General features: G+C 39.7%; 2 protein-coding genes across 3 annotated transcripts; both read right to left on the reverse strand.

The window, feature by feature from the left end:
* Positions 1–1,148: 1,148 nt before the first annotated feature.
* Positions 1,149–47,351, reverse strand: GYS2 (glycogen synthase 2 (liver)). 2 transcript variants are annotated; one of them, XM_010575426.1, is made up of 16 exons: positions 47,231–47,351; positions 37,881–38,062; positions 34,887–35,078; positions 33,880–34,065; positions 23,112–23,256; positions 18,364–18,481; positions 17,841–17,961; positions 14,641–14,747; positions 11,320–11,379; positions 10,593–10,671; positions 9,829–9,942; positions 7,560–7,686; positions 5,622–5,717; positions 3,932–4,095; positions 2,653–2,733; positions 1,149–1,563 (listed from the first exon to the last, which is right to left on the reverse strand). In XM_010575426.1, exons 1-16 carry the CDS (start codon positions 47,349–47,351, stop codon positions 1,342–1,344), a joined length of 2,115 nt encoding a protein of 704 aa, XP_010573728.1. In that variant the 3' UTR covers positions 1,149–1,341. The 2 variants fall into 2 exon arrangements, with proteins under 2 accessions (XP_010573728.1, XP_010573729.1); XM_010575427.1 differs by lacking the exon at positions 34,887–35,078.
* Positions 47,352–60,555: 13,204 nt separating this feature from the next.
* On the reverse strand, positions 60,556–71,427 carry LDHB (lactate dehydrogenase B). The gene is made up of 7 exons (XM_010575428.1): positions 71,283–71,427; positions 67,140–67,257; positions 66,441–66,614; positions 64,092–64,265; positions 62,689–62,806; positions 61,678–61,801; positions 60,556–60,906 (listed from the first exon to the last, which is right to left on the reverse strand). The coding sequence occupies exons 1-7, from the start codon at positions 71,406–71,408 to the stop codon at positions 60,739–60,741; spliced, it is 1,002 nt and encodes a 333-aa protein (XP_010573730.1). The 5' UTR covers positions 71,409–71,427; the 3' UTR covers positions 60,556–60,738.
* Between the last annotated feature and the right edge of the window lie 662 nt (positions 71,428–72,089).

Consider the following 72,089-nt stretch of genomic DNA (forward strand, 5'->3'; position numbering starts at 1 on the left):
TAGGCTCCCCCTGGGATTGACAGTGAGGGTGAATACCTCCAAAGGTTACATCATCCTACCTGCTGAAGAACAGGCTGAATCAATTCCTGGAAATGTCTTTTCTTGAACAGCATGAGAAATTTTTGATGCAAAAACTTCTAAAATAAAAGATGAATCTCCTTCCTAATGTCTTCATGTCAAGATCTACTTCTGAAGAGCATGTTCAGGCATTCTCTGCATCTCTAGGAATGGAAATACTTTTTGAAAGCTTTCTGTAAGGCAAATGAAATGTCTAGTTCTCATTGTGAGGTTCAATTATTCCCCAAGCACTTCAAAGTTTCAGATGCTTTTTGAAATTAGTCTGTGGGGCAGATGTGTTCTTGGAATTCTTTTAGCATTATTTGTTATGATTAGGTCTCTTCTAGAAGAAGTGAATTAGACCATGGACTCACGGGGCAACTGGAAGAACTAGAGTTACTCATCTTTAGATGTTGTCACATTGCTTTATGGCATGTGGGTTTGTCTGCAGGGAAAGGTGTTACTTAAGGAAATTTTGTCATTGTCTTTAGCCAAGTCACATTAATTTCCTCCCAAACTAGTTTGTTAACAAACTTAGAATCTAAGACAAGGTGAAAACAACAAAAGACACATACCAGAAGAATCAGAAAATAAATGGTCTGCTGTTTATTGTGGGTCTAAATACCTTCAGAAAGATGACTTCATTTGTCTCTAAAATTCAAATGCCCACTGCATAAGACTTTATATGGTTCCACAGGAAGTATATTTTACCACTGGATCAAGACACTTCTTTGTGTTGTAAAAAAAATGTTTTAAATGATATAAGCTTACAATAAACAGCATAAGGAAAAAGAATGACCATTTTCTTTTCGGTGTATCTTTTTTAACCCTGCCAAGGTTTCCCCAGCGTAACACTTTTTTCTCTAAATTTTTTGAGCTCTGGCTTAAAGTTCATGTTAGTTTAGGAGGGGAAAAGGGGAAACATAAATGAAGCAGGAATTCATTTGGGGACCCATAATGGAGCTATCAGCATAGACTATGATTAATATAGATGATTATGTAGACAAAGGTATGGTCTGCAGTTTGTATAAGCCCCTGAGGGGATTGTTGCATTCTCTAGGTTTATTAAGCTTGAGAAATCTCTTCTACCTCAAAAGGGCACAGAAGAATTGTCATTTAAACTACTTTCAAGGTGAAGTAATATTAGGCTTTCCAACAGTGTAGCTCAAGTAACATTTAAGATTCCCCTAATTATATCAGCTGTCCTTAACACAAAGCTTGCCAAGCCTACAGGAGAAACTGCTGAATGGATGGAGAGACCTTGTCATGGTGAGAGCAACGAATTCAGTTCCTGTATTCTCCATGCTGCTTCTTTTTTCCTTGCGGCAATACTCCAAGGGAAAAGGGAGACTTGATGTTTTGCCTATCCCTTTTGGCTTCCTCATCCTCATCATATCTTTCATCCTCATCTTCATCTTCGCCTTCACTATGGTGAGGGCTGGAATGCTGAGAGACAGAAGGTGATGGTGGCACTGATGAAGGCCTGGGATACCTGAAACCTTCCGTCTGGCAGAGAGAGAAGCAAGTTGTATATATTATCACAGTGCTCCTCAATTGGTTGTATACAGCAATTTGAGGCTATCAATACTTCAAAGGAAACCAATGGTGGGATGTAAGCTAGACCTGCTCTGCACTCTAAAATTAAAATCCCTTGAACCCAGATCCCCTCAGTCCTTCTCTGCCCGTAAGTACGCGCTTGTATGGCAGTGATCTTTACCTGTGCCATAAACAATATGCTGCCCTTCCAGCACTGCTTTTTGCAGAATATGACTATCTTTATTGAGCCTTAAAACCATCAACACAACATGAAATCCTTCTGTACTCTGTAGTCAGAGTATGCTTACTGAAATTCAGAATTCAGTCTGAAGTTTTAAAACAGTTTTCTAGTTATAATGTCAATATCTACAAAACCAGAACCAAGCAAGTGGTTTTGGTCTGAACCTCCTTTCTCCTTCTTATTTCAAAAAATTGAGTTGCTCTCTGGAGGTGTCTGGAGGTTTGGTTTCAAATAACATTGTTCTTATATTGGATCTGAGCAGCCTCCCTCCTCAAACTGGTGCTAATATGCCCTACACAAGAACTGTTTGAAGGTGTGCCTTTAAACTGACCCCTTGCAGTTCCAGCCACAGACTCTTCCTCACATACCATGTTTAGATGAAGGCAATACTTTGTCTTGCTTTCCCTAGATCATCTTTTCTCAGCTCCCCTTCTATTTGGTTTGTGCAGAACATCTCCATAGCATTTATCAGAAGCAAAATTAGAACCTGCCACTCTTCTAATAGGAATTTCAAGGGTCAATTCCTCAGCTGGTCTAAAATGGCACAGTCCCATCCATGTCACTTTAAATGACTTGAAGAACTTTTCCTGTATTGCACGTGGTACCCCTCGTGTTTGCATCTGATACCGTTACAACTCCTGGCCGGAGCTTGGGTCTATAACTTGTTGAGCTTTTAACTGTAAGTTCCCACTTCCTTTCAGTTAAAACAAAACTTGCTAATTCTCTTCTCTCTCTGCTCCCCCCTCCTCCTCCCGTTCCCCCCTGTCCCCTGTAAAGTAGCTAAAATGCCAATGAACTCATCTCCAAAAGCACTTTACCTTTAGTGGAGCACTTGGTTCCATCTCAAATTTATCTGGGAATGTTCTGCTGAGGGCCAAGTGTCTGGCATGCATGTAATACTGCAACATAAAAGAGAAGCCTTTACAAGTCAAGGAAGTCTTGGGTAGATTTAAGCAGGAAAAAAAGGAACATAAAATGAGTATCTTCTAAAAGATGATGCTGAACAAAAGCTAAACATGTTTTCAGCTAAGCAGAATCCAACTGATATCGCTGCTTGTAATGAACACGCTGCTGTGAAGTAGTGAGCCATTCATGTTAGATACACACTGAAGTAGAGTCTGGAACAGAAGTTGAATAAGGTTTCTGTAAGACTAAGATGTATTGAGATGGAAACCAGTACTTGTCTCAGTCACTGTAGTTCTTACTGAGTGATAGGTATTCTTTATCCCTCAGGATAGAACTGGCTCTTTTTTAACCAGGAAAATTTACATCTTTAAATATGCATGTTTATACACATAAACTTTGTACTTATCCTTGCATAGGAAGCATGTATAACAGTTACAGAGAAGTAACATTTATGAATTTATGGAGGCCTGGTATTTAAGAATTCAGCAAAAATATTCATGGATCCACTATATTCACAAGTCTGCATCACACACATGGGAAAAAATAGCTTGTTATGTCAGGGTATTATGTTGTGTTGGGAACCATATAAACAGAAAGGTTCTCACACAGATATCAGAGCAGGACAAGGTCCAAAATAGTTACAAAACTGATATATGTGCATCCATTTCTTTGCTCCTGTGGACTTGAGAATACTGCTTTCCTACTGTCTTCTTAGTAGGTGGTACTGCAGTGTTTTCTATGTCAAATTAAAACCACGATTTTTCCTTTAAGGCGCAGAGGTATTTTAGGAGTGTTGAGGAGGCCCAACAAGGCCCAGCAGCATTTTAGGAAGAATAGGTAGGATTTTGGAAAGAGGCCAGATGACTTTGGGGCACAAATCCTACTCTAGTGTAGGGCTGCCAGTGTTGTCAGAGACACAAGTTTTTTACATTGTCTTTAGCACCAGGAGTACCAAGACCTCAGTGTAACTGGCTTCTGTTCTAACCTATTAAGTTAAGTCATGTCTCTCCTTACCACTGGAGAATGGGAGCATTACACTGAAATGTAAAGGCAGGCTTTGCCTTTAGCACCTTTGAAAGGTGCTTTTTCAGAACAGGGATGTGTCCTTGCATTGTAGCATGATGCTGAAGACTGCTAGTTAGATGTATGTGTCTGGAATTTTTAATACTTCTGCTACACAGTTTCACACACCCTGCCTAGGTATCTCCAGTCCAACAGATCTGACAGCCTCTCAGTTCGGTTTCTTTGGATGATCCTCTGGCGACGGGACTGCTGACAAAATCCATACAGGAACTGAGTCAGCTGGTTGCATGATTCATCAGGTGAGCGGAACCTCCTGTCAACTATATAGATGCCTGAAGGACACAAAAAAGGTGAAGATGAGTGGAGCTGAAAATGGGATCTCACGTCTTACATTTCCATTCCACCTTCTGTCACACTGTCTTACAAACATTACATGTATTATATGTTTTTTTCGATGTTACAAGGCAGCTGTAAGTGGAACATTTGTTACTATTCTAATGGAATGGAAAGCTACAGAGAAATATGTATTTTTTATTTTAATTTTCTTTACCTTTCAGGCTGAAATTCAGCAAATTATTCAAAACTCAGAGGCTTTGTTGTTGTTGTGTAAGTATGTCCAAAAGGATTCAAGAGTTTCTGGGTAAAGACATATCATTTTTATCTCCCATAATATTTAAAATACTGACTGCTTTAAAAAAATAATCTAGTGCTTTCCTAGTTTGCAGTAGAATTTATAGGTGTGGATGGTCAGAATCAGCCTGTAGGAGAGAGGTTGTGTTTTCTGTAGAAATACAAGTGTTTCCATAGAGATAGCTAACTCACATACATTAATCAATATACAATTCTGGCAGAGAGAGGGCCAAGGTAAACTTTGCCTCTATGTAGTTTGTAGACATCAATACTTTATTCTTGCACCTTCCTTTCACCAGGATGTTGGGAAGAAGAGGGTACTAAACATCAGCTATCTTAAGGGACAAGACAAGATGCACAACTACCTTAACTGAAGTGCCCAGTGTCCCCTAGGAATGTACAGTGTTATGTCAACGTTCACAGCTATGTTTTGGCAGAGAAGAGCAAGTGAACTGTGCTCTCAGTCTGTACCTTTCTGAAGGCTCTCAAAGACATGTCTATCCAGGCAGGCATAGCTATATTTTGCAAGTGACTCTACCCCTGCCCCTAGGTCAGGGCATAGTTGGTACTAGTGTGGATCTGTCATTGCCTGATTGTGCAGACAAGCCAAGGTACTTAGAAAGAGGCCCTAGTTTGGGCACATTTTCAATATTGTCTTGACACACCAGGAGCTGGCTAGCCTCCTCCTCACCACACTCCAATCACAGACCATTTCTAAACCTTTTTGAGCAGATTCTTATTTGTAAGTAGGTTCCTTTTATTTTCACAGGTTTATTTTTTTAGAGTACACGATAATTTACTCTTTGTTTGGTGGGGGCGAGTTTCACCAGCCTCAAAGTCCCAGTGCATCCTTCTTGGACCATTCAAAGAGAAGCAGATTTTCACTGCTTCTTTTGAAGGGCTCAGAGTGTTACAGTGTAACCAGAGGCATTAAAGGGAAGCCTTGGGAGACTCTAGAGTGGTACAAGGAGTGGTGAGTTTGGAAAGGTAAAGCAGACAAAAGATTAAAGGGAGACAAATGGGAGAGAACCTGGAAAGGGTTTGGATAAACATAAAAGCTTGAATGGCTTGTTCAACATAACGAGATATTCAGAGCTCTGAATATATTCCCCCGATGAACTCCATTGCACTAGTGAAAGCAGGAAATTGAGGAGTAACAGCATCGTTGCTGTGTTTTTTGCTTTCCTAACTCAGAGGTGGTATTTTTATATGGTGTTAAAAATTTTACCATAAGCTGCTGGGTCAGCAACATGTTCCTGCATGAAACAGCCAAATCCAGAAAGGTTTGTGGTTACACTGGGAATACCCATCACAGTACATTCAGCTGCCGAAAGAAACAGACAAAAATAATTTCAGGGAAACATGCTTTGAATGGTTTCACCTTCAGAGAAAAAAAAAAAAGACACAGGCAGACAGAAGGTCCCAAAACACTAGAGCTGCTCTGAAAATGTCAAGTGAAAACTATTATGCTTTGTTGTGGATTTGGAGAAGAAGAAAAAAGAAAGAAAGAAAAAGAAATTTTAAAGAGAAAATTTCACCCTGTTTTTGCAAACATATCTTTGTGTTTCCCAGCAGATAAACTAAAAACTTTCTGGGAGTTCAGTGTTGAAACAGGGAACCCCAATATAGGGTCTGGACTGTTTGTTTGGATTTTAAATGGAAGCCTGATGTACACATATGTTCGTTAGTTGTTCATAACTATTTACAAAACTGAATATCTTAAGTGCAAGAGCATGTTAAACTTTGTACTTTGATATTCATTGTTTGTAAACTGGTCCCTATAGCAAGAAAAAACCCCAACAAACACCATCATTAAGTCAGGACTGCATTCAAAGTAGATGTGGAGCTAGTTTTATAAAATTTGAAAATGTATGCATCTTTTGTAGTTATTTCTATCATCGCTGTGAGTAAGGATAACTGCTTACTCAGGCTTAAACAGTTTTTGTTGATGAACATAAGCCTAACCTAAGACAGCATGCAGATGAAGTAAATACTCTAGTTTTTGAAATGCTGAAAGCCATCTACATGGCCTTCATTCATATGACAATAAAACCGGTGTCTATAAAATAGAGCTATAAATCTACCTTAAAAAAATCACTTTTTGTTTCTGGGAGAGTTAAATGGGTATCAACAAAGAGAATTGCTTTTGCATTAGTAAAGGAAAGAGAAACTACCTTTTTAACTAGTGCAAATCACAGCTTTCCTCAGAACTTCTAAGTACCAGTCTAACATTTCTGTCCAGGTTTACTTTAATGTTCACTTCAAAATCATCCATGGCTGCCACACTTTCTTTATACCTTAGCTGAGATTAGAACAGGAAGAGAAATGGCTGGAATGCAAGACAGTTGTCTTACTTGGAATTGAATAGCTCTCTTGGAGAGAAATAGCTCTGGAGAATGACTAAACTTGCAAAATACCTGTTCTGATTAATTGGCTTACAACAAGTGCTCCTCAGAGGGTCATCCCAACTTTCAGATGTGTATCAACACTACAGAAGGTATTTTGGAGGACATAAAAACCCCAGGCACCTAGGCTTTGATCTTCATAGATATTCAAGTTTATAGTTCGCACCGATTTCATCAGGTGTTAAGTGCCTTTTGTAAATCTGGGCCAAATTTTTTAAGTCAGAAACTATATGCTCTCTGTATCTTTAGAAATTTCCATTTAATTCTGTGAGATTCTCTACCACTGCATGTATTTGTGGTAAATATCTTAGATATGGTGTTACATAATTTTATCACACTTAATTGTTATCTCGAATTAAATCCACTGAACTATGTCAGCTGGTAGCATCAAGATTTCTTGCCCTACTTTTTTCAATATGTACATTCCTCTAAATCTTCTTTTAAAATCATTGAATCAAGTTAATTTGAATTAATTTTAAAAAATGAGGTTTTGTTCTAAAGCCACAGAAAATCAAAAGATTACATGTTAGTATGGGAAAGGGTCCAGCGCAGGGACAAATGTGAGTAGTTGTCAGTCAGTAGATGCCATTTTATACCACCTGGCCCCCAAATTTTGCCAGCAGTAAGACCTTTGCACTGCAGAGGAAACAGAGCCAAAAGAGTTTTTTCAGCACTCCAGAAGGAACTGGCTGCAAAGCTATTCTGCATCAACAGAATGGGTATTCATCTTTTGATACTAGTTAAGTGTACAGATTGCCTACCTGGAGTGTAACCCCAGGGTTCATAGTATGATGGAAATACACCAAGGTGGCAGCCTCTAACAAACTCCTCATAGTCCAAGGGCAGCAATGGGCTTGTTGAAGAAAGAAACTCTGGATGTAGGATCACCTGGATATTCAAAACTTAGATTAGAGGTGAAAGAAAACCTTCATCAATACATTTTAATGATCAATAAGCTTAAGAAATTTCTTCACTCTGGTCTTTTTCCTAATTATCTGGACAACATCTCCTCTACCCATCTGTTACCTAATTCACTTCCCACACTAAAATGTATCCTGCCTGGGTACCATCTTGTCCTGGAAATAGTACTGATAAAGAACCCTTTTTCTGGACAGGTCTTCAGCTTTATCCTTGCTGATCAAAGAAGACCATGTGCATTGGGAATTACGCCTAAGGCTGTGGCATTTAGCAATACTAAATTGGTTCTCTTGGTCTGCTATAGCAAGCTACAGAATATTGGGACGTCTTGTTCCAGAGGAGGTGTCAGGAGGATACAGCACTTCTGAGTTTCACAGCATCCAACTGAAATATAGGAGTGGTTATGGTACTCAGTGGATCTCTCAAGAACTGAGAATTTTGAAACCAGACCTATTACAGCCCCATCATCACAGTCCTGTGCCTAGACTAACTGATCTTGCTGAAGGACAAAGTTTATTAACTAGGGCTAATGTCCCACTTTCAGGACCCAAGCTAATTTATCTGCATGACTCTGCAGGGCTTGGGGTTACTGCCCCATATTCCACTGCTAAGTAGAGAAGTGCCTTGTATATGCTGTCCAGCTTTGGGAGGAAGAAGTGTGAGGGAGGGGTTTAATCTTCTCTGGGCTTTTTTGCCAGCATAAACATACTGCAGCCATTATTCCACATCAAGCATATGCTTTTATCCTTTCTTAATAATATAGTCATGCTACTTACTTGAGTAAATAAACGCATGAATGTATTCAACCAGTAAATGGGCTGTAAACTCATTATGCAAGCTTATTTGATCCTAGTGACTCAAATATTTTCCATTGGAATTGCTGAGGCTATTTTTCACATGCCAGCTGTGTCTGCATGGATATGTCATACATCTCTCAAAATGACTTTCCATTTGAAGTTTACAGAATATTTGTCCATGACATTCAGCTCATTAAGTATTAAGCCTGTTCATGCAGCAGGTAATTTTCCAGTGGTAATGACAGTTTTGTACAAACTTGACATATACTTAGCCAATCAAGCCTGCCGAGAAGCAGGAAGAGGTGTCTGCAGCGTTATATGCTATCTGCTTTCTAAGGACTTCAAGCAGTTAGTTCTGAGGAATTTTTTATTACATTTATATACAGTGCATCCTTCCACCCTACTTTTGTTACATCTAATATATTATTACCGTATTATGCTCTCAGAGTTCATTGGAGACACACACTTAGCAGAGAATATGTTAAGCCAGGAAAAAGCATCTAGTAAGTTGAGAAAAATGTTTACTCATTTATTGTCATGTATTTAAAAGCCAAAACACTGAGAACAAGTGATATGTCATTGTCAGAGATACTATGGATCTGACTTTAAAAAGGTTTGGGCAAGGAAGAATTTGCAGTTTTAGGTTCTACTTTGAATAGATAGACGATGAGATAGTCATAGTTAACAGAGGGAATGCCAGAGATTGCCAGACCAAAAAAAGCTTTGGCAGACTAGTGAAAGCGGGAGCTGATAATTTCTGTAGTCTGGCAAGATAGACATGGAAGTAAGGAAAGATTTATTTACATACATTTAGCTTCAACAGTTAAGGTAAACATAAGCACAGCATGAACAGGAAGTATTTCTGCTCAGGATCAAAGCCCTGATTACCTTCTACAGCAAATGCTGAGTGTCAGGGTGCAGTTCTTAAGAGATGAACCAATACTCCAGAAATGTCTGTGCTCAAACACTGGACCTCCAGTTTTAAGCAAATGAATCTGTTACAGAGTTTTACATCTGGGTGCAAATGACCTGTGGCACTTTCTGGATTTCAGGAGTAGCAGCTCCTCATTGAGTACAGCAGGCAGCAATGCAAACAACTCCCTAACATGAGATTTCTAACTTGAAATGAACTTGGTTAAACAGCAACTGGGGATATCTGTGAAGTGACTAGTTGTCATTCCTGGAAAGGGAGGAAGACAGAAGTAGTCTATTCTGCCTCTCAAGAATTCGACTGCACTCCGCATGCTAACAATCCAGACTGAGACTGTTTAAAGAAATTCCATTTTATATCTAAAATGAAAGTGACAGAATGTACCTTTACTCTGTCTGTCCGATTATTGAAAAGGCCAATGCGTCGGATGGTATTGAGGATTGGATCATTGCCATCGTCAATCATGTTGTGGGTGGTCACTGGAGGCAGACAGTGTCGCTGATGAGAGAAAAGGCAATCCATAAGCCAGACAAAACTGTTGGCAAAGAGTCCTGTTACCATTTTCTAAGGTTAGTGGAAGACAGTGGGAGACTTTGTCATCAATGTGAATAGGTTTTTACCCTTTCATTTTAAAGTAAGAAAGGAAAGTTATGATCATATAATGTTGTCTTCTATATAACTAAGGACACAAATGAGACTATAAAATCTGTCACAGGACTTGTTTCATTTACCTCAAAATAAATATATTTGTACTAACTTCTAGGAAGGCCTACCATTTAATTTTAAACATTTTTAGTCAATGTTATGTCTCCTTAAGAGATTGGTTTTACATATTTAATAAAAATGGATGAATCCAGGGTCCAGGAACAATGCAAGGTTCACATTTAGTGCAGAAGAAAAGAATTAGGAATTTTGGTGTCCTGCATGTGACTGGAGGAATATCCATGAATTTCCCAAAAGAATTAGTTTAGGTCATACTCTCATTAAAAACATTCACAGCTGATGTTTAAATGTTACTGATAAGAAGTATATTTGCTGAAAACTTCTTTTTCAATGCATGCATATCACTATAGGTCATACACAATCCTTGTACAGAGTCATATTTATAATTTATACTAGATGTTTGTGTAAATAATACATTTTCTGACCTGAGTTGAAAAGATGGCTCTTTTCATAATGGTTATATCATCTCGGTCAAGAATCTTGTTCAAGTCTGGAATTTCTCCTCTGCAGAGGCAACACAGAGCCTATTTTACCAAACGACTTATTATCAGTTGTATAAAGAAAATGAAGAAACGGCGAACAAGGTCTGATCTGAAGTCTGCTGATGTCAACATGAATCTTTCCTTTCTTTTCATGGCCCTTCTATATTCCCAACATTTTATTCTCCTATACACTTGCTGACCTTTCAATTAGCTTTCAACAAAGCTAAAGAATTTTTTTTCTGTTTCTCAGACACACCCTGTTTTTGCTGAAGTTCCAGTCATCTCATCTGTTCTTTGGGTCATTCACTTCCAACTGTCTTTTGAAAGGACATGACTAAGCCACTAATACATACTACTTTGTCACTGGTGCTTTTTTAAGCTGAAGTAGCTCATTTTTGACAGTGAGTAAGCCTTTGTGTTACTTAGACATCCCCCATGTCTCTTAAGATTCTTTCCACAATGGGATGCTAGTACCTTTAAATTTTTTCTCTGTGATTTGCCTATTGACAAGTAACATGTATATGGAACAGAGTGTCCCATACGCTTCTCCTGTGCCCTTCCTATGGATGTCAAAATTTCTTACACAAAGAGTAGAAGCACAGAAACACCTCAGGTAAGCGAGCTGAATATGTGGTTCTGCAAGGCAGAGCAAAGTAACCTATACACTCACTTTAGCAGGGCATTGTAGAGTTTCTTTCCAAACTTTTCCTTCACAGATTGTGCAGTGTCCCTAGAAAAATAAATAAATACATGTATAAAACAGAAGAATCCAGGACAAAGAATAAGAGATTCCTGCTGTTGGAAATTAAATTGTGCTTTCATATATACTGATGGAACCAAGAAGGTAGAAGCAGATAAAGGTCTGGTTCTCAAAATTCTTTTATCCAGCCAGCAGCCGTACTGATGGATTTCAGCACAACTGAGGATTTGATCTGCATCCAAAGATGAAAGCACTGTGAAAGCCAGGAACAGACCTCACTAGTGATTACTTCTAATATTTTGCTCTCATCAGTAGACCACACTTTCATCTCAGCTATGAAAAAGAGAGCATATATATGACTCTACGTAGAGAAACATGATCATTAACATTGGGCACTAATCAAGACTGAGAGGTCTCCAATTTCTCTTGACCTAGTAGAAAGACATAAGATATAAGAGTTAAACAAATGGGGATTTTAAAGTAAGCATCTCCCTTCACTTTCTGCCCTATTTCCTGACTCAAAGACTTTTGAAAACAAGCAGTAGACTAAAAGGTAGTTTGTCATAAATTAGTTTGCAAACCAAAAACATCCTGGAAAGCTCAGGCCATGTTTTAAGCTAATTAAATAAAGCCCATGCCAGACAAATGTTATATTTTAGCTAAGAAAGAACTCCAGTGAACAACTGTTCTAAATGCAGAGTCATTTATATTATCCTGCCCCTAGTTGAAGTAACTTGAAAGTACAGCTGGAAGTGCTGTTGTTAAAATAGCAAATGCACTCTCCATTTGAGTGAAACGCCCACTTCATGGAACTCTTCCTGCCTTTCTGATTTCTAAGAATTATACTTTGGGCTACAACAAAACTTGTTAAGTGAAATCCTAAACTTTACCAAGCTGAGAATCCACATACCTGTATTTAGTTGCTTTCTCCCAACTCACATAGACACAATAGTGGATGAGTTAATTTTGGATGAGTTGTAAAGCAGCTAAATGTCAAATGAAATTGATCCAAATCCCAGCAAGCCTGTCCCCTCATGACTGTATTTTCATAGACTCATGCCATGCAAAATATCCAAAACTTAACCCAGATAGGATAGACTGCTTTTTCAGAAGCAGAGGAAACAAGGGATTTTTATATCCCAGATCAGCCATCGTCTATTCCTTTATAAGTGCCCACCTCTTCTTGTATTTAATTTCTGTGGCATCCTTGAAATCATCTAAAACTATTTTGTAATACTGATATCAGGTGGTTTTATCCAGGAGCTCCAGATTATCACCATGATAATGCCGCATATGATGATGCAGAGGGTCTTTTGCTTTTCACAGAGCACAGTGGGAAGAATAGCTGGAAGCAGCATTTTTTGCATGATTTCACATCCTTAGGTTTACCTTTACTGTTACTATTGTGGCTGCATTACTGGGTACCAGAGAAATAACCATGTAGTAGAGATACAACATGGAAAAACCTTTGCATATTTAATTTAATTTAAACTTTCCTAATATCCATATATTATTTATTTAACATGTACCTGTTGTATTATATTCAAACATTACATACTTTATATCAAAGACAAAGCAGAGGCCAAAAGCACTTGTTGCAGTTATGGCTGCTCCTCACTGCACTCACATTATTTTCCTACAGTTCTTGCGTACAGAGTTCTCATTAAAAACTCTGGCTACATTACTCCACTTTAGCCATCTACGGTTTAAGCTAGTTGTACAGATTCTCCACACATCTGCAGAGGGTGACAGTCCGTTTCAGAGGATGATTCCCTTCATTCATCTTAGACACTTCCTGAAGTGGTATAGGATGAAACATTATTTGGAGTGAACCATCACTCTCCACTGGCAGTGAAGGCAGCTCAGATGCATTACTTTTAAGAAGCCAGAGTTGGACAATTAATTCCAACCTCTACATTTGTGGTACCTGTTTCCAGCATGGTAAGCAGGTAGAATGTTTCCTGTAAGTCCCAAGAAAATGTTGTGTAATGACTCCAGAGATAATCTAGAGAGTAGATAGATTTCTCATACCTGTCTTCTTTTCCAGATATGGCGAAAGCTAAATGATTTCAATGATCCTTGTTAAACTATTTCTGTCACTGTTTTTGTGCAAGTTTAGTATCCATTAATCAAAGACTTCAACTTGATTACTGCTATCCAGAAACTGAGCCAGAGATCATCTGCTGGAGGCAGTTAATGGGATAACAAGAAAAATAGCATCCTTCTCTTACAAAGTGCCTTTCGTCTACAGATCTCTAAGTTCTATAGATTTCTGTCATCTTTTAAATATAGAACTGGCATCAGACAGAGGTTAAACACAGGGAGACACAGGCATAAAAGCAGAAGCTAGGTCTTGTGGGTTTTAGTCCCTTAGCTTTAAGACCAGCTTCCTTACTTCTGCAGCAGAGTTTAACTGCTCTAGCCACCTGATAAGGTGCACATTTCCATTTCCCTGCTTAGATAATGAATCTGTAAATATGTTGAGTGAAATGGCATTTTTCACTTTTTTAAACAAAATTCATCCTTGATAACCCACTACTGATTTTCTTTATGAATTTGAACCTTCAGTTTTGCCATGTCTCTCTGCTCAGAAGTACCTCACAACATGTATCTTTTCCTATGTAGAATCACATAGCAGTTAAAGTGAGGTGAAGGTTAAGTCTGTCTGTGCTTTGCTTTTTTGTTTGGGAAGTTGTAAAATGAAAACTGTTAAACTGAGAAGGGCTGTGACAATTTTCCCTTTATAGGTGTAAGTTTCACTGCTTGGGTATGGCCATTGCTTATTGTAGGCTATATAGAAAATTATATACAATTGTTATCAACCGTTATTCTGCTGGATTAGACAGTACAATTTCCATATCTCTAAATAAAAGAGGATGTGCAATTAATTTCTTTTTTCCACTGGCAGAGAAGCTCACTCTGATAAATTAGCAGGCAGTCCTTATTTTGTAGGAGCTAAATGGCATGTCCAAAGGGAGTACCAGAAACAGTCAGAAGACATCCAGAACACTGGATTTTCTAGAACCTTTGACTTTGCCACTGCAAAACAAGTACTATTTGCTAACTTGTTACAAAGAATGGCAAGGCAAGTTTACAAAAAATAACCTAGGACAAAAAAAGAGAAATATTTGCCCTTATTTTTCATTCCTATCTCTTTCATTCCCACAACTACATTCTAGTTACCAACAATCCTCAATTTTAGCAAAGCAAAAAGAGCATTATTCTTCATCAGAAACTTTTGCATGTCTCCTCAATTCACTGTACAAAGACCTCAGTGAGAATGGCAATTACCAGAGCTGCTTCCGGACTGCTTGTCCTTTCAAGGTTTCCACATTGAAATTGTTTGTCTTTGCTGGCATGATGAAGAACACAACAACTGTAACATCAGTCTTATGAACCTACATGGACACAAGATGGAGAGGAAAAAAAAATCTCACTACAAGGTATCACAACCAACTTTAACACTAAGAATTAGTCATAGGAAAAGCCAGTGCACTTTCTTTGTTTGTCCAGGAAGGCTCTGATCTTATACCTCTCCCTTTAGCTATGAAGTTTTTGTCAAGTCAGAGCTATACCTGAGGATAGATACAGGTAAACAGATGTCACCCAGTTCCAATTTGGGCAATAGAAATCTTCCTGACTTCTCATGGTTTAGAGGCCATGGCTTAGAATGTGAACATAAACTACAAAAAATAAAAATCCTACACATATTTTCTCACCTAACACAAACTATGTTGGCTCAAAGGAGTCAGCAATTAGTTTACTAGCTAAGGTATGCCCAGGTATGGGGTGAGGGATTCCCTAGAGCAGGAAGCAGAACTACTTTCTATAGCAATAGTGCCCCAGCTGTATGGGCAGAAAGAGGCATGGTAGCAACCACTATCTACTTGAACCCCTGGCAAAGAACCTGCCAGACACACAAAAAACTGCAAGTGACTTCTCGCTCATGTCTCACATCCAGATACTGTAAAGGCAAAAATAATTTTCTGTAAAATCTGACCCTTCACTTGTAGATGGTTTCACTTGCTGGTTTCTCCTGTGCACTAAGAAGGTCAGAATACCAGGTCCCTGAGGGATTCCTTGCATGGAGCAGAATGAGGTTGTACTCCTGTCAGCAACTATTTAAAGAAAAGCTAAGGGTGAACTCTGTTCAGAGCTATAAAAATTAAATTATTTTGAATTGCCTCCATTCTAAACTTTAGACACACATGCATGCTACTAGCATGTGTTCTCTCAGATTGAGGTACAGGGAAATGTCTAGTATAAAATAACCTATGGGAGTCATCTATCATTTTAAGGTTCTTCCCTTCCCTCTCTTCAAGGCAGGTTCGAGTCCATCATGCTATGATCTCTGTGTGTATTAATAATCTGTCCCAACATTCATATTACATTTCCAAAATGTTAGTAGGGTTTTCAAGTAGCAAAGGAAAAGGACTCTATAAAATAAAACAATTCCATCCAATGATATGTATTTTTTAGGTTAAGGCTGGGACTTGTTTAAGAAGAAGCATCATTCCCAGATTCAAAAGTAGTACATGTATTCTGCTGTTCCCAATGGAATTACCTCTTGAAATAATTACAGAGCAAGTATTCTTTGAACAGCTAATCAGGTGCTGGCATGCATATTGGAACAGTAATGCAACAAAGTCAGGCTCAGCTTATGGGAGAAGCAAGTCCCAATATACTGTTCTAGAGTTTTGGAAAACTAGCCTCAGTTTCCTTTGACCTTCCATTGGCCATTGATGTCATATAAATCATTAGATACCATAAGAGATTGCTGCAATCAATGCTTAAGCAATTCTTTCCCTCTTACCGCATAAGACCTTTCACATTATCAGCAGTCATAGTTAATAGCTATGTAAATGCCATTAACGGGTAGCTGATGTTGCACGGCATTGCCAAACAGCAAAAGTCAGTTGTTTGGCAAAGTTGTGGAAGAAACACTTAAGTTATGCGAGGTGATCTGTTGTGTGAGTGAATGGATTAAGTATTTCCAGAAAGTCCACAGGCTCTAATGGTGTATTTATTAAAGGTGTGTTGTGGTTTACCCCCAGCCGATAGCTAAGCACCACGCAGCTGCTCGCTCACTCCCCCTCACCCAGTGGGATGGGGGAGAGAATTGGAGAAAAAAAAAAAGAAGTAAAACTTGTGGGTTGAGATAAGAACAGTTTAGTAGAACAGAAAGGAAGAAACTAATAATGATAATAATAACAATAGTAAAATGACAATAATAATAATAGGATTGGAATATACAAAACAAGTGATGCACAATGCAATTGCTCACCACTTGCTGACCAATGCCCAGTTAGTTCCTGAGCAGCGATGCCCCCAGGCCAACTCCCCCCAGTTTATATACTGGGCATGATGTCCCATGGTATGGAATACCCCGTTGGCCAGTTTGGCTCAGCTGCCCTGGCTGTGTCCCCTCCCAACTTCTTGTGCCCCTCCAGCCTTCTTGCTGGCTGGGCATGAGAAGCTGAAAAATCCTTGACTTAGTTGAAACACTACTTAGCAACAACTGAAAACATCTGTGAGTTATCAACATTCTTCTCATGCTGAACCCAAAACATAACCCTATACCAGCTACTAGAAAGAAAATTAACTCTATCCCAGCTGAAACCAGGACAAGGTGGTGGTAGAACAAGTATACTTAGGGCTTTGAAAATTAATATTTTTTTCAGCCCTGCTGACAATATAGTATCAAGATTTTTATCCAGATTTTCTGTATCATTTAAATGACAGAGTACAAAAGAGAGAGTCTGGGACAACAGCCAGTTGATCCTTGCTAGATGACTAAAAACTGATTAGCATTTTTTTTTATTTTTCACTCTAATGTATCAGTCTTTGGGACACATCTAGAGACATTTTCAGTGATCTCATTTGTAGGTGGTACGTTCTCTGCTCTTTGATCATGACAAGGCCTAGGCCTTATCTTCATTAAAGTATTCCATAAAGGCATTTAGAAACATTGCAATTATTTTGTACCTGAGGAAACTGAAGCATGGAGGAGTGAGAAGCTTCCCCATGCTTATTCATCAGGCCACTGCCACACTGTGAATTTTAATGCAAGATTCCCATCCAATGTGATAATAGTACTCAAAGATTTAAAAGAATATTGTCAGGTCCTAATGAATTAAGCAATTTGCTTAAAAATATTTTTTTAAATTGCATCATTAAAGGATTTTTTTTTTCCTTCTAATATGTAAACCATCAGGGTAAATTCTTGAATCATATTTTCAGTATTTTTCTCTGAAAACAAGGGAGGTAACCATGGATTAACTTCTTGAACTATGTAATCAATTATTTTTAAGCAGTCCGAGATTGTTATATACTCTGATGACTCAGGGAGAGAGCTTTATGAAAACTGAGTATCCCATAACTATTTTCCTATAAACCAAAGTATGGCATGGAAATTGTTGCAGGTGACTTCCATAGTATGGTAAGTTTGAGCATAGGCTCTATGTTATCTGGATTTGCAGAAGATTTCTTACCCTAAGCAAAAAGTTTAATCTTGATAAGGCTTCTAGAAACATATCAGCTCCTTTGTTGGAAAACTCATATCTCCCAGCAATGAAGAAAAATAAGGTCTTCTCAAGACTGAAGTCAAGATGGCTGAAACCAAGCAAACAGACAAGCACAAACTATTTCTCAAGATATACTCAAACAAAACACACAACAGCTTTCTATTCTGGAGCAATTTATTATCCCAGGAAAATAATGAAAGTGAGGCTTTTCTGCTGTTCTTCAAATTGACTATCTTAATCGGATAAACTGCATCTTGGGTAAATGATGAAAAAATCAATACCTTCTGCCTGATCCCACAATCTATTAAGCAGAGTTAGAACCAGTGTCTAAAATTCATTTATCTTCTGACTGAGAAATCCCAGACAGATATTTGTATAAGTTGATAACATTTCGACTTCTCTATGAAGTACGTGTTAGTCTTCCTGTTTTGGTTCTTGCTTTAAATAGTGTTGGACAACCATTGCTAATTTTTGAAAAGTAAAAGCATACCCATAGAAATGACCTCGAATGAACTCTTGGATCCTAGCCTTGTACATGGAATGCAAATTCTGAAACTCATGCATTGCTGAAAATTTCTTAATGTTCAAGCCATTTGGGGTGACAACATCTGGAAAAGCAGAGAAAAGGCAGAGGTAGACATCTTCAGAGTCAGAGAAATCTTTAAGGAAAGAACCAATGTGTCTTTCAGTTGTCAGTATGTGAACAGGTTAGGTACTCTTATTACTCATGCATAGAGAACAGCACTGTCTAACACAATTGTCTCCACAAGCTTACTCCACAAAGCTATTGCATGTGGCACTCCACTGTCTATAGCATTGAAGTGGCTTTGTACCATTTTGACCTGTACTCAACATTAGCATAGACCCTGCTGAACACTGAGGTCTCCCCATGCCCTTTTGTACTGTCAAGACTTAAATAATGTCTCCATTTAGCCATATGTTTTTTGTGCAATATGCTCTTTATTCTTGTATCACTGTTGCCTGCTTTATTACTATAGATTGAAAGCTCATGAAAGCAGAAACTATGCTGTATTATGCACTTGTTTCCTGCATGGCACAGAGGAGGTCTGTTCTGTCAAGACTTCTGAAGATTTACCAGAAAAGGGAGAATATAAAAAAACCTTTTTTAAAAAGACCACCTATCAGTAATCTGTTGGATTTCTCCTAAAAATAGCCACAGAATAGCTTTACACTTTTATGGCTGCTCTCCTCAAGGATTCCAAAGCATCTTACAATTAATTTTTTTTTCACTTCCAGTATCTTCTAAGGTAGAGTTATAGAATATACACAGAGGATAGACATAGCTTGTTCCAACCAACACTGAAATTCAGTCACTCTTCACCTTTCTGGTAGAGCACAGCAGCTGTTTAAAGGCTTGCCCTAAATCTAGTTGAAGTAAATGGAAAGAATGCCATTTTCTTTTCTTTGAGTTGGCTTAGGAAATCCATGTATAGAAATGAAAGGGAAGGCCAGTTCCTCAGCAGATGTATTTCATAGTAACACAACTGACTTAAATAGACCTATACTAATTTATGATACCAGAGATTCTTCAAATACAAAGAATCTTCAAAGAAGCAAGAAATGCTAATTATTAGAGGATGCACTGGTGCCAATTTAATGCTTGTTCTCCTGGCAAGTGTCATCAGGTGTCTAGTAACCACAACCATTAACTGTAGCAATTTTAAAAGTTCTATGCATCATCCAAAGGACCTTCAGTAAGATATCATTCCCTCCACACATGGTTCATATAAACAAAATAGCATCTCCTTTGTTCTCAGTGCACATGGTTAACTCCCCCCATACATCAGGTTTACTGATGGGGGTACAGTCTCTTGCTTGCTAGTGATACAGGACTTGAATGTTACTTCTATTGTGGTCTTTCAGTCAAGGATGCCTGACATTCAGGGTTCCCCATCCCTTCCCCCAAAAGCAGTCTAGCATTAAGCATCTGACCTAATACAAAACTGTCTGTTATTTCTGGAGAGGCTTATGGAGATGTCTTTAAAACATCTATGGTTCCTTTGGTTGATTACATATCAAGATGACTTTAAAATAAGTACAATCAGTTCTCCATATGCTGTCCAATATACTTGCCTGACATTTTCCATGCAAATGCCATGGCCATTTTTAATGACTTCCTTGAAATTTACAGTGTATGGATTTCCCTGCCAGGTAAGCGATCTCTGATTAATCTTTATCTTGTAAAGTGCTTTGAGACTCTCCAGGTTAAACAGCAGTAGATAAAAATATAACCTTTACTGGTAACCATGAAATACCAAAAATTTTGATGGTTCTGTGATGAAATACCACATTTAAAACTAAAGACCAGCCTTTACTAGGAAATCTTTACTTGTTAGTTCCTTAGGATTTGGTTCTCATTGTCAAGAAAGGAGAGTCTTGGTGGGCCTGACAAGAAAACTTGAGTTCTTATCTTCTGCTGCCCAGCACTAGGAGCTGCTCTGAACAAAGACCTGTGTGGCTGCATATGAGTGGAGGACCCAACAGAGCAGAAACACCCTCCATTTCTCTTTGTCTTCACCAACAATGTATCTTCTCCTTCCTCTGACCTGCTTCTTGTTCAGCATGGAAGAACTGGCTCATGCAGGACATAGCTTTGAGACTGTAACCATTTCAAGCTCTTCCCAATAAAGTAAGAATCCTTGACTGGGTATTTCTGACCAGTTTCCATCCGCTCTTTTGCATTTATTTATCAGGGACTTTTGGACACTCACCCATCATCATCAGCCTGTATATAACCTACTCCCATGTTCTTTGATTCAGCTCCAGCTTCATTTACCTTTTCATCAGGATTAGGGCTCAATCCATCTCTTATTGAAGCCTTTGAGATACAGAACAGACATGGTAGCCCAAAGCACTCAGTTCACTATTTGTGCTCAACATACAATAATATTTTGAATATGTGTGAGGCAATGTGCCCTTGCCCTAGGGAAGAAGTGATGAAAGAGAACTTGGTTCCTATTTTAAGTGGTTTGGGGTTTTTGATATTTAATGAATTAATGACATTTTTGTTTTAAAATTGTCCCAAGTAGGTCAAATTAGAATTATTTGACTTCTGTATTTATAGGATATAAACTGGCATTGATTTAAGTAATAATAGCACAGTGTGCTGTTTTCTGTTGGTAAGTCACTAAGAATCATAAAATCGTTTAGGTTGGAAAAGACCTTTAAGATCATCAAGTCCAACTGTCAGCCCAACACCACCATGCCCACTAAGATTCAGGGTTGACTCATACTTCTTCAGAGTTTGCTTCTATGATTTTGATCAAATATATACAGATAGGAAGTCTAGATCTAGATCTTAACTGATATGTAAGTCTCTTGGAATTTTGATTCAAAGTCTTCTCTACTGCTAGTGAGAAACAGGTTTTACATACCTTAATGAAAATATTAGAAATCCCATAATATCAGTTTCCAAATCACAGGAATATAACATGATCACTGACAGAATCTTGCATGATACGACAAAGCAAACAGGTTCAACATCAGATACTCAAGCTTTTAACAAATATAGTTTGATAAATTATTGATCAAATAACAACAGCAGCAAGTGAAATCAGTGTAATGCAAGCAGTCATTCTGCCAGGTTTAGACTTTGGGTTCTAAAAACCAAAGAACTTAAGAGATTTACTTGGTTTCTTCAAAGCTGCAAGAATAACAAAAAAAAGCCCAGGCCTATGAATCTCTGTGCATAGAATTCTCTTCAGCTTCAACTGACATTCTATCTGTGAGCAGTCTGCAGATTTTCTCTCCCACTCAGACTCATTTCAGTCTCCTAAAATCTTAAAACATAAACTATGATTTTCAAGAGTGCAGAGAAGCCTCATGCCAATATAAAGCAGCTTCAAAAGTCTGATTCTCAGAGGTCAAGTGCTCTGCACTTGGTAAAAAACAAGACCTTTCAGAGATATCCCAGATTAGATGACGGAACACTTAAATTACTTTTAAGACGTGGCTTTCATGTTTTAAATAAAAAGGAAGAAGACTTCTAAGTTCATCATCCTATTGACAGTTAGTCAGGAATGAGGCAAAGGATCCAATGGACAACTCTTTTATCCTGATGCATGAACCACAATGTGGCTTGAAGCATTGAAGTTAAGAGGAATAACAGTCCCAAACTATAATTAGCACTGGGATTCACCTTAAAAAAAAAAATCTACAAAGAATAAGCAAACCAAAAAAACTCAAAGTCATTTGAGCATTGCTATACTTAAAACAACCAACCAAACTGTGAACACACCTAAATAGTCTCAAAATTGTTGTGCAGTTTTTCCCCCATGACGCTTACCTGCAGATGGAGTACTGTGGCTTGTCCTTACAAAGCACTGTGCTGATTTAAAGAGAACTTTAATGACACATCAAACTGGGTTCATGACCTTATTCAAACTCCATGCATGGAACACAAGGTTTGTTGGTAAGTTCCATATTTTATGAGATGAATACAAAGGGGAAAATCAGACAAACTCTTGGGCACATATCTTGACTACTTTTTCAAACTGTACTGGTTGGTCTAATAGAAAATATCATATCTATCTATGAAACTTATCATGGTTAGGTCCTAAGATCTTGATGACCACAACCACACTGCTACTCCTAGTTGTGAGAGATACAGGGAAACAAACTATTGATTTACAGTTTGTTTTTTGCCTTCTCACCTCTTTCAATATTAAGTAAAGAAAACCAGCATTAGCACTGGAAAGCAAAACTCATCCAACATTCTGTTTTGCGTATGAAACTTTTTGCTACATTTCTAAAAGAATATATCACTCACCTCTAGAAAAGCAACAAATCTCACATTGTAAAAGCTGGTGAAATGTATTACAAAGGTTCCAGCTTCTGCTTTTGTCAGTTGACCTGAATACATTACCATCACTGGAAACCCTGCTATAGACAAAACTCCTGAAGCTGAGATGTCCTTGCAAAGAAAGCCTAACATCCATAGAGTTAAACTAATGCTCTCCTGAAATGGTACTGAAAGCATTTATTAAAAGGTGCTGAACTTGATTTCTTCTGGATTACATATGCTACTAGAATGTTTTTCAAGTGATATTATTTGCACTCTTCTTTTGAAAATTGGTTATTCTTTGTAGTGTAGCCAGACATATCTATGCATGTGTCCTTGCTCTTCATGTTTGTATACCTGTCTCTATTATTTTCATTCAGTCTGAGGAAATGTAGGTACTTGGAAGAAATATAATAAGAAAACAATTCAGGTCTTACCAGGATTTCTTTTAAGCATATGTTCTGCTTCTATAGCTGTTATCTGTGAGACTGTGGTAAACACATGGGCACAATGTACAGATGCCCGTTCCATACAGTACCGATGGTAAATCTGTCTCTCTCCCGCTTCCTTGTCAATGTCAAACTGTTAAATAATAAAAGAAACAAAAAAGACACCTGTGTGATATGCTCATCAGACTTATTACCACAAAGGTCTCTCTTAAGCTTGATTTCCCCATGGAATAAGAATCATGCGATTGGCTTGTCTTTCTGGTTTTTGAACCATTTTATCAACTTCAAAGAGTTTGAAGGAGCAAGAGAGGTCTCAGTTCCTGCATATTTGTGAAAAAATGGCAGCTCTCCATTGGAAGGAGACCTAGATTAATAATCCCATTGAAGGTAAGGATCTGTGCTATTTGGCCTGCTGGCTGGCAATATGCCATGCTGCATCTTGCCTGGGCTTGTTGCAAAACTTGGGAGAGCAGGGAAGTTGCTGGTCACTGAAGGTATAGGGGAGAGAAGAAAAAAGGAATGGGGATGAGGAGAGAACGTGGGGACTACGTAGAATGGTGGGAATCATGAGTAGGCAAGAGAGAAATGGAGTTGTGGTGGAGAGATTGGATGTAAGGACTCGGTCACAAATCCCAAGGGAACAAAGAAAATAGTAAATGAGATATTTTCTCATACTCAGAGATGTTCTTTCTCCAACTCCACCACTGTTATTTGCTGCTCCCTTTACTTCATTTGAACTCCACTAATTTCTAGAGGCAGATGTAAGTTAAACTGCCAGATAAGACAATCCCAAAACCCAAAGTATTTCTAAATCACCTTTAAACCTTGCAGCTACCCCTTTTTTTACTGAGCTTATGTTATCCTCATGGGAAGAAAATGCACAATACCTATTGAGCCCATGCTTAAGGGTTCGAATGTTCGCTAATGATGTCTACTGCAAAATTGCTACAATGTAATCTAAAAAAGAATAATGCTAATGGTGTGCCAATGATTACAATTAAATTACAATCCTCTTAGTCTTACATGATGTTTCACTTCTGGGAACAGAAGCGTTGACCTCCTAAGGTCAACAGCATGGGCACCAAATACACTGTGTGAGTTACATGGAGAGTGACAATGACTCTCAATGAGCTCTGTCATTATCAATGCCTAATGCTAGGTGCACAGTCTGATTTTGATTGCATTTGACTCTGTAACTTCATTGACCATAATAGATTTAACCATTATTATAGGCTGGGCAGACAGCACTTTCTATAGTTAGGACACTCTGACCTTTGCCACGGCTAGTTGCTTCTAGTACTTTAGAACTTAGCCAGAAGTAAAGCTATTTAGACCACAACTTCTCATGCTGAGTACATGCTTAAGGTTGGTATAGAACATATTTTAAGAAATTTCAGCAAATGTGAACCATTTCGGGGAACAAGATTTAAGCAAATAATTTTTCATTTTTACTCAGGTATATATATATATATGTAGATATAGATATCTTACAACTGTTTTGCTAAGAAACTTAAGTGCTTTTATCCACTGAGCAGTCTAATTTTGCAGTGGTGCTATGCTGCTGGTGGGAAAGTGGCTTCCACGATATTAGTTGAAAATGCCACCCTAATGTGATCAAAAAAGGAGTCTTGAAAAATCTTGGCTAAAAAGTCCTAGAGAAACTAGATGCTTTCTTTTAGTATTGATGATTCTGTATGTCAAGAGTTTCTAAGCTTGCCAAAGATATTTTTAGGAAAGCTAGGAAATATGCTTTATCACATAATATGCTATACATTATGATACCATTTTTCAGTGGTATCATCATATATTGTATTTACCGCATTCGCCATGAGAATTTTGGTGCATGAAATACAACTGTGTCACAAAAGAAGATCTTTTCTCTAGAACATACATCTCATTTGTCACAGAGGTTGAATGGTAGAAAAAGCACAGAGCAGGAGGGTAGAGGAAGAGAAAAATAAAAGTGAATTAATTTGACTCCTTTGAGTGCCACAGATCTCTAACACGATGCTTCGCTTACCCTAAACCAACTCACATGCAGTTTTTAACTGTGTATTCCTCCTTTTCTGGGAGACTACCTTGATATCTTTGAGTCTGATCTGTTGAAGTGTTGAGCATTCACATCTACATCTGAAATCCACTGGACCTATGCTCTGAGGTTATAAAGTACTTGGTACTGCTAACTCCAGTAAAAGCTTCCCTAAAAAAATGTGCATGATGTAGCTACCTCCCCTCATATGAGTGTGGTAAACTAATTAATTCATGTTTCTGGAGCATACACATACCACTGATAAATGCTGCAAAACAGCTCTTAAGAAAATCACAGATATGTTCTTCAGAGCAGAAATCTTAATTACATGTTATAAACAAGGTAGGAAGCTGCATATTGAACAGTAACAAAGCCAAAAATCATTATGATTGCTCAACAATTCTGTGTACCAAAGATACAAAATGGGACAGTTCTTTAGCATGCTGGGCAAATACACAAATGGGATGGGGTACCACTGCACAGTCAAAACTATAGAAGTTTTTTCAAATACATCTGACTTTGTATTAAAAATAATTTAAAAATCGCTAGCAAACAAATAGCTGGCCAAACTTTAAAAGGTTTTTGTTCTCTTTTTCCTTTCTCACCAAGAATGGGTTCTTTACAAAATGTAATTAAAAAATTAATCTGGGACATGTTCACTAACTGTAGATAAACACTCCCTCCAACACTACTGGGAAAAAGGTTCACAAAAGGATTGTTCAAAGCACTATGGCTTATTTCTTGCCAGCTTTTTTCTTTGATTGCACAAAAGCATTTTACACATTTAACACATACACATACTGATGTTTATTTCTTTATTGCTATTCATTTTTTCATCTTCTGGAAATGGGAAATATTTTATTTTGCACATGCTTGCATGACTTTTGGCATGCTTTTTCAAAGGTACACAATTCCATGTCTATTAGCAAGTATAAACCAAGGTCACAGAGTTCTCACATTTCATTTGCTCTCGCTCTCCAGCAGTTTCCTCTACCAACTGGTAAAGCAAGATCTTGACCTTTGACCTCATTAATAGTGTGGAGTAGGAAACCTCATTGCGCACTTCTGAGCAGGCTAGATAAGTGACTTCAGAAAATAAGCCTTAGACAAGTTGAAGGGCAGGTTAAATGGAACTTAATTGATGAGACAGTGCAGGAGACAAATTTAGTCCACACAGTACTGTGCAAAGACAAGCTGAGCTTGCTGTGACAGTATTAGCTCCAGAACTAGAGGCATCATGGGGCATGGCACTGTGCTGAGCCAATATGCCAAAAAGAAGCAGAACACCAGTGCAGCTAGTTTGCTCTTCACCCCCAAACCAATGTTTCTGCTCAGCAATTGGCTCTGCTGTCTGAACACTTGTCCATCCTAGCTCAGGCGCCTCTGGACTATGTTCCATAGTGTTCACGTTCAGCAAGAGCAGAGCAAAATACCTGTAAAGTGCGTCATGCTTACTTTTGTTTGTTTGCCGTTATCAGCAAATGGGAACACTAGCAAAGCCACAAATGAAAGCTGCATCAAGAGAAAAACAGATCTAAGTCGGATTAACTGTTTATAGAATCATTTAGACCCTTAAGATCATTGAGTCCAACTGCTTCTTCCCTCAGTGACTTTTAAAGACTAACAACTTCAGTAGTCACTTCCCTGTAAATATTCCACTGCTACTCCCAGTGAGGAACCCCTCTGACTCTGACTGTTAGAAACCAAGCAGATTATTAGAATTTACATGATGGCAAGAATTAGAGGAGAAAATGCCTCCCTTATAAGGCTACTCTAATTTCAAAGCAAAACGGGAAGGTGTTCCGCAGGCATAATGCTTTGGAGTAAAACTTGCATTTGCTGCAATGCAATTCTGAGGAAAAATTTCAGCTCATTTCTGTCCTTTCTATGGATCCATGTGATGAGCATAACATTTCATTCATGTCTTAAAATTTAGCATGTTAGGGGGCACAGTAGGTAATTACTGAACCTCCCAGTTTGACATTCTGTTGAAGAAGCTAAGACGATCTTTGAATGCATAAAGAAGAGAATATCAAGCAGTTATGGGATACTAGTATTATGTTTCTCTTGGAAACAGTGAACAGTCACTGAAGTAATAAATCCAAATCAGACATTCCTACTTCAAAATGAAAAATACAAATTGCAAAGGATTTACAAAAGCACAAGAAGAATATTTGAGAGTGGAAAAGGAGGAAAGACTATGCTACCTATGTAAATACTTTCCTGAAAAACAGATAAATTATTTGTCACAGTCTGCATACAATGTCTAGATACTGATACTAGACTATGCTTTCATAAAGAAGAAAAAAAAAAGTATGATAAAAGCCAACAGAAGTTAAACCAAGACAAATTCAAACTGGAATTAAAATACGTAGTTTTGATAATGAGTAACTTTGTGTCACCTTTGCATAAATGATATAGATTCCCCTCACCACTTGAACCTTACCTCAAGAATGGGTAATGTTTTTGTAAGCAGTTTGTATCTCAAATAAAAGATATAGTTTTGATGCATGAATTTTTAGCTGAGGATTTTAGGCAGAGAATGAAATTATCTCTTCTGGTCTTTAAAGTCAGTGGTGCATTCAAGTTCACAAGGTGATTCTGCAGTGGAATCAGGAGCAGAGATAGGCCTGAAATGCAAATTCCTGATCTACCTAAAGGTAGAATGGAACGATCCTCACTTCTAGCATAATCTCACTGCTCCCATTGTCTGAATTATGTAAGAATTACTCTTTTTCAAATCCAGTTTACGTCAAATTTAACATTCATTGATTGTTACCTTGTGCAGATAAAACTTTCATTCTGGTATAGCTCTGCCATGCCAAAAAAGAATGAAATTTACACTTCCTGGCTTATGTCAGATTTCCATTAGCTGCTCTGCTAACAAAGAGGATCAGCTTTGCGTAACAGTGAGCTCAGTGGCAGCCGTTCACAGTAGTGTACTAAATGAAATGAGAGCTTGTGATCCTATATTGTCAGCATAAAAGTTCTTGATTATTCATTTTCATTGGGATTTTTAGTACTTTTCCTTTTAGACTTCTTGGGATAAAATTCTCCACCACTTTGCAAACTAGATTCAGCTGCACTTGTATGAGCCAAATGTAGAATGTTGCTTGGTCTAAATAAAAGTGTTACACATTGGCAGGGCAACATTCTATAAGGAAAAAGGCAATGAAGAATGAGGCTAATCTTTTTTCTTCTCCTTAGAGCACTTTTTCTATTATAACTCAAGGTGATTTTTTAGAAAGAAGCATCAGAGGCTGAACCTTACAAACTTCTCCATTATGCTGGGCCAGTGGTCCACAAAACCATTTCAGATAGTCACCTCTCAGATTAAATTCCAGGTTAGATCATTTGCCAAAAAGACTATTCCCAATACAACTGGCTATTCACCTATGAACTAGCCTGGATCATCAGTGTCTCTCAGTCAATTTATGAAAGGTGTTGGTCTATTTCAAACCCTAGAGGGGTGAAATGAGACCAAAAAACCCCCAACCAAACAAACAAACCCCCCCTAAACAAGCCAGTCCCCTTAAACAATGGGGAAAGCAATAAAAGATTAACATTCTTGATCTTCAGCTGAGAAGTCAGTTCCTCCTGAAGAGAAAAAAGCTCCACAGGCTCAGAACTTTTTTCACAAAACTTCCTACCTTCTGGATTAGCTATTTTGGTTCAGTTTATCTTAGCAACAAACATAACCTTACTCTCACTGGTGTAAAAGCTACACTGGACATGGGGACAATGTGAAAAAAACGCATTGCTGGTTAGACTACTTAGATCTACAAAATTTCTTAAGCATAGTTAAATCTATGATAATATTTCTGTTGGGAATTAAGCTCATAGCATACCCTGCTTGTTACTGAAATTAGAAAGGGTTGACTTTGGAAGGGTTCAAGTAAGTAACCTGTAGGTAGGGTTAGCAGTCCCTGGCCCAGCCATTTACCCAGGGTTCTTCAGATGCTTAAAAGTAAATAAAAAAATCACACACTACCAGTTACTGTGCAAGTGACCTTCTGTTTTGTTCTTTTTGTTTTCTTTCCTTTCCTTTCTCCAGTATCAGAGTGATTTAAATGTAAATCTAGAAAATAAACCATACACTGAATAGCTGTTATATGGTTAGTGCCTCCGGGTTCCTTAGCTCAAACACAGCCCATCTGTTTGTTACATGCTGCTGAAGACACAACAGTTAGTTCTGATGTTTGCTATGCTCCTGTGCAAACTGTTAAGAGTTTAACACCCAGGTTTCCACTGGAGCAGAGGCAGCTAAATTTCTCCCAGTCCAGATGAACTGAGTTAAGACTGTAAGAATATAAGAATTGTATAATCTCATATAGTAATGTTGTATAAGAACCAGTATGCTGTCTGACTGAGGCAAAGAGCAGATGGCTCAGGAAGAGGTCAGGAGTCAGACAACATCACAGTCTTACATCCGTAGTGCACCCTCCCTTCTTCCAGCAATCTACACCTCTGATCTACTACATTGACTAGGTTTGCAGTCCCCCAGAAAATATCCTCTTACAGCTTACAGGCTGACATGTGCCCTCAGCTCACAAAACAAAGAGTTTTGTTAGCCTACAGTTGAGGCCTCTACATGATTTATGGAGTCCATAAAGAATCATGCATCACAGTGTGGCAGTCCTTCATGAAATCATTCTTCCCTTTCCCCAAAAGACTAGTAAGGCTGAAGGTCAAATTTTCGCAGGTTCAGTGTTCATGAGGGCTATCAGAAGACCACATGGAACCTTCCCTTCCAGTTTTATCACCTGACAGGGGCTGATCACTTGGGTTTTTTGTTCATAGAAGTGCTAGAGAAAATGTCAGCCACCCTGCACTGTACAGACCTTTGCCTGATCATTGGTATTGATGTTCACTCCAAATAGGTTGGGACTCTGGCCAAAGTATTCTCTGGTCTAAAACTACTGACCTCACTGGCTTACTTCAGAGAATACATTTGTACCTTCTATACTTATGCCAAGTGGCACCTATTGAACTTTGCTAGGAAGGTGAATTAAAGTGGCATTTTCTCACTGTGGAATACAGAGAAATAAAGAAAATCTCAGTAATCCTTTACATTTTTAAAAGAGATCTTTCAACTCATCTGTGTCTTCTGGTCCTGCTTATCTACAGGAGTGGTTTAACACTGAATGGAAGAGTGCCGCATTGTGTGGCCATGTGCGCATGCATGCATGTGTGTGTGCAGAGCATGCAGGGCTGATGGACAGTGGAGAACAAGCTGAGAGTGTGTTACAGTGTCAGGGCTAACAGGAAATATTATGGTGAGGAACAGCACAGTGGTCCCACACACCCAGCGCACTGTGAAAGGAGAGAGAGGACTGTGAAGATGCCAGGTAAATATCTTTTATCATCAAGCAATCATGTTGTGGTTTTGCCTGTGGATCCCATTGTTAAATCCTTCAACACTGCAGAAAAGTGCTTGGCCTCAGAGGGCTGAGTAGAGCCCTCTAGCATGGGTTCTAAGCCAGCTTTTTGTGGACTGTGCTGGGGACTAGAAAAGGGAACATGAGGTTTCCTCTTTTCTCTGTAGGTTCTGTACACGCCTGATTGTGTCTAGGCACAATTAGGCCATACCCTTTCCTTTTGCGCTGCAACCATTTTTCTGTGATATCTGGCACAGCACATACTACAGTTGCACCTTTCCCACCTATCTCAGTTGCTGTGCTTAAAGCTGGTGGAAATTGTGTTCTAACCATGAAATGCTGATCAAAAGTGAGAACTTAAAGTCAATTATTATTATGCTTTAAAGGAATAAAATTATGCAATAGCACTGAAACAGGAAAACCAGCTATTATACTTTGGGTAGGAGGGGATGACACACCCTAAAAATATATTGTCTCATCCAAAGATTAACCATTAGGAAGCCCTGGAGAATCTTATTCACTGGACAAATTGCTTGTTTGACTTTAATAGTTTACTACTAGAAGACAGCAACAAGAATAGCTTCTGAATACCTCGCTATCTGTATCATTTAATTACTGTATTCTAGATCAACCTCTCATGTTTCTCAACTGACTTTTGTGCCACGTTGACCCTTTTACAGCCAAAGGAGCCCTCATTAAGATATCTGATCTCTTACTAAAAGTTAACTTTGTCAGGATGAGCTTTAGCACCCTATAGGCATGTCAAACAGTAGTATAACAGCTTGGCATCATTTCCTCTATTAGTACCTTTAAATGTCAATCTCTCCACAGAGGGCATAAAGCATTATGGTCTAGAAATCCACAAGTTTCCTCCCTTAAATATTATTTACAGCAGTTTATAATAATACTTTAAACTGATACATATGTTTCATTCCATATATTCTTGGAATAAAATCTGAATAGAAATTTCTGTATTTGTGATGTAGCTGATAGTTTCCAATGGGATTTGTGAAGCTTTGCAGAAGGATGGACAGTACCTTATCACATGAAGTTGGCCATGTCATGTGTGAACAGTAAAAATGATATTAATACTGTGACTAGAATATAAATATATTAAAATCTGTAAGTCTGCTCAGATGTAAGATCATTACTTCTTCTTTTGAGTACACAAACAAGGGTGAGGCCCCCAAAGTTATCAAGAAGGGAAAAAAAAGTTGCTTTTGAGAAAAGCAAACTATTTTGCCAGACCACTTGTAGCTCACCAAATTACCCAGAATACAAAACAAACCAAATTTCTTTTAGAATTTCCTTTACAAAAGGAAGGAAAGGCTCTGACATAGTATTTTTAGCACCAGTTTGTAAAACATTCGGCATTCTCTTTTTTTTTTTTTAAACTCTAATTTCTCATTTTAAATGCCCCCCCCTTTTTTTTTACTATAGGTTCTTTACTAACAAATCATCTGTAAGAATGAAAGGGTGAATGAATAAAGTTACTGCTGAAAAGTCCCCACTTTCTCAAGTGTTAAACCTGAAACTGCATGGTTTTAGTTCTTTCAATCTAGCTCTATCCAGAGAAAAATAATTTAATGTGACTTTAAAGCTAGATTTTTCATATATACACATAAGGAGAATATGAGGGAGTAGGAATGTCTAGACTCCTGAAACTTGGGTCTGACAGCTTGACTGGGTTATTCATGCTGCCTCATTAATGCACCTAACAAATGTAGCTAATTTAGGAGACTAGTTTTCCTAGGTGATGGAGGCAGATCTTTCAGATGGTAATCTGAGGATGTTTGCCTTACACTGATTGTGAGGAGGCCAGTGTAACTCCACTGATGATATAGGGAGCCTAGAAGGAGTAACCACCTATGTTAGTTACCTCATACTGGGCAGAGAGAATTCCCCCTACACACTACCATGCTGTAACCTTTATGCATAGGAGTAAATGAGCGGAGACAGTCTTTTACTCTTAATGTGTTCAGGAGATTCAGTAGCTGCCTTTGGTGAGAAAGAAAACAAAAAAAAAAGGAGGAGTAAGAGGAGAAAGGTGAATGACTGTTTCCTTGAAGTACAAGAGAATGGCAGTCTATTCTGTGCTTCTGAAAAAGGCCAGTAGCACGCTGCTGCTTGGGCCTTGTCTTTGGAAGACATTGTTCCACAGTGTGTCAAGTTTCAAACATCCAGTTGAAAACTGCCAGCTAAGTACTTTTCTTCAATGATTTTAGCCAAGGAAATGCATGGACAGTAAGGCAGTTGTTTCAGCCTTTTAACTACCCCTACCCTCAATAAGTGCTAGAATGCAAAAATCTCTTGAACTCAGTTTGTCTGTAACCTTATTAGAAATCCCAGATCATATAAGATATTTCTGGTGAAGGCAGTGCTAAAGACATCTGGGTCCTTGAAATATTGGTTTGTGTTAATGCTTTGAGTGGAAAGAGAACAGTGAAAACCAAAACCACTAGACAGTTTATAAAAATTCCAAGAAACAGATGTGGTCTTTTGAACTCAGAAAATACTTCCTATATTTGCCACTTACAAATTAAGCCTAACCTGAAAACTTGGAAAGCAGAAGGACTTATTATGACTTGCAAGAATTAAGAAGTAGGCTGGGGAAAGAAGAAGAGAAAAAAAATTAATGGAATTCCAGGGTAATTTCAGCAAGAGGAGGGCTACCAGCTGTTATTTATACTGCCTTTCATTAAGAAAGAGTGCTGTGGGGCTGCACCTGAAGAGTCAGATGATGACTACAGCTGAATAGGTTTTACATTCACTGGTTACTGATGCTGCTAACAGTAATTCCCAAACCATAGCAATCAACTCCAGCAATGGATGGCTTTCATGAACACAAAGGGGAAGATTCTCAAGGACACTTGACTTGCAGTGATGTCTGAGCCAGTAACTCCCCTTGCTTTTGAACAATGTCCCAAACCATTGAAAAGAAGGTTAAGAATCTCTGTTGGCAATCCCATACTGCTACAGTAACACTCTGTATATCAGTGGATTGGACTAAGGCACTGACTCGACTGGAGGCTGAATGAGTTTCAGTGCTCTGCAGTGCAAATCTGGTAAATCAAAGTTCACTGAAGGTAGTGCAAGTATTCTAGACTCCACTGAGCTTTAAGACCTGTCAGATGACACAGAGACAAAGGCACTCATGCCTAGACACCTCATGGTCTTACAAATAGTATATCTTGTGCTCTGGAACTGACAACCTATCACTCAGCTGTGGGTCAATAATAAGTGATCACACAAGACAGAAACTACAATATATGGTGTAGCACAGTAAACAGAAAAGAGGCCAGGAGCTGTTTAGCTGAAAAAAAGAAGGAATGAGAAAAATGTCTCTTACCTGCTCAAGATTGTTGTAAAAATCTATACTGGCTGCACACAGGTATCTCCCAAGCAGAGTCGCATGGGTAGTAAAAATTGTGGCAACAGGAAGTTTCTGAGATCGAGACAGTATTAAGCCCACTCCTGCCTGCCACTCATGGAAGTGGGCAATTATGTTGGGCTTGTCATCAAACTGACAGGAAAGCTGAAAATAATTAGAAAGAACATACATGAAACACACATTATCCTGCGCATCATCCAGCCCCAGAACCTTCTTTTTTTCATGCTGCCTTCTGTGTGCTTGCTTTCTTTCATATGACAAGGCAGTACAGTGTTTTAAGTGGTCACATGTCTTGATTCCCATCAACACTAATTCTTAGCCCAAGAAGCACACGTGCCTCAGTAGTGCCTCAGAACAGTATCCTCCTAGAGTGTTGGGGAGCTCTGGCAAGCACAGTTACTCTTCTTTAACTTGCTCTTCTGCTGTTGAAACTCTTGTTTGCATAAGAAAATCATGAGCACCTATGACAGACAGATGATTCTGCAGATTAACAAAGTTTCGTCTTTTCAGGTAGGCTGTGGTAGACTGACATGTGAAGTTACAGTGCTACCATTAATTCTTTCTGTCTATATTCCCTGTGCAAGGTAGTACGTAACTGATGAGATATGGATGGCTTCAAGGACAGTTAGTGAGTGTGACAACTTGACTACTATCGAAGAGAAAAAGGGAGTTTGAGATCCTACTTGTAAGAGCATCCGGTGACAAATAAGGGAGTTGAGAACAGAGGGGGAAGTGACAGTAAAGACACAGCAGATTTCACATAGGGCAGTCCCCCCCATTCTCCCAGAAAAATATAGTTAATTGACCAGTTAAGATTTAAGTTTTAAATACAAATTTGATTTACATCAGGTGTCAACTTCCTTAAAATTACTTTTCAAACTGGAAGATAGGAACCACATCCCAAAGCTTTTTTTGCCCTGCTGACAAGGCTGAGGTTTGAAAATCTCTAGATTTAAAAACTGTACCTCTTTTAAAAACCAGGCTGTTAATGATCCAAAAATCACAGCATCGTTGGCTTCTCGGTCATGAAAAGGGATCCCTATGTTGCTGACATCCCAAAATTCACCTTTCCACCTGTCCAGATTGCAAGCTGCTGATCCTATATCGAACAATAAGACATATGGGCTGCCCTCTATCAACCATCTTCCAAAAAAGACCTATGGGAAAGAGGCGAGGACATAAGAAGAAAATGTTAAAGTGAATGTAAAGGCCAATTAGCATAACTATTTTCATCCATCAAAGCTTACGTATTTTAAATAAAGAATATGTGATCATAGTCCTACATAACCAGGATTTGTGGGTTTCCTTGCAAAATACAGTGGACTAAAGGCAGGGGTAAAAGGAAACTACAGTCTTTGGAACATTTTATTTTTAAGACTTTCATTTCAGATTTTCATTGCAATGTTAACTTTTTTTCATGAAAAGAAGCTTAGGAAGACTATACTTAGTTGAATAATGAGGTCTTATGTTCTTATTGAAGTATTTATGCCATTTTTTCTCTTATTTCAAAATTATTATTTTGTTTCAGTCAGATTTGTCACCAATCTTTTGCCATTTATGCTAGATTACTGGTGAAAGATTTTGTAGGACAGGTGCTTGGGACCAGTGCCTGCTATAACGTTTCCTCATTCTGCCCAAGCAGCGCAGTTGATGCCCTTCAGCAGAGTGGAAGGATCAGTCAGAAGGTGTAATAATACCTAAACCCACATCAGCCTAAAAATACAGCCTCTCTGCTTTATCTGCATCGGTATAGTTAAACATCTCCAAGACTATTTAGAACTTCACTGATATAACCTACCTGCCCAACCAGGAGAGCAGGCTGAACTGTCATAAGGCAACACAATGCAGCTGGGTCCACACTACAGATTGTACCAGTCTGTGCAGTCAAATTATTTCACATTAATTCTACCATCAAAATGGCTATAGCAGCAGAAACAGATTAACTGGGAAGAACAAGGTACTATAGGGAGGCTAGTGCAGTTTATATCCCATGCAGAGGAATCTCTTATGCCACTGTTCAATCTCTTTTCATTCACTAACCCCTGGGACCTCAAGGGTTGAACCCAGCCCTGATGCTGGAATGGGCTGAATAGAGGTCAGGTCTTGCAAACAGTGAGATGAAAGCTCTTAGACCTGTTTGCACAAAAAAACACAGGTTGTAATAAAAACACGTGTGTGAAGGAGGGTCAGCTCCTTATGTACTTATTTCAGGCTATCCAGGTTTCTTTTTCAGCAAAATGAGAATAAAAAGCAGGGAGTTTGTGTAAACCTAGACTTCATCTAAATATGGAGTCAGGTTGTGGCAAGGAACACACCTGACCCAAGAAGTTTGGAAGCATTCCTATGTCCCCTCGTTTAAAGGGATCCATTGTGATGCATAAGCAAAATCCAGACATAAATGTTAATAGGATAAGCACAGCTCCTGGAAACTAGAGCGTCATTATTAGAGATCAAAGCTATACTTGACGTACCTGGGACAGATTTGCTGCTATATAGGAATACTCCAGCAGCACAATGCACATGTTAGGGTGGCAGAGTTAGCTGTTTAAATTGAATATATTGCTGGGACAGCATGAAGTGTATATATAACATTGCAATTAATCTGCCCCACAAGTCTTTAGCTGTTTTCCAAACAAAGGAGTGTTACACAGCTTGCAGAGACATCTCTGTAAGCAACCAAGGCAACATGGAAAACTTGATCAATCACTTACAAAAATCTGATTAGAAATAAGAAATGGCAGTTAGATTAGACCTCTCAGTTTGAACCTCAGCCTGAACAATGCAAGCATCACATGTTAGTGTCCCCAACAGACACTTTCCCAAGCTGTGGCACATACACATCCAAAAGTACACTTCTACATAATATGCAATAGGGCATTAGATCCTAAGAACAGCAGAACTGCTGTTACAACAGGAGATAACATTGCCAGTTCCACAGCTGGTGGCAGTCCAAGAACTTCATGAATTTCTACATTAAAGTGTGTCATGCCCCTCAGCCACAGAACCTTGTAAGAATGCTTCCTTGCTGCTGCATCTCAATGCTTTTTGCATCTGTTTGGCACACATTATAAGCAAACAATTTTTCCTCCTGCAAACTACTATGTCTGAGGGACTCAATGCTGAATCAGAGTGAAGGTGAGTTCTAGATCTCTGATGAAGACTTTCAAGAAAGAAGGTCAGATTTAGCATGTGTTATCTTCCACCCATTTTCAGGTAATCAATTGTCCTCAAGGCTGCAGCTGTTTGCAGCATAGTAGCTTGCCCATCAACACAGCAGATTCTATTCCTTTCAGCAGATCACCTTTGTAGGAAGAAGTTTATTCCTAGTTTATTGTTGGAGAAACAGAGTGACAGAAAGGCTATGAGGTTTGACTGAGATCACACAGAAAACACTGGTTAAAAATTGTGTAGGAAACAGATGAATTCACTCCTTGGGCTGTGGTTTGACCTCTCTTCCTAGGGAACAGACAGCTAGTTGCATTGATCTGAGGAAGCAGATTCTTTGTCAGTTGGGTGCTTTTCTTAAGTCTACCTGTTGTTTGTCCCTTTCTGGCTTTCAACTCAATATAATGCTACATAAAAAAAATTGTGAACTAATGGAGCGCTCTTCTCTCTCTAGCACAAGAATGCCAAACGTAAGGGTTCAGTCAAATTAAGGTCATATTATATCTACTAAAATCTCACTGCATTTAGAGACTAGATAAATAAGTCATTAATCCAATTAAGCAGACTTGCAGATAAATGACTGTTAAAACCTGTAATTGGATAAACTGGTTCTTCCTCAAAAATAACCTTTAATGAATTGACTCTGCTGTTCTAACAGTGGATTCTGAGCCTTTCCCATTGTGACATTGACCAGGACTGCTGTGTCAAGTGGAATGGCAAGAGCATTAACCAAAACTCTAATCTCCTCAGAGTCAGCTTTGTTGCCCTGGGAAGCAGTAGCACATCTGATTTACCTGACACCCTTGGCTTTTCATGGTGTCCATTGCCTTCTTAACTGCGGGGTTTGGAGGTTCACATGCTTCCACCTGAGTCTTCACATTGTGCTCAAAATAGGGACCAACCAGAAAATAGTTTTCACCCCATTCATCTGCCGTAGTTCTGGCTTTTGTCTGGATCACAGTGTAAATGCCTCCCACTGCAAAAGAAGATCACAAAGAACAAAAAGTAGAAAGGGACACAGGCCACAAAGCTCTGGAGTAAGCTCCAACTCACCTGTGGATCAGATACACCTCTAGTTAAATCACTTCGCATATTCAGATTTTAAGTGAAACCCAGACTCTATCAAATAAATACAAGTTCAGTCTCTTAAATGGAATCAGAGCTTCACAGTTCAACTGAGGAGTATGCACTGATAGCAGACTGTGTGTAATTCTTAAATGACAATTTAACGCTTTGCTCACTCCTGGGTGACTACATATGGCTTCCCTGAATTTCTCCTCTAATCTCAAATGGATGCTTTCTATCCTTAACTGTTATTTTTAGGTAGTCTATGATTGTTCAAATTTCTTTTAGGTGTTCAAAGTCACACCACAAATGTTCAGCCATTATATTATTTTATTCTTATTCCCCCCATTTTGGATTGTGAAATCTTTACACTCAGATTGTGGGATCCAAATCCTGGGGCTCATGCTTCCACTCTCCCATGCCTAATCTTGACTATACTACATCCCAAGCACAGCCTTCTGCTTTTTTATTGCAGCAGTTATAATTTTCAATCATATTTTTTGTGATGTGGAAACACATGTGGTAAGAACTGAGCTGGCACTTCCAGCTTGTTTTACACCAGTCACTGAGAGAAGTTGGGGGACTGATGGACTTCATTGACTACTGACTATAAAAATGGATTTAAACCAGTATCCTCAAAGCAAAAGGTGTCATGTTCCATCACTATTCTAAAGAGTTGTTAAACTTGTAACAAATGTAGCCTACGCTGCCAATATAAATATCTGTAGCACCTTCTACCAAAATATTGTCCATTTTAAAAATAAACACAATATTAAAATGTATAAGAGAATGCTACAACAACATGTACAGAGGCTACGTAGCTGCTGTATATCAGAGACAAGCTTAGCATAGCTCCAGTGACTTTAAAGAATGGTAAGATAAATGAAGCTCAACTTCATTTGAGCTTCATTCAAATGAAGGTACAAGCAAACAAGAAAATTAAAAATAGGAAGGGAATTAGTGTTCCTACATAAAAATTTCATCCTCCACTGAATTTGGAAATGTTTGGTAATACTCCAGGCAAGATGACTGTGCTATGCCTTTCAGCAGTGACAACAAAATTACGTAAGAAGTCAGCACTGGAACTTGCCAGTGATTGATAGTAGGAACTCCAGACTTACATTTTTAAAGGTACTAAGGTAGTCAGAGGTGCCAGTGCACTGCATCTAATTGCGTATGGCAAGAATCTTGAGAAGTTACCTGATTCTTCTTAAAAATCTGCCACAAATGACCACTATTTACAACAGAGCAGCTGAAGTTGCTCAGCACTTTGGGAGATTAGTTCCCAAGTTAATTAACCTGTATCATCAGACAACTACAGAAAGCCTTCTGCCAAGCCTGGTATCTTGCAGCCCTGAGGAACTGAACAACAAACCTACATTTTCAACTGTGCTCCTAGGAAAGAAATTGTGCACTTAAAATCCTTTTCTCTACAAATATTCCATCTGTTTTGAATGCTGGAAGGATCCCTAGCCCTACTATTTTTATGTCAAGATCTCTCAGGATTCTAGGTATTCCACAAAGAAAACCAAATGCAGTTCCAATCTACCAGCTTGCTAAGTAGAATTATTGCAATAAAATATTACCCTACATAGTAATTCAAGACCTAAGATGACAAAAATCTTACAGATATATGTTCCTAAATCAAGCTCACTGTTCAACAGTTTCACAGCATATAGACATGAAACTGCAGAAGGAAATTTATGCATTAGACTATTCTTCTCTGCTTCATTAGGACCAGAAAGCTAAGAAACTAACTTACAGTCATCATACTCTTCCATGGCTGCTCTGGACAGGGATTTAGAGAAATCTTAGGTAAGTGACACTATATATTCCCTCCCAAGTTCATCAGCTCACAAGCTGAGGGAGACTACCTGAATAGCTTGGATTCAGATAAACACGTAATTTTAATTATACGAGACAAGTCAGAATGTTCAACCCATAAAGTGATACAGTTATAATGACAAGTCTGTTCTTATGGGGTGGTAAATATGAGCATAAGGCACTTCAACATGGATAAATACGGGGCCTGGGAGAAGGCTTAGTCATGCAACTAGTTGGTTTTAATTGGCAGAAATACAGAGCTTACAATAAGGGAAGATTTTTGTGCAAAGCAGCTTGGTGACCCGGGCAAAAGAGAAAATATGTACCTGCAAGCTGTATATGACTAGAGAGGTGCAAAGCTCTTTCCCCACCACCACAAGAGTGGAGATCAGCCTCTTTCATACTGCAAGGCATTCAACATTGGGATCAGCAAGGTAGCTGAGTTTCCACAGCTATTAATTTTAAGAGTAGTAAGAAAGCTGCAGCTCAGGAGCTGAGTAGAGCCCAGAGCTTCGTTTTTTATAGCCAGCAACCGAGTGTCTCTTTTCACAAGGTTTTCCTTAGGATCATGGTGTGTGTAAAGTGTGCCCTGCCAAAGATGTATGGAAGACCTGTTCTGAGGGAAAGAGAGGAGAGTATGCTGTGCTCTGCCATTGTAATCTGTTGCACGGCAAGGTAAAAAACATTTCAGGTCACTGATTTGCCTGAAATGTAATGAAAAGTACTTAGGATAAAAACAAAAAAGTACATTTTATGGACTGTGAAAACTCTTCAGAAGATAGCTGTGATAAAAGTTCTGGGTTACGTGGTCCCAAAATTTGCTTTTGCCTTCTCTGTTACTGTGGAAATGTGACTCTCAAAGCATGCTGTGCATAAGCTTTAAGTTACAGGGGAGGGAAACCACGCAAGTGAAACTATGTATGTGGAAAGTGTTGGGCATAACTTAAAAGACATCTTGAGAAGAACAGAGTGATGTTTAGGATAACGTATTGACTTTTGAAATTACATTTCTCCATAGCAAATTCAAGGAACACATTATATAGCATTAAGAGATAGCTTATATCTGCTCAGTTACTTTGAATTCCCTGGAAATACCTGTGCCAGTAAGGAATGCACTACATACATATCCTACTGAGTAAGGGTTTACATATTCACTTGGAGCCTAACAGAATTCTCAAATTACTTGCAACAATTTGGTAACCTCCTTATTCTTCTCTCATATGATGGTTTAAGGTCATATTATAAACAGAAAACCTTTCCAAACAACAGGTATGTACCAAAATCCCATGATGTTGCAAGTTTCTGTACGCAGCCTCTGAAGTTTTGTACTTTGAAACAGGTTTTAAAACAAACAATAAAAGACAAAATGAGAAATAGACGCAGAATCAGGAGAGATCAGATCCAGAGAATAGGTTCAGATTGTCACAAACATGGGAAATTAGCAGTAAAATGTGGATACAGGGCTAGTTTAGTGTTCTGATCTCCACCAAAATGCTTTATTCAATTATTTTAAATTTTAATCATTTTAAAGTGTCCTTGAGAGAAAAATACTTCTATTATTTCTTTTTAAAACAGGTTTTTAACTTTCCCACCAGAATAAAGGAAATCAAGTTAAAAAGAAAATCAACAACAAATATTTTTCCCCATTTATTTATTTTCCATTCTTCCTCTTTTTCCAGGGAAAAATAAACTGGCATGGAAAGGGGAATGAAAATGTTTGGGAAAGAAGGATTTTGTTCATTTAAGAGAAGTTTGACTTTTTTTAGTGACCTCTTTAAAAAACAGAAGATAAAACCAGAATATTTTCTCAGAAGATATTTCATAAAATTATTTCTAAAAGTTTGAATGTTTTCATATACATTACCACTATCATGAATTTATCTAAAGGAGTTATCTGCATCACTCCAGCCATTTTCTTCTTTCCTCATTTCAAGTCCTGGTGCATTATTTCTTTTGTATATTTAAAGCCCAGCCATTAGAGCCCTCCAGGATAGACATCAGAACCATCTAAATAAATAAAAAGTCTGTGAGTCAAGAACAGTCTCCTGATATCTTATCACTACTGAGGACAACATTAGGCAGAAGCAGAGATCTTAGTGCAAGATCTAATACGTAGATGTGCTCTTTCTGCTGCAAGCTGTTATATGGAAAGATGCATTGCCAATGCTTTTTGTCAGCCTGATTAGGAAGGGTCCACAGCTTCCAGGATTACCTAGGAATTGCACTGACAAAAAGTGTCTTCTGGAGCTGTGATCCTTTGAGCATGGAATTGCCAAAAATTCTCAAAACTGCCAAAGATAACCACCATTCATTTTACTTGCTCTCCCACCCACCCCTCATTACAAAAGGACAGAGAAGCAGAAACCAAAAAGGAAGGAGAGAGATAAGAAGTGAAGCTATGCAAGTGAGACAGAGATAAGGGGAGATTGTTGCTGATCACCAAGTCCTTCCTCACACATCTTTGCTACGCAGAGACAGAAGATCAGGATGCTCCCAGGGCTCTTCAGCTTCTTTGTTATGGCCTGACTGAGCCACTCTGAAGGTACTGTAGCTTTCCTGAGGACCGTGGCTGCCATGGAATCCAAGAGAACAGTGGGACCCCGGGTTCAGGGTTCAAATTGATTTCACTGCTGCAGTTATTAGTTACATCAACTATCCTTTTGCCCCTTCCCCTCAGAACGTCTCTCTGATCTATAGAGATGGGATAAAATTGGGCTTGAACTTATCCTTTTCTAATGTTTGGTTGGAATTTTATTTATTGATTGATTGATTGCCTGCTGAGATACCTGGGGACCACTTACAGAATAAGGTTGTAAATTGTGTCAGGTGAAAAAACCCCAGCATCTTCAGAGAGCAGACGTTTTTCCCTGTATTTTTTGGCTACATTTGTGGCCAGGACTCATCAGAAGATAGAAGTGAAATTCTGTGAAATTCTGGCATTTCAAACATATTCTGAAATAATATTGAAACACTAAAATTTATGACAGATGTCCACAATGCAGAAGCTATTTCTGTGTGCATCATCCCCAATGCACAAGACTTCATTTAAGATTGATTTGACATTGATATACCACCCCACTCTAGAAATGCAGAGATTTGATGCTGTGCTCATGCCAAGTTTATGCCAGCACATCCCCACTCCCCAAAGTGTGCTAGTTCAGGTGTGTCACAGATTACAGCATTCACCTTCTCCCAAGGAACTTTCATCACCTCTTAACACAGAGGGGGTAAAATGCTAGTCCTACTGACTTCAGTGGATTCAGGATTTAATTTCCAAGAGTCCAGATTTTCACCAGAGAAACTGTACATAGAGCTCTGCTCCAGCGAGAGCTGAACCAGGGTTTGTTTTTAGCAGAGTCTTCATTCCAATAGGGATGGAAAAACTATTTAGGATTCATCTACCAGTGACTCTTGAGCTAATCTGTTCACAGATGAATGATGATACAAACTGGCTGTTTGCCCAGCATTTTTAAGCATTCTTCTATTTTCTATCTAAAAGCTGTTAGTAGTACAGCAGGAGATACTAATCTACATATTACTGGAATGATTTTAAAGACATCTTTATAGAGCACAGACCAGATCTTGAACATTCTCAGCCCTTCTCATGAATGTATCAGAAAACCCACTAAACTACAGTTAACTGTTTTTCTAACTTACAGATTTAGACTTCTCTCCCCTACCCAGATTAAATACTTCAGTTTTCAACGGGCGAACATTTAAAAGAGCTTAAAGAGGATGGAGCCATTTTCACTGTGGAAAATGTCCAGGACTGCTGCCATTACTCCTGCAATGGCCTTTGACTGCTCCCTGTTGATAATTTCCATCTGTGGGGCTTCAGACACAAGATCTACATAGCTTGTAGCCATTTGATTTGTGCTCCTGTCCTTAAAGTTTTTATTGGTCTTCATGTTATGGAGGAAAGAAAACCAGTCCTTTTTCCCAATGTGCAGAGAGATATGACCAGACCTGCATTTAGAGCATGGTGGCCAGGAGAGAGGATGAAGGGTGAAAAATGCTGAGCTTCCCCATGATTACCACCAGATCACATGGCACTGCAGTGCACTGGGGCCCTTGCCTGCCTGCTTTTTTCCCCTTCTACCGCAGAAACACAGTATGATCCACTTCACGGTATGGGTTCTTGCCCATCAGTGAAGAGCCAAATAAAGGGAGGAAAATCTTGCAAAACAAACTACACTTTTCTCATTTCTTTGGCAGGGGACTTTCAATACAAGATGATTTCAATGTTGTGCTTGGTTTAGGTGGCAAGTTCCTTTTCACATGACTTGGGTGAAGGGGAAGGGAGAAAGACACTGGCAAATGAGCCTTTTTTATTTCTCATTCTCTCCTTCAGCTACTTTATCTTTGCTTGCTCCAAACAGAGAAGAGGAGAAAGAAGAGTAACTGAGATGTCGGTGCTTTCCAACACATTAGCACAGGCAGCAGCCAGGACAGAGAATATAAAAAGGCAGCATGGAGAAGTAGAAAGCTCTGCCTTGTTACAGCATGTGTTAAATGATCTAGACTTAAAAAAAAAAGCGACACCTTCACTTGTAGCAGCTGCTGAGAAAGAAGTGATGAGACTCTGGAAATAACGGATACTTGTAGATCTCTAAGCACTGAATTCATGCAACTGACTTGTCCTTCCCTACAGCTGCATCTCATGCCTCAGTACCAGCCAGCACCATCAGGGAAATCTCATTAAATGATTGCTCCCCATGGGCAGCCTGGAACATGAAGACCCTCTCACACTACATAATGTGCTCTAATTTGCAGGACCTCTTCATCATCCTCAGATTCTGAGGGAGAATATATTTAAGAGGTTCAGAAAACAGCTTACCAGCTGTAACGGGCACTGTTTACAGGTGCGGGAATAGATAGCCATCTATGAGCTCTGGTAGCATGTTCCTCACAAGGAAGAAGACATTCAGCCTTATTGTCACTGCCACAGAGAAATGGAGGAATCACTAAGAAGCAGCACTGGTCAGTGAGGAAATGTACCCATAGCCAAGCACCTAGTGATGTGCACAAAGTTAACACAAAGACTTGAACTCTCTCCTGTAGGCAGCAGTAGCTTTACACCACTTCAGCAGCACAAACCAACTTCACACTGAACTACTCTGACGCACCTTTACATTGCCAGAAAGGAAGAAAGAAACCTTCATGTTAAGCGCTCAAAATTAGCTTGTCAGGCAATAAGCCCAGCTAATGCTTTTCTTTCCCTCTATGTTAGGAACATATACGGCAACATTAAAACTAAAACATGTAGCAGTACTAAATCTATGTGAGGTCAGCCTACAATAAATAAACAGTTCGTCCTTCTGCTAAAGGAGGAGAGAAATATAGAGTGTAACCTATTATTTCATAAGCCTATGTATCTTCTGTGATGACTGTCCCTGTATTTTGTTGGCTACTCTCTCTCCTAAGAAACACAGTGCCCTAACATTTTCCAAGAACTGTTTATAAAAGTTAGGTCACCAGGGAACAGTATCCCACCATGTGACTTAGACATTCAGTTGCCTGGAAGATTCAGAGAAAAACCTTCAGTATCTAGAAATAACCAGAAAAATAAGCTGAAATAGGCTTATTAAAGAGTTTGTGCACAGATGTTTCCAGTCAAGGTTGGTTAATGGAAACTTTGCACACAGATCCAGTTCTAATGAAGAAATTGCCATGGTTAGTTCAGCCAGCCCTGTTTGAATATATAGGTTTGGTAAGTGGTGTAATTAACAGCACCTTATTTTTAAACTAAATGAATAAATATTCACTCTCATAAATATTAATTATCTCATAAAATGTAAGAATAATAAATTTTAGCTGTGTCAGTTGATTTGGCTTCAGTGAAGTCAACAAGAGCTATATGGATGATTAAATGATTCACTACCTTTTGTACATACACAGCAAGACAGATAAATCTAGCTGTGTTTTACTTTTTCTTAAACATATTGTGTGATATCCATAAGCAGTGGGTTCAGATGACTCAGAAAATATATATACTATGGAGTTCAGAGATATTAGCAAGAACACCTGAATTTCCTAGATTTCTGCTGCCATCTGCTTGCCAGTGCCTTACTTACCATGCACACTGCAAAAGCAAATACTGCATGCTCCAATTTCTGACAGTAGTAAATTAACTCAAAAAGCTTGACTGAAGCTGCTGAAAAATAAGCCCACAGGGATCTGAAGTGCAAAAGCTACTCTGCGCTGCCTCTGGGTATTGATACACCTCACCACCCTAAAAAGAGCAATGTAAAAGTGTACTGCAGTGCAGATTAAATACCGGAAGCTATCACAGTATAGTAATTCCAGTTTCACCATGGGGATAAACCCTAGTACTGTCTGTTCCTCTCACACACATTTCCCCTTTAGAGTTAAAATCTTAACAGATTACAGATCCCCTCTCCTGACTAATCTCTCTATTTATCTGCCAGGACAGTAAGACACATGAGGTCAATCATTTACTCATACTAACTTTTGTGGCAAAACGGAGCCTGTTCACCCTTGGTGAGCTACACCTAGCTGAAAGGGGATGATTTGATGAGTGAATTAGAAATGGAGGCAGAAAGATCTTTGCGTAACAAGCAGTGTGCACTTTGCCTGACAAGCTGTGTGCAGTGAACAATTTTTCAATCTGGACACATACACAAAGCATGAAGTCCCTGTCTGGTACCACCTGTGGTTGCAAAGACCAGTTCAAAAGGGTTTCAGCTGACATAAAGACTGCTAGTCATTGACATCTGCTTTTTGTTCAGTGGCTTCAATGCAGCTATGTTTATTTATACCTGTTTCAAATCTGGCCTCTTCTCCACACTGCTCTAGAAGGCTGAGGGAGACTGCTAAACTACTTTGAATCTGATGTCTGTTTTACAGCTCATTTTCATGCATTACATTCCCAAGTGAATTTGCATGGAAGGTAAAATATAAATATGTACAAAGCAACATCTATATATCCATACATCTGCACACCCAGGCATAATACTTAGATGTTTGTTTAAACAACCTGTCCCTGGTGGTGAAACATGTAAAGACACACAGATGTCCTGACTACATGCTCATCCCACAGAAGCACAGGAAGATGCAGCCCACACACAGGATGCACGATTACACACGGGTGCCACATGCGCTCCTTCCAATACAACAGCTCTGCAGCTGACTTTTCCACAATCTCTCCTTAATGCCTTTCTTGTCCAAGCCCTTCATGCCTCCCTCCACTCCTGTGGAAAAAGCGATACCAACTCTTTATGAGTGTTGTACAAACCTTTGTTGGTAACTTCCCAAGAAACTTCAAAGAGCAACAAATCCTCCACTGGTAGGTCTTCATCCTCCCACTGAGGAAGCCCATTAAGAGAAGTCATGGACAGAGATCTAGCCAGTGGCATTTTCTTCAGCCCTCAAACGCTCACCACGCAGGCCACAACAGTCAGCAAATGTCCAGTTAATGTAGCACTTCTCTGCAGTTCTGGTTAGAGCAGTCTGCTGGTGTGCTGGGCTCTGAGGAGAAAATTATTCAGATAGCTGGGAGCTAATGGGTTTAAACTGTCTGACCACCAGCATTAAATTGGCTCAGTGAAATCCTCAGGGCTTGAGAAGCAGCTGCTGGTAGAGGTAAGAATTTAAGACTGACCTGAGAAAGGCCTTGACTGGTTTGGGGCCAGGGCTCTTTCTTCTTCTTCTCTTAGAGGGAGGTAAAAAGGGTTCTGAGCTCCTCAGCCACAGCATTCACTATCTACCACCTCAGGGACAACTGAAACTCGACAGTTGTATATTCAGCACTGCCCTGAGCAAATTCCAGCAGGGAGGACTCTTTGAGTTCACCACCTGATCTGAGTCCAGCCCCTGAGTCCTCCCCTCAAGATACACCCTCCCATTAACACACATGGACCTTCTCTATCTGCTGGCCACTTACCAACTGGGTCAGTAGATTCTTTCTACATGATGTCTCTTAGATTACTTGCCAGGTTAATTGCTGTTACCTATTCTTGTTCATTTCATCAGTCTGTAAGCACTAGTTTACCTCATACCCTATCTCCACAATTAACTCCAGCTGTGTTCCCAGGGCTCTGCACAAGTCCTTGGCTTCATTCTGCTCTCGAGCAGCCCTGAGAGCTTTTACAAACAGAGCTACAAAGCCTTTATCCCTACTTTGGCACACACTTCGGCCCTCCTTGCAGTTCCGGTCCCTGATTTTGCGCCCGGTTTCTCTTTTTCTATGCCACAGCCCTTTTCTAGCGTCTGGGCCCATGCCCTCTGCGCAGGCAAACTAGTGAGTAGTATGTCATGGAACAGTATGCCCCTGTCTTGCTCCAGCACAGAGCTGGGATGCTGCAAGTGGTGCACACACATCTGCAGAGATGTCGGTCCCTAACCCGCAACCTGAGATCCTCAAAGCTCCACAGAGCAGCTGCCTGCTTGGAAGATGCTTATGTGCTTACACGTCTGGTTGAGAAGCCAATGCTTCTGGGACAGCTGTGTAAGTTGAATCCGATTCTGAGCTTAGAGCACAACTTCCCCAAAATCTGCAGATCAGCAGTGAGCAAATCTCCAGGTGAGATCCAGGGCATCTCTCGCACTATGGAGAATAACATCGTACCAGCAGGCACGGACTACGTAGTAGCATAGAGGGAAAGGCTCTGAGCCCACGTAAGACAAAACAAGTCCAAGGCTATTGATTTAGAAGACAGGCAGTCCACCTGCATAAAAGTCTCTTAGACATAACATAATACAGCTGAGCCTACCTTAACAGCTAACTATCTCCCAAAAGACTTTCTCTTCTGCTTACACTTCCCATGCTTTCTCTGCACTTACGACAGTCAGACCCACCCCTGAGCTGATGGATACGGCTCACTGAACTAACCTAAGGATGCAGAAAACTTTTTTGCCAAGTTAGGAACTAGAGCTGTCTCAGGAAAGAGCCTGGCGAAAGGAGATAGAGCAGCTCCCCGGGAACAGGGAGAGAGGGGAAAGGTGAGGGTGAAAGCTGCCTGCCCTGTCCAGCCGGTGGGGCTGGCAGGGGGGCTCAGCTGCACCGTGCCACTTCACCCGCTGTGGGGTGTGCCTCGGGGGAAAGAGGTTTCCCTTCTAGGTTGACTGGAAGGCGTTGCAGCCTGCCCAGGGAAGGATTCAGGGGTTTATGGGCTGGGTGTCTTTTTGTCTCAGTGGTTTGAGTTGCCCTGTGTACCAGTTTATGAAAAAAAGCCTGGCTGAGAATCATTATTTTGGGGGACAGAGTGGCTTTTACCACCTGGAGTAGGTAGGAAACCAGATCATCCTAGAGGTTAAAACCCGTGTTACTTGGAAGAAAAACCAGTAATATTTTAAGGGTCGCTTAATTTCTGAACCATCAAATCCTTCACGCTTTTCCCTGGAAACCCTGAGGGTGAGGCTGAAAGCTGCCGGTCTCACAAAGGCCATCTCGGGTGACCAGCGGAGAAGGCAGGAACAAAGCAGCCCGCAGGCCTGTCCTAATCCCACAGGCTTTCGTCAGCCCTGTGTCAACGAATGCACAGCAAACCCCGACATTTTAAAGGAGGCGGAGGAGCGGTCAGACCCCGAACTGCCTCCCCATGGGGGCCTGTTCCCCCCCCTGCCGGCCCCCGCGCCGGGCCCCTCTGCTGCCAGCCCTGCCGACAGGGGGCGCCGGGCGCCGCCGCACGGCCGCCATGTCAGCGCGCGCCGCCCCCCCCGCTGCTGTGAGGGCGGGCTGGGCCGCCGGGGTCTCTCACGAGCAGAACCGTCGCGGGGGTCGTTGGTAGGGTTGGGCCGTACGGACGAGCTTTTATTTAGCAAAAACATGAGATTGCCGCCCAAGGAACTCACACCCGCTCACTCTAATTACGGGTAACTGGGGTGAGCCGCAGCTTCCCCGAGGGAAACCAGGTGGGTTTGCAGGTGCGCGGGCCCCATGGTCACTGCGGGCTGGGTACCGCTGTCCTCTACAGCCCTTTGAACCCCACTCAGGACGTGTAAGCCGTCCTGCTCCTACCAGTTACCTCTCCACAGGTGACATACAAACCTCTTGTGGTGATGCCAGATAAAGGGTGGCGCTGGCTCACTGACATAATCACTGTCCTCAAGCATTCAAAAGCCTAAAAAACATGCACATAATTTTAGAACATTGGAATGAAGTTGTAATAATAAAATTTTTAAGTTCTTTGTATATATAGTCTGTGGTTTTCAGGTTCTTAGGTGTCACATTTTTCCAGCTTTTTTTTTTTTAATTAGGGATACTTCTTTTACTTTCTGGATTTAGCAAAAGATTATATAGCCCCTTAAACCTTGGAGAATGGATTTGAAAGAATCATCAGATACCATGAGATAATTTCACAAGCACTGGCAACACCATCATTGCGTGAACCTGGGCAACTCGTGTAACTACCCTGTGCTTTGTTTTTATCTTTCACAGGTTAGCGAAAATACTTGGGTTTTCTTAAGTGCTTCTGATCTTCTGAGAAAAAGTGCTCAATAGCACTATGAACATTAGTATTCCTTCATATTCTGAGTACATTTGATTTTATCCAATCCATATGTCTTAAGGTTTTTTTTTTACCACTGTGCCATCCCAGATTCTTGCTTTTCTGTTATTAGTGAGGGGAAAAGTATCTGAAGTGCCTAGGAAAGGTTAGATCCAACAGGCAGTTCAAAAACTTTCATCCCTGCAGATGTTCTCAACTGCTAGAGAGCAAAGGGCCCTATTCATTATATTTACTGCCTGCCAGGATTACGTGTGGGATCTCTGTGATGTGCCTGGAGTTATCTATGTTTACTGCCATAAAGGAGATAACGCCTGTAGCCCTGCACCTACAGCAAAATGTGCTCTCCAGGAGCAAAGCTGTATTCTGACATTAAGAATGGGCAAATTTAGCACACACAGTGGAGGGGCAGTCACCAAGAGCAGAAAGGTAGTCACTCGCTATCCTCCAAGCGAAGTGCAATGAGGTGCAAATAGTGCAAGGGATGCTCTGCTGACACTAAACAATGTGTCATTTTTGTCATAGAAGCAGGGAAAGGTTGTGACTATGATTGTACAGTTTGTTCCTTTTTAGCAAAACAGCAAACAACTGCTGAAGTGGGAAGATGGAAACCTACCCAAAACAGTAGTTTTTAAAATATAACATTGGTTAAAGTATTTTCCAGAAATCTGGAAACCAGTGAAACTGGTTTTGACTCTGGCTTATCTAGTTTCTCATATTGCTTTTATCACCAAAGTATACAAATGCCCTCTGGTAATGCATTATTCACTGTGTCTTAATTCTGCCAGACATCATTTGTTATCCTATGAAATTCTTTTTCAGTCCACAGAAGTGAAATAATTTTGCTTGCAAGGATACTGGACAATAAGAGAGCAGAGTCTGCAAGGTCTTTGAGGAGAAATCGTACAAAGTGTGTATTGTTTTTCCCAAACTTCCTACAGTTCTCTGGAGATAGCAATGGAGGGACAATGCTGTGCATTCTACCCTACCTAAAACTCTTTTTGAAACTGTTACATCCTAGGATGCTGTCTTCTCTTCATGCTTCGATCCAACTCCTTCTATTTGGGTGGAGCAAAGTTTTCTGCAAAAACTAACTCAACACATCACTTCAGGAAGTGAGTCATGGATGTTGTCGTCACACCACAGTCCCTCCAGAAGAACCACTTCAGACATTTTTAGTTGGAAAATCAACTTCAGCCTCCCTAGCTGCAAGTGAGAAAGTGTGTTAGGGGAAGAAACACTCTCAGTGTGTGGGAGTTTATAATGAGATAACTGTCTAGGTGTGGCTTGTTCTAAACATAACTGCGGTTTCAAGGTTTGCCTACGTTAACTGTAGGGGAAAAAAGGCACAGGTGTTAAAAATGCTCATACGCATTGAGTCAAATTTTACAGGAGGAAGCTACGATGGTTTGTAGCAATTACTGGTATACACACACTGTACTTTAGAAATAGAGCAGTAGGTGGCACTGATGGTATTAACATGAGTTCTCTAGTGCCTATAGTTTTGTTTGACCAAAAGGCTGTTTTATCCCTCTCACTAAATCCTGGTTCATGACAAACCTTAGTTCTATGAAGCCCGTGGAAACAGAATCACAACACAGTCAGCAAAATGGGTGATCTTGATCTGGAAGAAAAGCCCTTGCCTCAGGCTGACAGACACGGGGAAGAGAGGAAAAGAAGAGCAAAGATAGGATCCTTAATAAAATGAGCTCTTAGTACTCAGCAGTGTGGGCTGCAAAGGCTAGAGCAATCCTTATGAAGAAACTTAAGGAACTCAGAGGCTGAGCTCTATTTTGTACCCCTACAAGTAATATCCACTCTTCTCAAGGGATACATTACAGACATTTGTTTGCTGAGGATGCTGTTGACTTTAAAAATCAGTATGATAACATTTTATTTCCTTTTTTTTCCCCCTCTTGACCCCAGGATTTTGTTCCTTTCTTTCTTTTCCTCTTTTGAACTTCATTGTGGTATTTCCTGTCTTCAGTTACCTAACCTTCAAAGGTGTTCCTTTGATCTCCATTTGATGTAGGTGTCTTTGACCCCACTGGAAGCCTCATTGTTTATTACCTTTGCAATTTAGGTGTACTGATGAACCTCCTTAGAAATATTTTAGAAGAAAACTCAGATTTTTACTTAATTAAAAAAAATTTTTCCAGAATTTAAGGTAGAAATGTCTTATTTTCTGTGGTTTAGTTTTATGTTATACAACCACAATTGTCAGCTGCACTTGCTTTTAACCGTTCTAAAGAGAAAAGGGTAAAGTCTTACTGTATTTTGCTTCAGAATCTAGTAAACCTCATTATAAATCCCGAAGTGGTATGAAAATTAGAATAATAAAGCAAACCTGCCTAAGTGATGTGTCTAAATTGTTCACCAGCATCCTCCTCCTTTTTTAAAGGGGCTTTGTGATCAGGCATCTTAGCTCTGCTGGCCACCTACCAAGCTGTCATGTGGTCTGAAACCCAATGGGAGAGCTGGATTATGATGGACAGACTTTCCTTAATAAATAAGACTTATGAAATGCAGAAGGAGTGTACAGGTATGCATAAGACTGCTTGAGATGTGGAGGGTCTTTAGTTACCCTTACAGCATTTGGCATTCAGCGTATGATCAAACTCTAGTCAAATCTGTAGTAAAAGCATCTGGAAAAAAATTCTGGGAGCTTTACATCCAGGTCCTAGTAGCTGATAAAATCAGGACCTGTAGTAAGGAGGTGGGGAACACGTCTGATAGCCCAGCTAGCCTTCTCTCTTTCTCTAGTTGAGACACAGCTATGATTTTGCTCCATTCAATACCCATGGTAAATTGCTTACCCAAGGGAACTCTGGAAAAATCTGTTGGTGGGGATATATCCCCCCCCCCCCATCAATTAGTTTTGATAGATCATAAGTGTTTATCAGCCTGATCTTACTTTCCTAATACTGTAGGCTACAAAATCATGTATTATTAAGCACTCTAACCTTGGTAGAAGACTTGAGCCTCAAACTCAGCCTCAGATCCCTGCATTATGGGGTAAATGGTTGTTGAGAAAATCCTGGCTGAGGATACTCCCAAATTGGTAGAGTCCCTCAATCCTGAATCCCAAACACATTAAGGATAACTGTATATAGTTATAAGCCCCTTAAAGCCACAGACTGATAGACATAATTTTATATCAGCACTACAATTTTTTACTTATCTGTTAAAATACTAATCAAAAAAATCCAGGTCTTCATGGCATTTAGGCTGCCATGAATGGAATAATTTAGTTTTAGAGAGAAAACTGCCTGTTCAAAACCATAATTACTGGTGAGAGGATAATAGCAGTTGCATGGCATGACAAATAGCTAAACAATTTTATTTTCCTACCACAGCAGAACATCTATGAAAGTAAAAGGAATTCATGCTTCAGAACAGCATATGAACTGCTAGGAGTGCTGCTGACCGCTCTTTTTGCAATGGCTGACATCTTTAGGCCTGATCATAAGGGCCTTAGCTGTTGCAGAATCAGACCCTATCAGCTAGACTGTTCCTTTTTGCTGCCATTTACTTGTTTACTGTGTGGGCTCTCCTGAGCTGCTAGCTTTGCTGTGCAAATGTCATGAGAAGTGAGGCTGCCTGAGCAGCCAACTGAGGGCTCCCCAGCATTTTTAGCAGCATTCCAGAAAGCTGCTGGAGGACAAAGCTGTTTGCAGAGAGAATAACTCATTGAGAGAATAGCTCATTTTCTAGCACATTGGTCATTTAGGGTCATTGCAGAGTTTAGGGAAGATCAGGGAGTTGTTCAGAAATGCTCTAGGGCCAGCCCTAACAGCCTGCCTGAACTCAGCAAATTCAGATCATTCCAGCTGTGAAGTGACGGCCTTCATGCCTGCTTTGTGCAAGTCTAAAAAACGCTCCAAATCACACAAGTGGAGATTTGTTCCTTCCAGTTAGAAGATGGCTATACAGCAACCCTGTGAAATGGCCAATAGGGAGAAGAGGCTATGAAACATCTTAAGTTTTGGGGAGTGATGTGACACACTGGACTTTTCTGGTATACGTTTTGTCCCAAACAGGCATGGAGAGCGTGGACTCCAGGACACACCAAACAAAAGACATTCATAACAGGTGGTCTGAGAGGCTGATGTTCCCAGCTCTGCAGAGCATTGTGGCCTCTGCTGCTTCATCCAGGAGAGGAAGAGTAAGAGCTAACCATCCTGCAGGTATCAAATCACCAGGGCCAAGTTTACTGTTAATCCTTTTGGACTTGGCTTTGGAAAAGGATGCCAGGGTAGCTTGGCTACTAAGCTGGATCCTGCAACTTGGATAAGCATCAGAATGCTACTGTCCTATTTAAAGTTTAAAATAAATGCTGCAATGACCAAGTATCCCTCTGAGGGACAGGACTGTTAAATGCGTAAACACTATGCTACAAATTATGTATGCCATTTTCTCCTGTGAGTTGAGATTTGGGAATGTTCCCATTTTTAAGTCACCTCACCCCAGGCACCTGAAGTGATCTCTTCACAAAGGATGGACATACAGCCCACATTCTCTGAGACAGCCGTCTCCCTTTCTGTATCTCCAGCCAGGCACTAGGCATTAGAGACTGAAAAAAACCCACTAGTTCTTTTGGGAAATAAATGCATAGGCACACACAAACACAATTTCTGAGAAACATCCAAGATTTTCTGTGTGATGTCTGATATGGCTGTAACTTGTAAAACTATAATGCAAGACTAATACACTATTTTGCCTGTCTTTTCTACTGTACAGTGCCACGCCCCCACCTATAATTCAGACTTGTGTACAAAGACACTCACAAACACCTTCATAGATAGACACACACATATTTGCTTTGATATATATTTGTTTTCTGTGGTCAGTACAGTGTTTGTATCATATTTAGCATGGGGATTTGTCAGTCTGTTGGTGTAACTTGTGGTATTTTCTCCTTAACTGCAAGTGGTAATCACAGAAAGACTGAAGCCTCAGTTGCCTAATATTCTGGGAATTTCCCTTTTTCTCATGATTCCTTTTCTCATAATAATTGCTATTCCTTTCTGTTACATCAAAGGGGACTCTTTTAGGTTCGTGGGGTTTTGTTAGAAATGTTAGAAAGCTCAGGCGAGGTATGAATTCTTAGTACATCTCTTTTATCTTGTGTGACCTTGGAGGAATTATCAGGGCTGGCAGCTCAGCTTCTCAGAGCTTATCTGCATCTCCTCAAGTAGCCAGGACTGCATCATTTTACTTCTCTGGCTGCAAACAAAGGTTTCTATGCTTTGAAAGACTATGCTGCAAACTCAAAGGTGTAGTGCTGAAAGAGGCATTTCCATTCATTCAGCTATGTAAGTATAGTAAAGACTTTCAGTATAATAAGGACTTAATAAAAAACAGGTTATCCCATGATCAGCATTAAGATTGAAATTTAATGTGTTGAAATTTAACCCCATTCAACAAACCACTTAAGCATAAATCCTACTCAGTGGAATATAGGCACTTGATCTAAGATGATTGTGGTCTTAACTTCTTTTCCGTCTGTTTGAAAACCACTCTACTGACTTTGGGTGCCCTTGAGGCATGTTGACAGAGATGTTTCTGTTTATTCTTCTTCTGACTTTTATCTTTCAAAAAAAAAAAAATACTGCAGCATTCAGGATTGGACCAGTACAGAAGCCATTTAAAAAAAATTTATTTCCTTCTACTGCACAACAATTTGCTACAGGAAAAACAAATTCAGTAAAATGATCATAAGGTCAACTAATACTCTTCTAGACTGATCTTCAGTCTGAGAGGATCAGGGACTACTCTATTGTCATATGCAGTTAGGAAAATGAGTTTGACATGATTCTTACACGTGGTAATCATTCCCAGTTCCCAGTGATACTGGGAGAGTGTTCCAGCATCTACTACTAGTGGAGACTGCTGAATGAACAGAGACTTCATTGCATTTCTGTCTTACTGTCTGAAATACAGAATTAGCAACACAGAAAAAACTTTATCTCAGGCAAAATGTCTCTTTTCTTCCCTTTGTGTTTTCATGTAGCACATCTCACAGAGCAAGAATTACGAACATTCCCTTCCAGAAATCAGTACTGGTAGGAATCCACCTTCATGCTATTTTGACAAATTTTCTGGATTTTTTTACCTCAGATATTGAATGTGTAAAGACATCTAAATAATGTTGAAGAGTTATTAAAGAGGAGAGCATAAGGGAGAAAATATTTACTCAGAAATCTTTTTTTGCATAGCTACGGCCTGGGCCAGACTATGCATCGTTGCTTTTGTTTGCAGGCAAATTATTAATTTCACACACTGAGAAATCCAGCCCTCCTGAGTCTGACCTCTCCAATAGACCAATCTAAGTTAATTATTTGCACAACTCCTTTGCTTGCACAGAATAACAACTCACATAACAATGGTATCTCAGGAACGGTTTATAAAAATGTAGTGCATCACAGTGATTGGCGTGGATTTTAGGAAGACCTTGGCTACTGTAGTCTCTGAAAAGCTTTGAAAGTTTTGACTCACATAAGGCTGGATTCACACACGTGCATTAGAGGAGAACTGTTCATAGAAGAAAGAAATGCCCAAAATTGGGCATTGCCCTGAGAGGCCATTATACTATGGCATTGTGTCATTCTGGACTACAATATAAGGATCTGACTCTGAAATATTTTTGGGCTCCTGGTCACGCCGACATCAGTGAGAGTTCAGCATCTACATTCCACTGAGAATTTGTGGCTTAATTGTTCTGATTTATATCTGTATAAACAGCATTTCTTTGCAGCACAAGGCTGACATGAAGTCTGTAAACACAACGATAATGGGAACTCTGTGAGGAACTTAAGACACAAGTCACCCACTTATCATAAAACACAGTTCTAAGTTAGCTAGTATGAAAGTCATATAAGCACTACTAGTCTAGCAAAATGCATATATAAATTTTCCATCGCTCTACACCTACATGTTCTAACACTATTTCACTGTTCAAACTTGCCTTCAATTCCCTGCCCCATTTTTATCCTTTGACTACTACAAAAGCAGCAGATTTAACACTACATCTGAGCTCAGAACAAGCCCACCTCTTGCTTGGGTAATGGCTAATTACCACTAACAGCACTGCTGTTTTACTAAGCTTGCAGACAGTTGCTATGCAGACCGATAATAAAGGAAAGGATGCTACTCATTTATCTCAATATTCTGGAGGTGCAGGTGGAAAACTCAGGCTCCCTCTCCTTCACATACATTGCTTTGGAAAGCCACAATACAAATACAGTGTTAATAGCATATATCTGAGGCTGAGCATAACTCGGAGGACTGAGTTCTAGTCCTCTGGAACAACCATACCAGTAGTATCCCTCCTCTCTCCGTTGTCTGTCAGTATCTCTTGTCTCTTGTCTAACATTTGCAGGGTAGTCAGACTGACTTTCTATTCTGCAACCTGTATCTATATACCTGCAAATGCAAGGGGATTTAGGTCCTTACAGCAATTAAAATAACATTACTGGACTTACCTCATGTGAGTCGAGCGAGCTGTCCTCACCACTTTCTGAAGTATTCTGCTGTGCTGCTTCTTACTGGCTATATTGCTCTGTCCAACGGCACCACAATGTATTTTGTTAGACCAAGGAGTGACAAAGGTACCTCTTGACACATAGGGACACATAGGAATGTGGTTAAAAACCTGCATTACCTTTTACAGGATAAAACAAGAACAAAGTTCATGTATCAATGGGCTGTATGAACGAAGCATATGCATGATAAACATGAGTCTATTATGTTCACAAAATGCCCACAGATGTCATTTAGAGATAAAATAGTATGGCAATAGAGTTATTAAGGAATTTATATGGTTGATGTAAGACTATATTATGGATAGACTCCAAGTAACACGAAGAGATATGCTGATGTTGTGTAAGCATACGTAGGGAAGCTATTCTACAGCCATGCGACTGCAATGAAGATACAAGATTGTGCAATAAGACTCCCAACAAAAACCAATATAATTAATGTCCTTGCATAGGGCTTACAAACATCAGTGAATGCAAAAAATAATCTGAAGAGCCTACTTACAAAATCTCTAAATCCCCTAGTTTGAGATACTAATTCCTATTTAACAATTTTGAACCAATTCCCCATAACACCCACAAGGCCACTTCATTGTTGTTTAAATTCCTTACAATTTTCCTTCATGATGTCATCTCCCCAGAAGTAGAAGTTGGTACAGTGAGGCTGCTGACATGCTAAGAAAAGTGCTCATCAGGCAAACCAATGTTCTTTCCTCATTCCTTCAGCTTCCTGCTTCATCTGCATCCACTTTTTTTTGTCACAGACCACACTTTTTTTACAGTAGAGATTGTCATTAGCTCTCTGGTTGCTTAATGTCTAGGCACAAATCTTGTACTGTTGTTAAGTCTAGATGATCACTAACAAAAAAACCCTCTGTGGACTCAGAAGGGATTGAAGGAATGACAAACACTAGGTGACAGCAGCTTCCCAGCTCAAACACTGATTACCATGTTTCTTTCAAGATGTCCCAACCTACTTTCGGTCTCAGTTTGCTGACTAGAGAACAAGGTATGACCCTACATTTTTAATGGGTGAGGAATGCAACCTGATGCAATCAGGGACAAAACCCAGTTTTATTGTAGCTGAGTGATCTTTTAAAAAAAAAAAAAGAAAAGATTCATTATCAGAAGGGAAAAGGGCCCACTCCCTGTCCTCTAAGGCAACAGATGCCTTTTCATGCACATCAGTCAAGAATCCTGCAAGATACTGTCCCACAACATGGTTAATGAAAAAATTCAAAGCTAAGAACAGTGTAAGAACAAAGCCAGGAAGGAACCGTGCAAGGTAGCCAGCTAAGTGTGCTCAAGTGAAAATTGCCAATGGGTGTGTCCTGCAAACAGCAGCAGCTTGTGCCATTTACCTCATGACAGCCGATCACCAACAGTTCTCAGCAGGTACTTAAGCTAATCCTTCCAGGTGTGGAAAGCCTTCCAGTAAAATCTCCACACTGAGTTATGAAAGTAGAAACTATAATTTTCCCTATCCTACCAGTAAAGAAGTGTAGCATTTAGCATGCAACTGATAATAAAACATCTCCTACGGTCTCCCTGGGACACCCATTGTAAATAATGCTGCCACCATCATCCCATGCATAGTTCACTCATTACATACTTACTAAATCATAGGATAGCAGTTATCTTGCAATATGACAGGACTTGCATGACCTTTTCTTTTAAAGGGAGCTACAAAAATTAAGCTACTTGCTTGTGAAAGTGTTTTAGTCTACTACTCAAAGCATTTTAATGGAGCTAGAAAAGGCCTTTAAATCACTTGAACTTAGACCATTTGTTACGAAACAAGACTCACAGGCCCCTGAATTATGATACAAGATAGATGGATTTGATACTGTTTGTCCCCTGGACATTTACGTTGAGCAGTTCAAGGCATGCCAAGCAAGTACTGGCTATTTTATGGTTAATATCTATTCCATAATTCTAAGTGATTAAGAAATAAAACCTTGGGATTTTTGAAATCTGTTCTCCCAAGTATATAAGCACTTGTGAAAAAATCATTCTGAAATTTAGAGATTATAAAGGCCCAATTTGACTTGTTCTATAAACAAGATTACCATTGGACTTCAGCCTAACTCTAAAAAACACTGGATTTTGGTAATCAAATATAAACAAATGTTGGTTGTTCTAAACATTATGAAAACTAGATACCAATAACAGGCAAAGAATTGAATCCAGAAGAGAGAAGCATCTACAGAACCCTTTTTCTAGGCCAGTGGCATACAGAATCTTAATGCTGGCATATTTTTGGCAGGTGGCCCAGAGGCAGATCCCCATTCAATTTCCTCTACCCATCAGTAAAAAATAGCAAGTACTGTATCAGAAAAAACTCTGGGAATGAACAACGCTTAGCATCTGGATTGAAACTAAGTCATACAATCTTACTGGAAGCCTTTTTTGTATTAGTGAAATCCCACCACAGGCAATTACTACATTGTTTGTAACCTTTTAAAAGGACATGTGCATCTATGCTTCCATGTAGTCTGTGGCAAACATTAAAGGAGAATGCTAGACTAAGCTAGATAAATTAAATACTGAAAATAAGTCACTAGGACAACAAAACATGCCTGAAAGTTGCTTTATTTGTTCATAAGGTCTGTGCGTTACAGCAAGCGTAAGTTTAGCTACTGTGGACAAAGTTCAGTCTGGAAGAGCATTAATGTTAACCGTAGAGATGTATAGTGAGTAGAGCCCACATTTGCACACAACACACTGTTTTTCTATGGCTGGAATCTAACATTCATGAATTACAGATCTTTGAGATCTTTCTGGATGTTCCACAATGTATCTGCACTCTTCTTCAGCTGAGCCACCTCATCATCTTTCAGCTTTTGGTTGATGACACTTGTCAATCCAGAGGCACTTAGGACAGCAGGAAGGCTCAAGAAGACATCGTTCTCAATGCCATACATGCCCTGCCACAAACAAAACAGATCACTCAGACATGAACTCATCACCCTAGCTGTGCTTTTAGTTTATATAGTAGGAAGCCTTCTGAGAGTAGAGCTCAAGACTATCATTTCACAACCTGCAGAAAATTTTCAGTCATAATATATTTGAGAAAATAAAAAGTACAGAGTTGTTTTGGACCAAGTGATTGGCAATACTGAGATGACTGATTTCAGAAACCCCACCTCCAAACCCCTCATTTATTTATATACAGCAAGTAGCTGACAAAATTAAAAACCATAGGATTAGGGCAGGTTTTTTCCTATATAGAGGGAGCATTAATTTCAGCCTACTCAGAGTCCTTGATGCACCAGAGGTTATACAACTGGTACAGACTACATGCAGCCAGTTACACCAGCTATAAAGGGACACAGCTCTCTTCCCTAGCACCTTTGCTAGGCACTAGTTCATGGAATCACAGCTGGGCCTCCATAAAGTTTTCCATTTTTGCACTGAAACTTCCTTTTAATGAATCTGTGCACCACACATGGTAAACTTTACACAAAGGTAGTACAACATTGCATAGAGTAAAGAGAACTTAGTTTCAGCTCCATACTTGTGAGGAGTGTAGGCTAAGAGGTCATACTAGAAAAAAATTGCAATAGTAAGCTCCCATTTTAAATTCAAAGTAGTATTTTACAAAGCTTCCTTTGTTCAGCACCTTGCTAACCGAGACTATTTAACTTTTCCATAACAACAAAATGGACTAGAGCATCCAGTTAGCCACCACTTCTTACCTTTACCAGTGTTGAGACTGAGTGAACCCGGCACAAGTTCTTCAGCATGGTCTCACAGAGGTCAGCAACACTAAGGCCAATAGCCCAGTTTGTGTATCCCTTAAGTCTGATTACCTCATAGGCACTAAGGAAATATTGAAATACAGTTGCATTAAGATGTCTTCAAGACACTGTGCGAATGCTAAGTCTTAAGGTGAGTGAATGTCTCCCATTGAAAAAAATCTGAAATGCTTGTGACATTGTAAGTTTTGGAATTAAAACATCAAAGTAAGAGAGTTACATATGTCAGCATTAGAGAATAAAGTCTAATATGTGCAACAAAGAAGCCCTATTGTTCTCCTAGGATTAGCTGAAAAGAAATATAGTTTCCATCTATGAACAGGTTCTAGTGTTAAGTAGAAAACCAGACACCTACAACTGAAATTCTCTATTCAAGTCAGTGGCACAATCATTCTGAGTGCATTTGGAATAGGTAAACAGAGTCAAAGCCATGCACTACCTACACACACCCCCCCTAATTTTTTAACCAACATCTGTGTACACTTTATACCAGTATAGTCCTTGTTCCACAAGTGAGACAAGAGATTTAGCAACATGTATAGTTACCTCTAGACAAGTTTCCCTAAATTAATGAACAAGTTTTCCCAAATCAACTCCAATGCTCTGCTCACAGAAACCTACTACCTTTTCTTAAGAGTCTTGTGCCCTTTGAACAAAGTTAACCATTTAAGAAAGCTACTGGTGAGAAAGCAAGTGCACACAGCTCTAAGCACTGCAGTACTAAAGTGGGTATGTTATGCAATAGCTTGTCTCGCTGCAGGATAATAAAGCTTACCAACTGAAATCCTACATCTTGGTGTTTAAGCCAGCAGTTCCACTTACTCATGCAACCCTCTAAATAAAAGGGCATGAAAGCTGCAGCAGAATGGAGAGGCAGTGACAAGGAGGCAGCGTGCAGACTAACTGTTTTCACCATCACATATATCCACCTTATTCCTCAAGTCATTGTACCTTTCAACTACTTGCTTGTGGAGATCCTTCCAGTTCTCACCATCTTTGTCACTTCCCATAGCAGGATTCAGCTCCTGGAGAGGAACGCCTGCCACATTAACTCCGCTCCAAACAGCCACTGTAACAGAGAGAGGACATAAGTTGAACATAAGTTCCACTTAGCAACTCCCCCTCCACTTTTCCTATCCAAGATAACTGGAAAAAAAGTACTAATAGCCAGAACCACAATAATGTTTGAGGCAGATTTAAAGTTTTCATTTAACTACAGTTAATTCTGAGAACTCTGGGGGACAAATGAGACTACTTTAACAAGTACTTTAAAAAGTCAATCACAACACATTAACAACAGAAGTTTCAGTCCTTGGAGGGTGTAGACAGCTACTTTTGAAGTCAGAAACCTCAAGTTCTAGCAAAAGGGCATATCTTAGCTGTTCAACCTTTTAAAACTAATTTTACTCAAAAATTGCAGCAAGTATGTATTTGCTGTCCCACTAATCAGTATTAGAGTTAGCCTTCAAGAATTATACTCTTATTTCCCTAACAGGGTAGCAATATGCAAACTTAGAATATCAAGAGAGGAATTTGCACATCTCCATGTGGGAAGCTTACAGGCAGACTCACTCTCAGCTCCTGTGAAGTAACTAGGAATTCTTAGTTACTTCAAGCAAAAGCAGCTGTAACACTGAAGCAAGATGAGCTCTGTGTATGCTCAGCCAAGCTCTGATTTCATTACAATGTAGGGCTGGCTTCAGTAAATACTGTTGTTGATCAGACATTGTACTTTGATCAAATGCAATGGGACATTGAAAGGGTGGCTCCCTTAGAATTCTAAAACAGTACAAATCTACATAGATATTCTGCTGCATCATTTCAGACTTGAAATAAGTGAACTGAATTAAGGCAAATAAGCTTCTTTGATTTCACATGGTTTTAAAACCATCTTCTCATTTAAATAGCATGGAGAAAAGTCACAAAAAGGGATAATTTTGTTAGCCTGAATCTGTATTCCTAGCTTTTTCTACTACTTGCAACAAGCTCTGTCATTGACCTAACAAGAGCTAATACTGTGTTCAGAGGAAAGCTGTGCTACAGGCTATGTTATGATACTCCAAAAACTGAGGATAAACAAAAATAGTAAGCTGTAGCCTTCAGGACACAACTTTAGCTAACAAAATTGGCCTTTTCAGTTCAGGGTTTAATCATACAGCCACAATCACTTTTATTAAAAATGTGTAGCTACATTTCCTGGACTTGACTCAACTCTAATCTTCATAAAAATACAGCAAAGTACTAGTTACTTGAGCTTAGCTGCATCTGTTCTTTCAGAATTTTGTAACACCCTTTAGGCCTCAACCTCTAACACTCTATTGCTTATTCCCAGGGAGGTCAGAACTACTTCTTACCACTAGAATCACCATGTTCTCCCAAGATCCAGCCATGGCAGCTGGTTGGGTGGATACCAAGTCTCTCAGCCATCAGATAGCGAAATCTAGCTGTGTCTAGATTGCAGCCACTTCCAATCACACGGTGTTTTGGCAGGCCACTCAGCTTCCATGTGACATAGGCTAATATATCCACTGAAAAGAAAAACACACACAGTAAATGAGACAATTCACATACACCAAGAATGCTGCAACAATTACTTTACTGCAAGAGGGCAATCAGGACAACTCAAAACACAGGTACGCTCATTGGTCAAAGTATTTTAGGTCTGACTGTTTGGGGGATTAAAATGAATACACTGCTTGAAATTTAGGACCCATCAAGCTACTGTTCAAAGAAAACTGAGGAAGGTCTTTGGAGATTAGTATCCTACCAGCTAAAGTTGGAGGCACTTTGTCACAGCTAAACCCCTGGGGCATCCAAAATTGAGACTGAACTCATGTGGCTAAAAGATTCAAGCAATTTCCTGAAGTCATGTTACCTTCCACTTTATCATCACAATAAGAGGTAAAGCAATTTACAGTGAAACATGTTTGAGATTTACATACTCTATTTCCAGTTGGTAACTACTGCAGTTTAATTTCTTGAACAGTCATGCATTAAGCAGTTTCTACACTGATTACCTCTGTAGCATGAAAAGCCAGATAAGCAATATGCTTTAGCTGCATGTGGCTCTAAAAATAGTTTTAGAAAAAAACAAACCTAGCTTGGGTCAGAGAAAGAGGGGGATGCGAGCAAAGAAAAAACCTCTAATCCACAGCTCAAAGCAACAATAATAAACAGGCTGCAATAATTAATCATGGCTCAAAAAACTCTCGAAAGCCAGACAGTTCTCAGGAGGGAGTATATTTGTGTATATAGATCTGAAATACATTTGCTCTGCTCAAGCACCAACAGCATGTCATCTCAGTAGCGTTCACACCTTGCTGTTACAAGTGGCATGCTCATCAGGCATAGATAGCTTCCATATAGCTTGTTGGGGCAGTTCCTGCCAGGATCACAGTAATCTGTACAGACTACAGAGCACCTCCCTATCAAACAGCTACAATTGCTCCAGACAGTCTGGCTTCCAAGTCAGGTGCAGAGACACACATGCAGACTTTGAATTCTGCTTTGTAATCCCATCATTCACCGACAGTAGGGTTTTCCACAGGACAGGCTGTGGACAGTGCTATCTGAGCTAGAGCCCAGACAGATCTGGGGAAGTTAAACAGGGAAGGACATCAAGGTCACACATGCAGTGGACACCCCAGAAGTCCCTTCTAACGGGCTCACAATAACTTCCACTATATAAAACTAGTGGACAAAACTCCACGCATTTTGAAAAAACAAAGCATTATAAAAATAGTTCTGAAAAAGCAACATGGAATTCTCCTCCTGCAGCTGCTCTACCAGAAAGAATTCTATAGTTTGAATTCAGCCTTGCTAGAACAAGAACAATTTGATCTTTGGCTCAGTTGGATTCTTAGATAAGTGTTTAAAATTGCCATAAGTTATTGTACTTGCACTTGCTCAGTAGACTAGTGTTCAGTAGTAGTAATTGTACACCAGCTAATTACTCAACCACCAGCTGAATTGCTAGCTTTACATGCACCATTTTGACTCTGCCAAGCTATCTTTAAAAGCAGCATCACTTCATTGCTAGCGTTCTGTAGTAATGGCTTTACTCAGACGTTGAATCAAGCAAAGACAGCCCTACAGAGACACCCTACAAAGCATATGAGGATGTTTACAGTCAGCTTTAGACATCCAAATATCCAAGCTGTCCCAGCGCTGAGATGCTTGCAAGCGAGTACAGAAATATGCGTAATCAGTTATAACTAAGTCTTTTCTAATGTATGTAGTACGATTAACCTTTCCCCCACCATAGGCTTCAGCATGCAAATTCTTTTTCCTGAAAATACAGCCAAGACTATAGGGTAAGTTCTTAATCCTTAAAAATAGGCCGTATCACATCCAAACACAAAAGAAAGTTATAATTTACAAACAATTTAAAAGCAAAACAGATGTCTCCTTTAGCGAGAAAAATTTTAAACTACCTACTGCTTAAGCCAAAGTATGTATGTAAAGAGACGTATTTACTATGAGGTATGCTTCTAAAACACAGACACCATGAGAAGTTCTGAATAGAGAGCATCAGAAAATACAGAATATTTGTTTGTATTCTGCTGTTAGCAACTACATGGCAGATGTCCACACAAAGCTATTAATTTTCAACATTCAATTTGTACTTGAGAAGACTGATAAAATAAAACACTAGTTCTCTGACAAATAGAATTTTTAAGTGTTCTAGGAAAAGATTGCCTTACCTGGGTTGGAAACCACCAGAATGGTGCAGTTGGGGCTGTATTTGATGATCTGAGGAATGATGAATTTGAAGACATTCACATTCCTCTGAACCAGGTTGAGACGACTCTCCCCCTCTTGCTGACGAACTCCTGCAGTTACTACCACAATCTTAGAGTTGGCTGTGACAGCATAGTCTACAACAGAGCATGGGGGAGAAGATATAGAATGTGTTAAATAGTTATCACTAACTTCAATAGCATTGTGTTCATACAGGTATTATGAGTAGCTTCTCCACTGTGCACACATTCAAATGCAAAAAACATGAAACATCAATATTAAAGCCAGCACCATCTCTTAACATTGTCCTGGCATATCAGTACATGCGTCTTAATTAAGAGTACATTCAACCCCTCTGAATCTCATTTCTACTATCCAAATAACAATACTATTTCTTCTACATCAGAGGTATTAGAGTTTCATTAAAATCAATTTTAGTCAAGCAGCTCAAAACTGTAAAGTGGCCACTAGAAATGTAAGAGAAAGCCCAGACGGAGAGCCACTCCCATTGTTATGGTGTTCATCCGAACTCTCACCCCAGTTCATATACTTTAACTTTTCAATGCCAAACCCTTGAAGTTCTTTAGCATTACACAACTAATGCTCCACTATTAAGCAAACTCACAGAATATCAGCATTAAATAAAAGAAACTGAGGTTCACCTTTGTCTGCCACAATCTTATGAGTATGAAGGAACAAGCTCCCATGCTGTAGATCCATCATTTCTCCTTTTAGTTTGTCTTCCAAAACATCAACCAGAGCAAGCTCATCACAAAGACCCTGAAAACAACAAAATTTGAAGGAGTCAATGAAGCAGTTAACTTGCATTTTAAAGTTACCCCTGAGTTGAGCTATATTATATTTTAAAGTAACATGTTACACATCTGAAAGCCTCTCTTCTCCAAAGGTAAACCAGCAGGACCGCACTATCTCGGTGTCCTGATATATCTCACAGTAACGAAGCCAGAGGCCACTACACCACAGGTTCATGAAACTCATTCAGACTTTCCAGAAAAGGTATTATTTGTGGGGAGTTTGAGGGCAGACACAGCTAACCCTTTGATAGCAAAGCACTTCATGATTTAGTTATTATCTTAAGAAAAAAGTTGCATCTTTCAGAGTTGTAACAAACCTTCTAAATCTATCCAGCAAATAGGCCTGTTTTAAATATTTAAATACCTAAAAGAACCTAAAAGCTCAATTATCAAATAATTATTCTCTTATACCATTCCTTCAACCAGTTCATTTCACAAAAATATAGAATAGGAACAGACTCATTTTTCTCAATACTAATAACAGTATCAAGAGAAAACAGATTCTTTACCTAGTTTTTCTCTACTAGAGCTACTACATTATATTTACTTTGCAGAACAGATTTAGCCATGTATGCTTGTTGTCTAGCCAGGTTAAGTTGGGATCTAATGCCATATAGTCTCAGAACAGGAAAATAGTGAAATACAGGGGTGGAGGAAAAAGGCATTCTGCTCTAATGCAAGATTTTACTGCCTTTTGACATAAGTGTTTACTACCCTTGTAAATTCTACTATATTTAAAGGCTTACCATTCAGTAAATTATACTGAGATTCAAATTACTTTTATTTTCCTAGGTAACTACAGCATAGTTAAACCATTTTTATGCTATCGAAAATATTACTGCAAGCAAGCTTTGTTTACTTTTATATAAAAGGTAACAATCATTATTTCACATGCAAATATTAATTATTAGCATCAACTAAACTACTTTAAACATGCAACAATACACACCATTTTTCCTGTGGAAAGATGTATTTAGCAGCAGGCTTATTTGATTTTTTCATTTCATAGTTTAAAATAATGTCAAGAGTTTACTTCTTTTCTGCATTGCTTCCTTTCACAGCTGATTTGATCAACTGCTGAAGGAAAACCTTAAGAACCTCTGCTCTCAAAATAGTCTGCAGGGTAAAATTAAAGTCTCAGTTATTTAAACATTATGAAGAAGTATCCTTTACTGAAGTCACTGGTGTTAAACTATGAAGTTACTGTAATCAGAATTTGAAAAAAGAATGTGTTCGCATGTGTGATTATGGACAGATTTATACACTCACAGTCTGACAATATGGGACTTTCAGTCTAGACCTTGCAACCAGTATTCACCAGACTCGGCAGGTTCAAGGAGCCAGTTCTCACTGAAACAGAAGAGCACCTGGAATATCTCCAGCGACTAATTTCATGAATTTGCATTAGTGTTGCCTAGAGAAAAATTCAGCTCTTTATTAGCACACACAGGATTGAAGTCTACACAATCACCAAATGCAGCTTAAAATATTCTCATTGAAAATAGCTGACTTGTGACTGTGGGGATGTTTCCATTTCTAAAACAGTATGGCAACATCAGTGACTTGTCTGTAACAGAGGGAGCTAAAAATAACCAACATGGAAGTTTTAGTGTCATTCAGATTTATAGATTAAATACTATACCAGTAAACTGAAATTAGTATTATCCCACTGTTTTAATTTTATAAAATTTAAAGCCATCTAAAACTCAACTGCATCTACATAGTAAAGTATAGGAAAATAAGTACAAAATTTTATGCCGTGGTTTAACAAAAAGATATCTTGGGGAGCCAACCATCTTGCACTAGTCAAAACCACATTGTATTGGTCAACAGCCAGCTGAATACAAGCCAGCAGTGTGCCCCGGTGGCCAAGGCGGCCGACGGCATCCTGGCCGCTATCAGAAATAGTGTGGCCAGCAGGAGCAGAGAAGTGATCATCCCTTTGTACTCTGTCACTGGTGAGGCTGCACCTCAAGTAACATGTTCAGTTTTGGGCCCCTCACAACAAGACGGACATTGAGGTGCTGGAGCGTGTCCAAAGAAGAGCAACGAAGGTGGTGAAGGGCCTGGAGCACAAGTCTGATGAGGAGCGGCTGAGGGAACTGGGGCTGTTTAGCCTGGAGAAAAGGAGGCTGAGGGGAGACCTGATCGCTCTCTGCAGCTACCTGAAAGGGGGTTGTAGCAAGGTGGGGGTCAGTCTCTCGTCCCAAGTAAGAAGCAACAGGACAAGAGTAAATGGCCTCAAGTTGCACCGGGGAGGTTTAGATTGGATATTAGGAAAAATTTATTCACCAAAAGGTCTGTCAAGTGTTGTAACAGGCTGCCCAGGGAAGTGGTTGAGTCACCATCCCTGGAGGTATTTAAAAGACATGTAGATACAGTGCTTAGGGACATGGTTTAATGGTGGACTTCACAGTGCTAGGTTAACAGTTGGACTTCATGATCTTAAAGGTCTTTTCCAACCTAAACAATTCTATGATTCTAATTCAGTGACAAGAACCAGATGGTTTTGTTACAAAAGTGTTTTATACTGCTGCTTATACTTGTGAGAGTAAGAGAGCAGAAGCCTGGTTGAAATAAACTCCACCATGCCATAATCCCAGCTTGAAAAATTTAAAACCATTTTTACTCTGGGTTTGGTGCATAGAACTCATTAATAGTAAAACTTTGTGCCCAGATTTCTGAAAGCACAATTTGATCCTGCTTAGAGGAGCGTATTAAACAGATGAATGCTGGATTTCATATTTGTGGTAACTTCACCTGGCTCCCTCGCTGCCAGCTTTACAGGTTACAGTACTCCTTCAAAAACTGATGAGTTCAGACCATGAGGGGCAAACACTTGCTTAAAAAATGTAAATATAAAGCCCCACAATGAACTGTTATCATTTTTCCATTAAATTTCTCCTTCAGTTATATAGTTTTAAAAACTATTTGTTACTTTCAGATCAGTACTGTGGTCTTTTCTTACTATCAGTTTTTCCTTGCTCACAAGGCTCATGAATGAAAACCCTTAGAAGTTTTTTTTAATGATTAAAACCCCAGCACTTTAAAAACATGCATCCTCAAGGAAATAGATAGAAGAAGGATTATCTCTAAATAAAATACAGCCGGTTTAGTAGTACATGCAAGATTTTTGTGAGCTACCTGATTTAGTATCTGCCGCTGCAAGTGGATAGGGCATATCTGTTAATGCCTTCTTTTAAAAAGAGATCTGCAGCGCCCACTTGTCTTTTCAAAAACAGCAGGAGAAGAATCAAATTTAACTAATTCACAATATTCTCCAAAAACAAAGTGCAAAGTACAGGAGATCCTTATTGCATAATAAGCCTTTGCTCAAAGACTGCAACATGAAATTTGCCAAAACCCCCAGAAACCAGTAACAGGAAAAGTCAGAATAACCTCAAGTCCAGCCCTCTATTTTTAGTTTCTGGAAAACTACCTAAACCTCTTTGGAAACAATAAAGTCATATAACCAAGCAGTAAGGGCTTAAGAGAAATAAAGAAGCCTATTGAAGGGGATAGCAGTATTTTCAGTTATTACAGCACATGCACATCAAAAGAGTAGAAAGCAAACACACATAGTTCTGATTCTTATCCTGTATTTTACATGGATTTCTGCTCTGCCTACATTCTTTGCCCAGCAGAGCTCTCCCACCAAGCAAACTCCAGCTTTGTTGTGGAAGAATGAGAAAACTGAAGGAGAAAGAAAAGTTTGGCAGGGGCTTTAGAGCCATTGCTCACTACATTTTCCTAGCAGCTCGCAAAATAACTCCACCTAACAGGAGATTTATTGCTAGGCACAGATGGAAAGGTGAGAGAACAAGGAGAAACTGAACGGGGTGGTCAGCCTTGCATGAACAATGTAGGTCACTGCTTACTTACCTGAACTGCAAATGACTCATTCCTGTACTAACCTCGCAAATTTACCACCATTTGCTAAGACAAACAGGCAGTGCAGAGCCTGAATAGCACATTGACCTTGAGCCGTACCTTTCCAAGGATGCTGATAGCACAGGCCATCCCAACCTGTCCAACCCCCACAACGGTTATCTTGTTGTTGGGGACCACGGCTCCTGCAGCAACGGGCGTCATCAGCTTCTCCTTGAGAGTAGCCATGGTGTTCTGCAAGGAGAGGCAGAAAGCTCTGGTCCAAAGCAAGCCGGGGGAACCAAAACGCACGCTCGGAACTGAAGCGGTCGCCTGCGGCGGACGGCAGCCTGCCCATGGAAGTGCTGCGAGGGTTTATGTAAGGCAGCACAGGGGCACGCTGCCCTTGCTGGCAGGACTCCTTCCACCCCACGGGTTACCAGCCCACCCGTGCACCCACCCCTCTTCGGCCACAGGGCTCCGGCTCCCATCCCTCCCTGCCGCGCTCGCCGCTGCCCAGTGGAGGGGCTGAGGGGGGCAGGCGCTATTTTGGCGGCACATAACAGAACATCCTCCCGCTCGCAGAGTTTCCAGAGCCTCCCCGCAGAAGGCAGAAATACTTCCTGCGTCAAAATGGCTCTTCGGCATCCACCCCCCTCCAAACGCCCCTCCGGGCTGTGCGACCGGTAACAACAGCCCGAACCAGTTCGGGAGCCGTAAACCCGCTGGGATTTCCCCGGCTGGTTTCCATCCAGCCCCGAAGCTCCCTTCGCTCAACCCACGGCGCCCCACGCGGTGCCTCCGACCTTCCCCTTCCCGCACATCCCTCCCGCCCCCGCCCCGCCAGCCGCGGACCGGCGCCGGCACACGAGGTCACCCGGCGGGTTTCTGCGCACGGCCGGGGGCCGCCATCCCGCCCAAACGCTGGGG

This window comes from Haliaeetus leucocephalus, unplaced genomic scaffold (assembly GCF_000737465.1).
Source record: "Haliaeetus leucocephalus isolate CR32 unplaced genomic scaffold, Haliaeetus_leucocephalus-4.0 Scaffold473, whole genome shotgun sequence".
Classification (NCBI taxonomy): Eukaryota; Metazoa; Chordata; class Aves; order Accipitriformes; family Accipitridae; genus Haliaeetus; species Haliaeetus leucocephalus.

What these genes read in the sequence shown, in the direction of transcription:
- GYS2 (XM_010575426.1), bottom strand. Translation starts at nt 47,351, where the DNA reads ATGCCACTGGCTAGATCTCTGTCCATGACTTCTCTTAATGGGCTTCCT. An exon ending in CTCTACAATGCCCTGCTAAA is followed by an intron (nt 10,672 to 11,319) that starts GTGAGTGTATAG and finishes TTGCCTCTGCAG; the next exon opens with AGGAGAAATTCCAGACTTGA. An exon ending in ATCGGACAGACAGAGTAAAG is followed by an intron (nt 7,687 to 9,828) that starts GTACATTCTGTC and finishes TTGAATATCCAG; the next exon opens with GTGATCCTACATCCAGAGTT.
- LDHB (XM_010575428.1), bottom strand. Translation starts at nt 71,408, where the DNA reads ATGGCTACTCTCAAGGAGAAGCTGATGACGCCCGTTGCTGCAGGAGCC. An exon ending in AGAACATGGTGATTCTAGTG is followed by an intron (nt 62,807 to 64,091) that starts GTAAGAAGTAGT and finishes TCTCTGTTACAG; the next exon opens with TGGCTGTTTGGAGCGGAGTT. An exon ending in CACAAGCAAGTAGTTGAAAG is followed by an intron (nt 61,802 to 62,688) that starts GTACAATGACTT and finishes ATATTTCCTTAG; the next exon opens with TGCCTATGAGGTAATCAGAC.